This window comes from Narcine bancroftii, chromosome 12, assembly GCF_036971445.1.
Source record: "Narcine bancroftii isolate sNarBan1 chromosome 12, sNarBan1.hap1, whole genome shotgun sequence".
NCBI lineage: Eukaryota > Metazoa > Chordata > Chondrichthyes > Torpediniformes > Narcinidae > Narcine > Narcine bancroftii.
The window spans coordinates 86,159,265-86,228,575 of NC_091480.1; the positions used below are offsets into that span (position 1 = coordinate 86,159,265).

At 42.6% G+C, this 69,311-nt stretch overlaps 1 long non-coding RNA gene across 3 annotated transcripts; it reads left to right on the top strand.

The window, feature by feature from the left end:
* The first annotated feature begins 4,598 nt into the window (after window positions 1-4,598).
* LOC138747354 (uncharacterized) lies at window positions 4,599-54,931 on the top strand. Of its 3 annotated transcripts, none has more exons than XR_011347438.1 (4): window positions 4,599-4,686; window positions 29,134-29,272; window positions 46,567-46,705; window positions 54,755-54,931. It is a non-coding gene; the product is annotated as an uncharacterized lncRNA (long non-coding RNA). The 3 variants fall into 3 exon arrangements; XR_011347437.1 differs by lacking the exon at window positions 4,599-4,686 and adding an exon at window positions 26,506-26,616; XR_011347439.1 differs by lacking the exons at window positions 4,599-4,686; window positions 54,755-54,931 and adding exons at window positions 26,506-26,616; window positions 50,089-50,231.
* Window positions 54,932-69,311: the final 14,380 nt, after the last annotated feature.

Genomic DNA, 69,311 nt, shown 5'->3' on the forward strand with positions numbered 1-69,311 from the left:
TGAGGAACTTTGGGGGACATCCGATGCGCTCTAGTATTTGCCAAAGCCCTTTCCTGCTCACGGTGTCGAAGGCTTTGGTGAGGTCAACAAAGGTGATGTAGAGTCCTTTGTTTTGTTCTCTGCACTTTTCTTGGAGCTGTCTGAGGGCAAAGACCATGTCAGTGGTTCCTCTGTTTGCGCGAAAGCCGCACTGTGATTCTGGGAGAATATTCTCAGCGACACTAGGTATTATTCTATTTAGTAGAATCCTAGCGAAGATTTTGCCTGCAATGGAGAGCAACGTGATTCCCCTGTAGTTTGAGCAGTCTGATTTCTCGCCTTTGTTTTTGTACAGGGTGATGATGGTGGCATCACGAAGATTTGATGTATAACCAATACAAAAAGCTACATGGATTGTATGATAACAATAGCCTTGAACATTTTTTTAATATAGCTCATAGGAAGGTAACATTTAGGGATGTATGCAACTCAAAGCAAGTAATTTGGGATTATATTTGCATTTAACATCAATAAAAGAGAAGATTATGGACAAGATTATGTTACTGCGCTTCCTGTCTCATTAGACACCTGTCCCTTTAACTGATAGATTATCAAAGTGTTAAGGGTTTGGCATGTCACTTGGGTAGACAATTATTAACTCCTTCAGATAGCTGTACACTAAAAATCCCCATTATCCGGAATTCAAGCAACCGGCAAAAAAAAAATTGCGGAAAATAAATAGTAAAATAAAAAATACGAGTTTAACACTGGTGCCCCTTAATGGTTAGTTCACCAATCCATGCAACACACCATCTTGGGCAACTGGCAAAATCACTTATGCGGCATCTACTAACCCCCATAGTATACAGAGGGAAGGTTGACTGTTCCAAAGTTTGTGAAAGACCTGTGTCTGGCAATATTGTCATGAAGATATCACAAGACTTGGGGGGGGGGGGGGGGGGGGGGGTGGTTTGGCAGCAGCACCATTCCGGTGCAAACATAATATAAACTATCTTACAAAATAAAATAGTGCAAGAAAAGTCAAGTAAGGCAGTGTCATCAGGAATCTGATGGCAGCGGGGAAGAAGCAGTCCTTGTGCCACTGAATGATCCTTTTCAGGCTCCTGTACCTTTTCTTAATGGTAGAAGAGGGTGGTGGGGGTCCTTGAGGATGGAGGCTGCTTTGTTAAGACAACACTTCTTGTTGACGTCCTCGATGGAATGAAAACTGGTTCCCTTGATGTACTCTGTGCTTACAACTAGCCAATCGCCTGAGAAGCCCTGCTGATGCTCATCTGTGAAACAGAAGATCAGTAATTTCCTGCAAATCATTTTCTCGGTACACAGTTAATTTATTCAGAATCTGAAACGCTATCAGTAATAGTGCCAATGACTGTGAAGATTACAATTTGGCATTCACCCAGTGAGCCCAGGAAGGTTGACTGTAGATTCACTTCCATCTGTCAATAGTTTCACAGGCGCACTAATAATGTGAAGTGAAACGTCTGATTTCAGATTTATTGCCAGGGCACATACATGACATCACATACAATCCTAAGATTCCTTTTTCCTGCGGGCAAGGTGGAATTACCACGAATCGGTAGTGCAAAAAATAAACTGTACATAGTATAAACTGTAAATAGATAATGAATGTAAACAAACTCACTGTGCAGTGCAGAGAGAACCAAAAGAAAATCAATAAATAAAGTGCAAAAGTAAGAATCCTTCAATCAGTCCCTGATTGAGTTTGTCATTGAGGTGCCTGATGGTAGAGGGGTAGCAGCTGTTCCTGGAGCTGGCGGTGCCAGAGTTGTGGCTCCTCTACCTCTTTCCTGATGTCAGCCGTGAGAACGGAGCATGTGACAGCAACAAGAGTAGAGCCATTAGCTATTTAGATAAACTGGAAGTCTAATGCTGCGAGACATTCTGTTGGTGGCCTGATGTACCAAGAGCATCCCTGGTATCCAAATGCAACCCTGACCAAAGGTCAGCGTATAAGAAAATAAATTGGAGTAGATGTGTCTATAAAGGGTGGATGTGCTGAATCTTTCTTCACTTCGATTATCAGAGTTTAACAGGATGAAGCCTATGATTTTCCCAAGATGCTTGCTGTTGAATGTTACCACTCTATGTGGCTGGACCACCCTTATGTACTCCTTAGCACCATCTCAACTGTTCACCATTTTTAGTGACTTTACTCATGACTTTTCTGTGGAGATTCTGTAGTATAGTGTCTGGTTATGCCTGCCACATTGACCACCGCCAGTGGGCTGATATCGCCTCAAACCGTGCATCTTGGCGCCTCACAGTTCGGCGGGCAGCAACCTCTTCCGCTGAGCACACGTCCCCAGTCTCCTGCACGTTTCCCACCCCCCCCACCCCCGACGGTAGCAGAGTGAAGAGCACACGGCTTGGGTGGTGAGGGTCCTTGAGGATAGAGACTGATTTCTTAAGTCGCTGCCTCTTGTCGTGTCGTCGATGGAGTGGAGACCGGTGCCTGTGATATTGCTGCCCAAGTTAACAACCCTCTGGAGTATTTTTTCTTGTCCTGAGCATTGGTACTTCCATACCAGGCAGTGATGCAACCAGCCAGAATTCTCTCCATGGTGCACCAAACTCCTCACAGAAAAGCCGCTGACTTAGCACATCTTCTCCCAAGAGGATGTACAGCAGTAGATTGTTCCAGCCAAGGCTTCATACCTCTCTGGCAAATGAAGGACAGTGAGCAAAACAACAGTTAGTCCACTTCAACTATGGCATTCTCATGTATGCTATTGCCTGCCATCAAATTCTTAGACATTTATGTCATCAAATTAAATAAACAATGGTTAGCAAGAATTATTAGTATACCTGAAAAGATTAGTTATTCTTTTAGCCTCACTGGCTGTGATGTGAGCTTCTAAAGAGATGGTGTCTTAAGAAAAGAGCTTCTATTCTCAAGCACTCCCACCACCCAGGCCATCCCTCTTCGTGCTGCTACCATCAGGAAAAAGGTACTGAAGACGAGCACTCAGCGGCACAAGGACAGCTTCTTCCCCTCTGCCATCTGATTGCTGAATGGTCAATGAACCACTGGCATGACCTCACTTTCTCCTATTTTCTTCCATTATTGATTTAGTTTTGAAATTCAATTTATAGCAAACATTTGCTCTGTGATTGCTACCATAAAATGAAGAATTTAGTGACATGTCCATGACAATAAATTCTGATTCTTCTAAACCAGTGGTTTTCAAACTTTTTCTTTCCACTCACATGTGACTTTAAGTAATCCCTATGCCATAGATCAGGGGTGGGCAACTTTTTTTTTAAAAAACTCACCTTCCATCTTAAGTAATCCCTGTGCCAGAGGTGCTCTGTGATTAATAAGGGATAGCTTGAAAACCACTGTTTTAAACCATTGAGATTTCTAAACTCAGTAGTGTAGCATTTTGTTTTAGCTACAGTGGATCCTAAAATTAATGGCTATAAAGGCATTTAAAGTAGGGTTCTATATATAAAAAAAGCAATGTCCTATTTCTTGATCCTATCCAATTGCCCTCAGCCCTATTCTGCCCACTCCATTGCCCTTACTTTAGTTCCAACTCCAAATGAAATTACTCATGGCAATCTATAAATTTGCATATCCAGGAATCCTGGCCCTAATTCCAATGCATCTGTTTGAGCACCACAGTGCACTGGACTTAGCTGATTCCTGCTGTGCATACAGCAGTGTTATTGCGCTACATCCTACGTGTCTCCGATCTCACTCTTGCCAACATGAAAAGCAAGTGCTCGGGAATTTCAGTATCATGGGTGTCTAATGGATTGTTACATTCAATCATAAAAGTCTGGTCTTTTTTAAGCTGATGCAAACATCAAAGCAAATCTGTGGTTGTGGAGGGAACATCCTGTTATCTCATGAATAACTCCTTTTGAGTTAATGATGGAATTGCTGCAGTAAAAGTACATTCTGGCACAATTTCCTATTCATGGTACTTGCTGCTGTCTGTATAAATAATGGGCTTCCGTCCCAAGCTCAGCAGGCATAGTGATTTAATCCCATCCTGTAATTACTACATGTTGAGCCAAAGTAGTAACTGGTGTTTATCACAAAAACAGTTAATAAAAATGATGTGGGTCCAATGAAAGATGCTACATGCACAAAGTTACCTCTCACAGACCTTTTTATAGTGGGGGGGGGGGCGGTGAACCGAGGGCAAAGACAGATATTCTATGTCTTTAAAATCGCTTCACTTACATCCATAAAAGGTCCAAAGGTGGATTGACTGGTTGAATTCGCTCCATCTTCCATCCGGCTTGGTGGTGGGGGAGGGGGGGGAGTGTGTAGACTCAGAGGTGGAGTGAAGTCGCTCCATCTCCTCTGTAAAAGGAGCCGCTGCGTGCGGCTCCAAAGGGGAGGGTTGATGACATTGGAGTGTGAATTTTTAAAACACTCATATAGTTATTAGAAAGTATTTTGATGCGCTGGAGATCTGCCTGAGTCCTAAGACTGCTTACACAGATCTCCACTAGTGCTCTTATCTGCTCTTTGGTCACCATTTTCAAGTATAGGCTGCTTTCCCTTCTCAGCATGTATGTTTGAAGTCACAATGGAGGGGGTTCTACTCCATGACTTGCCCCACCTCCTTCAGGACTGGGAGCCGACTACCGACTCAGCTCTGGATAAGGGCACAACATGATCTGTGTTATAGGTCGTCACCATAAAAGGTAAATTTGCCTTTTTTTAACTTGAGCCAGGTTTAATGTGAGGTTTCACCATATAAAGGGCTACAGATTATCATCATCGTCTGATAGAATTGACTGCTAATGTGATACGTACAACTCCAACCATCAATATGTTCTTCAGGGACCCAGCAAATGTTAGCTGAGGGCAAGTAATGACAGCTATGCACTGGGGAAGGAGTCCTTGGAGAGCATGGCCAACTATCAGTCTCTATTGATTAGGCGACTCGGTTAGCATAGCGGATAGTGCAACACTGTTACAGCCACCAGCAGCCTGGGTTCAAATCCTGCACTGTCTATAAGAAGTTTGTACGTTCTCCCCGTCCCTGCATGGGTTTTCCCCCCCGAGTGCTCTGTTTTCCCCTCACCCTTCAAAACATACGGGAGTTGGGTGGCACCTGCTTATGGGCTGGAAGGGCCTGTTACTGAGCTGTATTTCTAAGTTTTAATATTTAAAATGTAAAACATCACTTACAAGACATGTTGGTTTTAATATGGAAAATATTGGACTGTGATCTCGCAACATTGCCTGAGGGCCTCTGATTCACAATGTCTGCACTGAACATGATACAAAATTATCCCGTTTCCAACATGTTGATCTCTAGGCCTCATAAACATGACTATCATCTCTGCTTCCATCGATGATCACCTTTCAACCCATTCCAGTTTCTGTGTGTGAAAAATAACTTGCTTGCCTTTCTCCTTTAAATTCTCCCTCTCCCCTCAACTTAGATGCATGTTCCCTCGGATTTGCTATTCTTAATCCTGGCAAAATGATTCCGATTGTCTACCATATCAATTTTTAAAATTTTCCCTGGATTAAACTTCTGTCAGTATGAAAACTGCTGTGATGCACAAATGTTTTGGGTGTTTTATGATGCTTTCTGTAAATAAGATGTCGTGCACTATTAGCCAGAATCAGACACGCACAAGGTAAAGACTGTCTTCTTCTCTTTGGCTTGGCTTCGCGGACGAAGATTTATGGAGGGGGTAAAAGTCCACGTCAGCTGCAGGCTCGTTTGTGGCTGACAAGTCCGATGCGGGACAGGCAGACACGGTTGCAGCGGCTGCAGGGGAAAATTGGTTGGTTGGGGTTGGGTGTTGGGTTTTTCCTCCTTTGCCTTTTGTCAGTGAGGTGGGATCTGCGGTCTTCTTCAAAGGAGGTTGCTGCCCGCCAAACTGTGAGGCACCAAAATGCACGGTTTGAGGCGATATCAGCCCACTGGCGGTGGTCAATGTGGCAGGCACCAAGAGATTTCTTTAGGCAGTCCTTGTACCTTTTCTTTGGTGCACCTCTGTCACGGTGGCCAGTGGAGAGCTCGCCATATAACACGATCTTGGGAAGGCGATGGTCCTCCATTCTGGAGACGTGACCCATCCAGCGCAGCTGGATCTTCAGCAGCGTGGACTCGATGCTGTCGACCTCTGCCATCTCGAGTACTTCGACGTTAGGGATGAAAGCGCTCCAATGGGTGTTGAGGATGGAGCGGAGACAACGCTGGTGGAAGCGTTCTAGGAGCCTTAGGTGATGCCGGTAGAGGACCCATGATTCGGAGCCGAACAGGAGTGTGGGTATGACAACGGCTCTGTATACGCTTATCTTTGTGAGGTTTTTCAGTTGGTTGTTTTTCCAGACTCTTTTGTGTAGTCTTCCAAAGGCGCTATTTGCCTTGGCGAGTCTGTTGTCTATCTCATTGTCGATCCTTGCATCTGATGAAATGGTGCAGCCGAGATAGGTAAACTGGTTGACTGTTTTGAGTTTTGTGTGCCCGATGGAGATGTGGGGGGGCTGGCTGATGGAGGACCTCAGTTTTCTTCAGGCTGACTTCCAGGCCAAACATTTTGGCAGTTTCCGCAAAGCAGGACGTCAAGCGCTGAAGAGCTGGCTCTGAATGGGCAACTAAAGCGGCATCGTCTGCAAAGAGTAGTTCACGGACAAGTTTCTCTTGTGTCTTGGTGTGAGCTTGCAGGCGCCTCAGATTGAAGAGACTGCCATCCGTGCGGTACCGGATGTAAACAGCGTCTTCATTGTTGGGGTCTTTCATGGCTTGGTTCAGCATCATGCTGAAGAAGATTGAAAAGAGGGTTGGTGCGAGAACACAGCCTTGCTTCACGCCATTGTTAATGGAGAAGGGTTCAGAGAGCTCATTGCTGTATCTGACCCGACCTTGTTGGTTTTCGTGCAGTTGGATAATCATGTTGAGGAACTTTGGGGGACATCCAATGCGCTCTAGTATTTGCTAGAGGTAAAGACTGTACAACAGGCTTTAATCCACAAAGACTTCCACAGAGCCAGGCTGGCTGTAGCTGCAGCAACTCTGAGTGAGGCCTCGGGAGGCTGAAGCAGGCTTGCATCCTGGAGGATGAGTGACACCCGACTGGGTGGGGCTTGATCCATTCAGGCCGACTGATTGACAGCCGGCCAGGTGTTGTCCTATCCCCTTACACTCCTGCAGATACAGAGGTTTCCCCCTGCAGTAGGCCAGCGGTACACTACTGCAGGTACAGAGGTTGCCCCCTGCAGTAGGCCGGTGGTGTACCACCACGTAAGAAAATCGACAGATGCTGGGGGGGGTGGTGGTGGTGGTGGGGGAGAATGATTAAAAGTGCTGGATAAAACTTAGCAGGTTATACCTGTGTTCCATAGGAAGGACAAGTCAGTCAATGTTTTGAGTTGAGTCCTTCATCAATTTTATGTCTCTGTGTTAATTGGAAGGCTTCTTAAACAATTTAGAGAAGCAAGATTCAAATACAAAAAGAGACTTTGCTTACTGATGACTTCCACCATCTCAAGAAATTGTTCACACACTCACATGTGGCGGACCACAGTTACTACAATGAGAAGGGTGTATTCTTATGCGGTTACAAAATAGTTCATGTTCTCCTGACTATTGTTAGGTCTGCTTTGTTCATGAATGAGTGAGTCAAACACCAGACTGAGTCGAAATCAAGGTTCTTTGTTCTTTATTGCCGGATTGTAACACTTGCAACTAACAGTGTTAGTTGGAGAAGGCGCATTCTGCCGTTATCAGCAAATGGTGTTTTTTATATACCTTAGGATACGTACTTAGTAAATTATCATACCATGACATTGTCCAATGAATAAACTGTTGCTGTCCCTCTCTGCTAGCCTCCTGCACATCAATTTGTCATCCCCACTCTTATCTTGAGAGTACAAGGTCACAACTGCATCTTGTTACGGCCCAGCACTGGGAGACTCCCTCTACATTCCCAGCTCATGATGTTTTTACCTAACACTATGTAACAGTCAGGAATGTGGGAAATCAGGCAGACCCCCCTGAATAAAAATGTGGGGGGAGCACGGGACAGAAAAAGGGAAAGGAGGCAGAGAGCAGTCTAAGAAGTTAGAGTTAATGGGTTGATACAGGTGGGAGCATAGAAGAGAAATAATACATTTTCACCTTTTAAATAGTACAATTTAATTTGTATAGAGATGGTCTATCAAATAATCACATTTAACAATTGCAGTAATGTAATCACAAGATATACACGATGTAACATGAATTGAATACTCAGACAGGTAAAGAATATGCAGAATATGGAAATAAAAGATCGGAATCAGAATTTATTGCCATGAATATGTATCACAAAATTCATTGTTGTGGAGCAGCATCACAGGTGCAACAAATTACATTTTTTTTAATAAATAAGCTACTGCAAAAGAAGGGAAAAGTTGAGGTAGTGTCTGTCATTCATTGTCCATTCAGAAATTTGATGGCCAAGGGGAAGGTGTTTTAATACCATTGGGTGCTGGTTTTTGGGCTCCTGTACTTCTCTTTCAATATTTGATTTAGTTTCATCGTATAAATGTTATGTAGGCATATGAGAATAAAATTGAATATTTAAAAAATCTTAAGAGTATTACAGATGGTATTGCTGTTGAAGATCCAACTGCGCTGGGTAGGTCACGTCTCCAGAATGGAGGACCATCGCCTTCCCAAGATCGTGTTATATGGCGAGCTCTCCACTGGCCACCGTGACAGAGGTGCACCAAAGAAGAGGTACAAGGACTGCCTAAAGAAATCTCTTGGTGCTTGCCACATTGACCACCGCCAGTGGGCTGATCTCACCTCCAACCGTGCATCTTGGCGCCTCACAGTTCGGCGGGCAGGAACCTCCTTTGAAGAAGACCGCAGAACCCACCTCACTGACAAAAGACAAAGGAGGAAAAACCCAACATCCAACCCACCAATTTTCCCCTGCAGCCGCTGCAACCGTGCCTGCCTGTCCCGCATCGGACTTGTCGGTCACAAACGAGCCTGCAGCTGATGTGGACATACCCCTCCATAAATCTTCATCCGTGAAGCCAAGCCAAAGAAGAAAGAAAGATTGTTACATTAAAAAGAAGTGGGGGAAAAAACATTAAACTACTATTCTGGTAGTACAGAAGCTATTGGCTTAACACAGACGGACCACTACTGATAATTAAAAAAAATAAGGTAACCAAAGTGGTCATAAACCAGAAAATAGTTAATCTTACAAATTTTGAAAATAATCCCATAAAGAAACAAAGTTGAAATTCACTTCAATAGTGGAACATCTCTTTTTTTTTCCCCCAAGTCGGACATGCCATCATATCGGACATCCGTTGAGTGTGAGTGGGAGGGACAGCATCTTTCCATCTCATTGATATGGCCCTTCTAGTGATAAGGGAGGCGAGGGCAACTACTTAGTATTGTGATGCATTCAAAATCAAATGTCTCTCTTGACAGTAGCAGTGAGAAGAGGGCGTGGCCTGGGTGGTGAGGGTCTGAGAGGATGTAGAAGTCTTTAGTGGAGTGAAGATTAATGCTCATGATGGCTGAGTTCACAACCCTCTGTAGCCTTTTCCTATCACTAACCCTAACCTCATGCACTGGCACCTCCAAACCAGACAGTGATGTAATGGTACACCTGTAGAAATTTGCAAGAGTCCTTGGTGATGCACCAAATCTCCTCACAAAGTACAGCCGTTGGCAAGCCTTCATGATAGGATTGACATGGAGGCCTCAGGATTCCTGGTTGACAACTAGGAATTTGAAGTTCTTTACCCTTTCCATTGCTGACCACACATGAGTCTTGTGAGATACTGCAGATACTAAATTGAAACAACTAACCAAAGTGATAAAACTTTGTGATGCATGTTTAAACATATGTTTCATTAAACATATTTAAAATTCGGTTAGATAAATTTTTACATGATAGAGGAATTAAGGGATATGGGGAGAAGGCAGGTAGGTGGAGTTAGGTCATAAATTAGATCAGCCATGATCGTATTGAATGGCGGAGCAGGCTCGATGGGCCATTTTTGGCCTCCTCCTGTTCCTATGTAAATCCATTTGGATTAGTTATTACTGTTTAAAATTTGAAGGATTTTGCCAAGAAATTCAAGTGATCGGTGCTGTTTTTTCCTCAGTGCTGTGCAACCAGCCCCGATTTCTGCAACCATTTCCCACTCCAGAAATTCAACCAAATTCAAGGGGCAGCACCGATGCCGTAGCGGTTAGCCCAATGCCTTTGCAGCACCAGCGATTGGGGCTGGGGTTCAAATCCTGTGCCGTCCATTAGAAGTTTGTCTATTCTCCCCGTGACTGTGTGGGTTTTCTCTAGGGGCTCCCACCATTCAAAAAAAAAGTACTGGGTTGTAGGTTAATTGGTGTAAATTGGACTCCATGGACTCATGGGCTGAAATGGCCTGTTACCATGATGTATGTCTGTGTGCCTAAATTTAAATTCAAGGACCCTTGCATATCTGATATGATTTCCACATCAGATGCACATCAAATGACACCATTCTGTACACAACACTGCAGTAAATTAGTGCATGGTGTTCCAAGAAGCTCCTGACTAAAATAAATTGTAAAGTAATCTTTCCAAGTTTGACAGCACACTCCAAGTCTGACATTGCATGTGACAGAATATTTTCTGATACGTGATTTGTTTTGGAATTAGGCTTGTTTGACAAAAAGGCAGCATGTTGATCAATACTTTGCCTATATAATACCTATTCCAGTATATTGTCATGTGATCAAGACATAAATCAACACTTTTTTTTAAGGTTTATTAGTCCACGGTGTTAGTCTATTTGTTTCCCAATGAACTCAGCAGTAACCAGGTAGGAAATCTAACACCTAAGTGCAGCGGAGACAGCTGCTTCAAAGAGGATTGTAAAGTTCATTCCCATAGCTTGCCCAATATACACATTGAGCCCCGAGAATATCTGAGGGGGTAAATGTTTCAGATGCAATGTCATTGTAATATGTTGCCAGAAGACGTGTTGGAGGCAGGAAGAGTTGGAACAATTAATGACAGATACTTAAATCAGCAAGGTATAGCAGGACATGGAATTAATGCAGTCGAGTGGGATCAGTGCTGATGGGTAAGATAGTGGTGGGCTGAAGGGCCTAATGGAAAATAAACCATCGATTAACAAGACATTCTCGAGATGGTAGGCTAGTAATAACAATGGAAGCATCCTATTCTTGGTAAGGAAACGACTTTGTTCCCAATTTTACTAATTTCTACTTTCTCATTTAGTTTTTTTAATTAATTTTTTTAAAATTTAGACATGCAGCCTAAAAACAGGCCCTTTCAGCCTGTGAGTCCGTGCCGCCCAATTTACACCCAATTAACCTACACCCCTGGTACTTTTCGAACGGTGGGAGGAAACTGGAGCCCCCGGGGAAAACCCACGCAGACACGGGGAGAACGTGCCAACTCCTTACAGACCGCGCGGGATTCAAACCCTGGTCCCAATCGCTGGCGCTGTAAAGGCGATGCACTAACCGCTATGCCAACCTTTGCTTGGTAATAAGTCCATGGAATAAACCCATTCTCAAACACTGTTTGACAATGGCTAGGAAAGAAAATAAAAATGTACAAGGGAAGGAACTTTCTGAATATTAATATGCACATTTAGACCAGCAACCTAGTTTCAAATCCAGCACTGTTTTACGGAGCTTCTCCTCGTGACCTGAGAGGGGTTCCTCTGGGTGCTCCAGCTTCCTCCCACATGCCAAAGGCGGACGGGCTAGTAGGTTAATTAGTCACGTGGGTGTAATTGGGTGGTATAGGTTCATGGACCAGAAGGCCCAGTTAGTGTGCTGTATCTCTAAATTTAAATTTAAAAGGTATTTTAATCAGAATTTTGCCTGACTGTGGATTGAAATTATGAAAGCAATGTTGATTCATTCAGGACTTTTATTTTGATGGCAATGAAAAGCTAGTATGAAGACTGCATTGGCAACACAAATCTGTTCTGCGTTGCTCTTCAATACTTTGATAGTGGAACTAGACTGTTTTTTTTTGCTTGTTTTACTGCTAGAAGCATCACGACCTAGTCATGCTGTTGGAAACAAATTCATCCAGCTGCTGTTGTTTCAAAAATTAAAATAAATCCCCGATAGACTCACTCACTAACTTTCCAACAAAACAGTGTAGATTTTCTGAGTGAGTGAGTTCAAGATTGAGGAAATTTAAAAAACCACGTTGCTGGAGAAACTCAGCAGGTCAAACATTGTACTTTATATCCCAAGATAAAGAGATATAACCGACGTTTCAGGCTTAAGGTCGGGAAGAATGTCGGCAGGCGTCTGAACACAATGGTAGGGGGAGGGGTGGTGGGAGATAATAGCAGGAGGTAATTTTGCTGGCTGCGATGTATGGTTTTAAATGGCACTGCAAGCATTTTATCCCAATTGGATGGCATATCCAGTGCTGGTGCCACTGGAATTCAGATAGCAGTGCCCCGTCTCATTCGAACAATCTCTCCCTAATTCTGCAGCAGGTCAGACCAGATTCCATTGATTTCGACAGCGTTCTAGGATGGAAGATTGGGAAGCAGAGGAGGGGACATCATTCTTTGAAATAATTACAGACATATACAGATAGTCCTATAGGCCATTTCAGCCCACGAGCCAGGGCTGCCAAATCACACCCCATTGGCCTACAACCCCCCCCCAGTACATTTTTGAACGGTGGGAGCCCCCAGGGAAAACTCACGCAGACACGGGTGCAAACTCCTAACAGACAGCACGGGATTCGAACCCCAGTTCTGATTGCTGGTGCTGTAAAGGCATTGCGCTAACCGCGACGCCAATCGAGCTGCCCATTTTTTAAAAACACTAAACCACAGCAAAATCATTTCTGAATATTGTTCGTATATTTATTTTTAAAAGTTGCTTTTACATTTTTCTCAATTATTTATTATATGTGCCTTGCTCATATCCATGAATGCTTTCACAGAAAGCAAGATACTGCTCCAAAGTTTGCACCCTGACGAAGCCTATAGGGAACGATCTGAGGACATGTGTTCTAAAATCAAATGACTGATGCCTAATTCAGGCGCCTGCCTGTTTCTCGAGCAAGTTTGTGTATTGCCCACTACTGAAACCTGGTTCTGTGCCTTGAGAGTACCAGGGGATGAGTAAGATCAGTCCCCTGCATTGGAAATGCAAGATGCACAGGGTCTGTGGAAACCTATTCTGGGGTCCAGACAGGCCCCACCAAGGTCTAATCCGCATTTTCAACAGATCGCGCTCTCTAAAATAGGCTCCATTAACATGAAAGCTCAAAGTATCACTTGAGACTATACGAGTATTCAGCCAATTGTGGTGGCTTCGAGATTTCCATTTCCAGAAAAGTATCATGCCAAGAGAATAAAGCCCACATTTCTATTGTGACCCAGACACTGAAACCTCCATAGGAGAATTTGAAATGATTGTGTGTCAGCAGACTTTGTATCCTTTATATATGCATTTAATTATCTTGCAGGCACAGGACTCAGCTCAATGTGGATAAAATAATTACTTTTAGCCAAGGAGATAATTTAACCGTGTCCTCCTTGAATATGTGTGGGCAGACTGACACGTACGGAAGGAATTTTGGTTACCTCCGCCTCCCCCGCCCCACCAAACCTGTAGAATATTGTAGAATAGTGGATTAGTGGAAGGAAGATCGAATATATCAGCTCCATAACTAGAATACTAAACAGCCTGGCCTCGATTGTTCGATATACATTTTTTAATTTTATGCTTCCACGAAGCTTTAGCTTCAAAAGCCACAGCCATAATGTTGCTGAGAGACTGCAGCATCTTTGAATGAAATAAAACCGTGATCTTCTTTTGCCTTTCAGATAGGCATGAATTATTCTTCAATTTAGCTCTTCCTCGAGAGATTAAGTTGTTAACAATTGTAATGGATCGAATTACGCAGGTCGATGGATGAAGGGAGTTACAACAGGCAAAATTGTATTTGCATTGTTTGACGTAACTGTCATCGAGCCACTGGGGACTGAAAATGGTGAACACAAAAGTTCTTTATTCAACACAATCAGGTCTTCTGTGGAATCTGCCTCTGCACTTCCAACTCCCAGCAACACATTAATGTTTTATCCATTTTAAACAGAAAGACTATAATAAATGAACAAGATTTAATGTCTATAATTACCAACTTTAACATAGGGAAAACATGGTTAGCATAGCAATTAAATTTAAATTTAGACATACAGCCCATGAGTCCAAGCCATAGAATTTACACCCAATAACCTATGTTTTGAACAGTTGGAGGAAGGTTAAACCCACGCAGCAGTCGGTGTTGGGCCATTTCTTTTCATGTTGTATGTTAATGATTTAGATTGTGAAATAACTGGCTTGGTGGTCGTTGATACAAAGATGGGGGGGGGGGAGGGGGAGGTAGTGATGAGGAAAGGGCGAGGCTTAGATGGATTAGGAGATTAGGCAAAGAAGTGGCAAATGAAATATAATGTTGGAAAGTGTACGGTCCTGCACTTTGGTAGAAGGGATAAAAGGGCCGACTATTATCTGGATGGGGAGAAAATTCTGGGGTGCAAAAGGAATTGGGAGCCCTCGTGCAGGATACCCTAAAGTAATCTAGACATTCAGCATGGTAACAGGCCATTTTGGCCCAAATGTCCATGCCGCCTAAGTAACCTACATCCCAGGCACATACTCGTGGGCCAAAATGGTCTTTAACGATGCAGTATGTCTCAATTTTAAAAAATTAAAAAGTTAGCCACCCTTGTACCGCAGGGATAACCTTCAGGTTGAGCCAGTTGTGAAGAAGACAAATGCAATGTTGGGGTACAGTTTTGGGCTCCTTGTTTAAGAAAGGATGTGGTGGCATTGGAGAGTGTTCAGAGAAGATTCACAAGAATGATTTATGCAAAGAAGGGATTTGCACATGAGGAACGTTTGACAGCTCTTGGACTGTACCCCTTGGAGTTTGGAAGAATGATAGGGGACCTCATTAGAAGCATTTCAAATGTTGAAAGGCCTGGACAGAGTAGATGTGGCAATGTTGTCCCTCATGGCAGAGGAGTCCAGGGCAAGAACACAACTTCAGGATTGAAGGATTTAAAACAGAATGCATGCAGAGGAATTTATTTAGCCAGTGAGTAGTGAATGTATGTAATTTGCTACCACAGGCTGCTGTGGAGCCCAAGTCGCTTGGTATATTTCTGTGATGGTTACCTGAACAGTCAGGGTATCAAAGGTTATGGGGAGAAGGCAGGGGAGTGCGGCTGAGTTGGAGAATAAATCAACTCCTGATGGAACGGCATACAGGACTCGATGGGCTGAATGGCGTATCTCTGCTTCTATACCCTATGGTCATGGTTATGTTTCTCGTTTGAATTAATTAGTTGCTCCCTCTTTCCATAACTCTTGAGATGTCTCAAATAATTCCAAACAATACGTTTCAACTTTGATCCGTAGCAGGAGACGAAAGACTTGTCTGATTGTAAATTGTTGAGAAATTCGGCCAATTCCTGTGCCCTTGTGCATATGTTCCATCAATTCAGGGTGTCCATAACATACCACAGCTGGAGGAAGTGAAAGAAGAGAGTCTGCTGATGCTGTGATTGTAGTAAATACGTAAAATTTCTGGAGAAACTCAGCAGGTCCCGCAGAGGCACAGAAGCTCAGACCTGAAACACTGGTTAAATATCTCTGCCTCCCACAGACACTGGTGGACCTGCTGAGTAATTTTGTGTATTTTCAGCTTCAAGAACCATGCAAGCGTCCCGAATTTGCAGCATGTGTGTCGATAAATTCCAGCAGTTCATTGCAACCATGTACAGTAAAAGCCCTGGTATCTGGCACCTATAGGGATTGGTAGATGCTTGATAAGTGAATTTGCCAATTGTTTGAGATTATGTGATGCATGAATGACAAACTAACCATGTGCTTGAAGCTGCTGGTGGCTTGAATTCCAGATAATGGAGATTTTACTGTACAGGTACTCTCTGATATACGTCCATGTTCCGTTCTGGATTACCAGTCGAAACGCGGAATGGATGAATGTCAGAATTGCATACTTACCTTGTTAGTTGGTGTCCCGGGGTCCGTAGGCAGGGGTGACCATCTTGGTTCCTGTGTGCATGCGTGAGTCTTCGGTTCGCGTATTAGAGCTCGGTTGCCACACGCGTAAGACTTAAGCACCCTCGCGATATTGAATTCACTCCCTTAACTATCACACATGCCACCAATCGACCTCCAATATGCGAACCCACCACGCATGCGCCAACCAAAGACTCGCGTATGTGCACAGAAATCAAGATGGCCACATCCAGCCTACAGACCCCAGGACGCCGACTAACATGTCGGTGAGTTCCTGTAATTTATCTAGCCCTATCATTATTTATTCATCTATCTAGTTTGACTCTAATCATGGAATCTGAGAGTGCAAGAAGAAATCACATCAGCCCATCATGATACAGAGCCTCTTGTGTCTCCTCCGTGATTACTTTTTCTGACAAAGAAACCTTATCCTCCATGAATGACCCTTTGACCCATCTCCAACCCTCCTCCTCCTCTTAGATAAGCCCCCCACCCACTAGTTTTTAGCTCTCGGCCTTTCCATCTCTAATTGTGGATGGGGGAGAGAGAGAGGATGAGATTAGAGTGGGTGGGAGTGAGGGTGGGGAAATGAAAACCTATACCAAACAATTGGGATCAAGCTGTTTAGTATTCTAGTGAGGGAATTGATATTTTAATCTTTCTTTCCTGTAGTTCATTATTCTAAAGGGTTTGAGGAAAATCAAAATTATTTATTTTCTCTGTGTGTCAGTCTGTCCGCCCATATTCTCGGAGTACAATAAAATTATCGCCTTGCTCCCCCCCCCACCCCCCCCCCCCACTCCCCCCCCCCCCCACTCTCCCACGTAAGTCAGTCACCTGAAAAACAGGCCATGTTAAAACTAAAATGAATCTGTCTGACTATATAGTGTTTCAGTGAAAGCTGTGCAAATTGTCTGCATTGGACAGTATGATAATATAATTCATTCTCAGGCAATTGATTCAAAATCAATGAAATTAATGTCTAATTAGATACAAAGGGCCAGTCACAAGTAAGTGTTGGGATAATGTTTGTGGAAACAAGGTGATGCAAATGAAATTAACAAATGAGGGTAAATGGGACCAGTGTAGAATGATTGGACCAAATTAAGGCCAACTGATGCCCTAAGCATAGCCTAATGATGGATCCCCTCAACCCTTCCATTGTCCAACTGGCAAGACATTAAGACTCCATAAGCGCTGAATGTGAAATAATAGATTAAAATTTCTGTTTTCTTCCAGGCTGGACCCCACAACTATATCAAAAATAACCTGTTTTTTACAATTTTATTTAACACTAAATAGCAGTAAGCAATACAAGCAAATTATTTACTTATAACTAGGGCAACAGGAAAAAATGCAAATTGTGGGACCCTAGTTCAGCTGGACCGTGGTCAATCCAGCACTGGAAAAGAAAACGGTGTAGTGCCCCCTTCCCTTGGTGCCCAGAGCACCTGCTTATTTTGCTTAATGGTTAATCCAGGCCTGACAATGGTCGGATTGGACATGATGAGTCAAGAGGCCTGTTTTTGTGTTCTGTGATTCTGTTGTGATTTTTACACAGAAATAAAGGAAAAATTCTAGGAAAAATAATTGTATACTTCCCTCCAGAGTGGTTGTTTACACAGCACTTTTATACTTCCTTCCTCTGGTGTGGAGTTTGTCAGAGGGGCAATGTCGAATTCAGTAGCCCAGTTTCTCGTGGAGTGCCTGCGGCCAACTTATTCTGCAGCCGCTCCATAAAAAATGTGTAGGAGTCTTGGTGTAAAAATTACGGGATGGAATTTAACAAATAAATTATATCAGGACAGAAAATATCTGGAAATTTTCTGCTTCTCAGCGGCTCTGTAAAAGTGCCTCATGACTCTCAGAGGACAAGCATCTCACTGAAAGGCCTTGCCCTCGAGCTCAAGTTCCATCTTATTGTCATCTGATTGTACATACACAACCTGACAAAATAGCGTGTCTCTGGACCATAGTGCACAGACACACAGCACTCCCCACTCACGAGCAATATACAAAGATAATGATCAAAAAGAAATATGTATAAAAATAATTTACAGGTTTCTCTGATTGTTTAATAATCTCACTGCCTGTGGGAGGAAACTGTTTACCAGGCTGGTAGTCCTGGTTTTTATGCTCCTGTACTTCTTTCTTGAAGGTAGTATCTCAAAGATACTGCAGGCTGGACCTTAAGGGTCTTTAATAATTCTCTGGGTCCCCTTTAAACACTGCTCCCCGTGTAAATAGTCGATAGAGGGAAGCTCAAATAAATAGTGTCAAAACTTGGTTGACAGCTTTGACATCCAACCAAATCCTATCAAGAGCATTGCCTATTGTCAAAGCTTTCAGACTCTTAAACTTTTGTTCATGTTTCTGAGATTCTGAAATTTTATAAACTATTACAATTGAAATAAACATTTACAGTTTAAAAAAAGGATTAGCATATGAAATTAGCCAAAAAAGCACAAATAATTAAAAACAATAAACAAGATCAAAATAATTTTCCAAACAAAATGTAATTTATTTTCAAATGTCTTTTCTCCCTCAGAGCTTTACAGTCATCACTGAAATCTGAAAAGGTAGTAGATCCAATGCCAAGGGTAACTTGGAGCACAATAAAAGAGCTGATAGCTTTGTGTAAGGCGAGCAAGTTTGAGCTTTGCCACTGGACTCCATGACTGCGCGCTCCAGGCTTACTGCTGTTTAAATGGAGCAATAGTGGTGGTGCTATTTATTAGAATCTTGTTAGAATATTTGTTTGCTCTAATATTTATTAGAATGTCATTTATTATCTGTTTATTGCTTTGGACTCTGTGTCCCCATTTTCAGGGACGACCAACAAGCTCATTCTCCGTCCCAGTTTTCCAGGAAAGGTTTTATGCCCAACCCCCAGATGGTTTGGACAGGTTGTTCACTAAAGGACCCAGTCTGGAGGATATATTGTGAAAGTTTCGAAATGGGCAAAGTCCAAAGGAATAATAGATTCTAAATTTTATTTAGAACCCCTGACATCTATTTATCTATCATATTTTCTAATAGATTACAATTTTTTCAACTCTGTGCAATCCAGCAAGCAGACTCATTTGAACTGTCAATAAGTTTAAGAGGCCTGAAATTAATAAAAAGTAAATCACTCATTTCCAATTCTCTGACATTATTTTTTTTGGACTTCCTTTCAAGAAAGATAGATTTCACTGAATAGCATCATCTTATTTATCTAGGGAATTGTTATTTACAGAAAAGCTGATTCATGCATTGACAAAAAAGTTTAATAGAAAGATGCATGGTTCTGAATTGGTGAATGTCAATTTTTCACCAGGGTGATTTCTAGTGACGAATGATTTATCAGGAAATAATTAATCTTGTTCTGATTTAATTTAAGTCTGCTTTCTCACTGTTGTAATTAGCTAAAATAATTTTTTAATTAAAATAGGCTGTTTCACCGTAACAATTGAACAAATGTATTTTAGTATATCGAAGTCAACATTAGGCCTATATGGTGCTTTGAAAAGAATGTCAGGATTTTTCATCAGTATTTTTTCACCACTCATTTTCAAAGGTGTTCATGTAACCTTGCCTATGTTTCATCCATCTTCAGACAAAGATTCAGAATCAGAATTTATTGTCATGAACAAGTCACGAAATTTGGTGTTTTGCGGCAGCGTCGTAGTGGAGACATTCATATGATAACCATCTTACAACATTACTATAATTAAAAATAATACTGCATGAAAAGTAAGACAGTGTCTTTGGTCCCATTGATTATTCAGAAATCTGATGGCAGCGGGGAAGAAGCCGTCCTTATGTTTTTGAGTGCTCATTTATAGGCTCCTGTACCTTTCCCCAATGGTAGCAGAGTTAAGAGGGCATGGCCTGGACGGAGTGAAGTCTGGTGAGTGTGATGTCACAGGCCGAGTTAATGACCCTGTGGAGTTTGCAATAAATAATTCTGCCGTGCTGTAAATTCTGCCACAGAACACATACAGAGGAAACTTTGTGTGCAACAACATTCTCCATCACAAAAAAAAACAATTGTGCGAGGTGACCTGCTCTGTATCATGAATATTTAAAAGAACTCATCCCGTACCTCAGTGGATACATGATCAGCCCCAAGGGGAATTCTTGTTGATGTTCAGTTCTGTGAGCACTTGGATATATTGACAGCGCTGGCTGGCCCAGAAGTGAAGAATGATGGGATTTATCACCATAGTCTAATTAAATTGAAGGAGAGTGAAATATTGATGAGATGCTTTCACTTGTAGCTTTGTGAAGTTTAGATCTAAATGATGGTTAGGATGTAGAGCCTAAAGTTTCTGGATGGTGCTATAACAGTGGATTTGATGAAAGAAGCTGGAACAGGAGCGAGTGAGTTATGGCCTGATAGTGATAGTTTAAATTATGAGTGGTTTGGCTAGAATGAATAGAGCATAACCTCCCACTGGAGGATGAGTCAAGGGATGGAGAATGGAAAATGGAAGTGATTATCAAAAGACCCAAAAGTGTCGTGAAAAAGAAACGTTATTACACAACCTTGGTTAAATCTCTAGTGCACAGCCAATGGTGCGTATGGAAGCAGTTCAGTGAACAGGAACAGATGTTGATATATTTTTTTAAAAATTCAATACTATAAGAACAGGACATGGATTATTACTGCATTGGGTTAGAACGGCCTGGATTAGCTGAATAGCCTTTTTCCATGATGCAATCTTTTGTTGATTCTGCAGACTGGTTTCTCGGCCATCAAACATTTGGCTGGATGGGAATGGTGGTACTCAGTCAGAATTTTTATCTTTATTAAAATCCAATAACCTAATGAGCTGAAATGATGTGGAAATCCAAAACAACTCTCCTTCACTCATTCACATGAGGGAGCAAATCATCTGATCTTCGTTTCTGAATGGATTTTCCAAATGCAGCAAATTAAAAATACTTCACCGTGAACCACATCATTAACAATATATACAAATCTTCATTGTTAAAATATGCACAGTGACATTTTTATTCCCCCCTTCCTCCCACCCTTCCCACTCCCTATAATGTAAAGCAAGGAAAAAAAAAGAAAATGTGATTGTGTATATTTCAATGATGAATATTTGTAGAACGGAGGACCATCGCCTTCCCAAGATTGTGTTATATGGTGAGCTCTCCACTGGCCACCGTGACAGAGGTGCACCGAAGAAGAGGTACAAGGACTGCCTAAAGAAAGGTCTTGGTGCCTGCCCCATTGACCACCGCCAGTGGGCTGATATCGCCTCCAACCGTGCATCTTGGCGCCTCACCGTTCGGCGGGCAGCAACCTCCTTTGAAGAAGACCGCAGAGCCCACCTCACTGTCAAAAGACAAAGGAGGACAAACCCAACACCCAACCCCAACCAACCAATTTTCCCTTGCAACCGCGTCTGCCTGTCCCGCATCGGACTTGTCAGCCACAAACGAGCCCGCAGCTGACGTGGACATTACCCCTCCATAAATCTTCGTCCGCGAAGCCAAGCCAAAGAAAAGAAGATTTGTATATATATTATTGACATGGTTCGCTGTGAAGTATTTAATTTTAAAATTATTTTAAAAAAGGAAGAGTTTTCTTTTCATGAGTTTTCTTTGAGAGATTCATTTGCTGCATTCAGAAAAGATCAGATAATTTGCTGTCTTAGATTTTCAGACATATTGGGTTACTATTTGTAGCCAACTTTAATCAGCTTTGCTATATTTCTCATTATCCGAAATACTTAGAACCTGGCCTATACATATATATCAGTTATACGGATTTTTTGGATAAATTAGAAATTTCTTTAAACTGCCCAGTAGCATGAGCAGAATACTTGTATCAGCTTTCGCCAATCCCCGACACCTCCCCACTACCGTCGCTTATCCTGCCCGGGATCCCGAGGTCTCACCTCAACAGTGAAGGGTAAGGGATTGCATGTACAGTCCCAGGGAATGTTCTCCAGCAGAATTTCAGCAACACCCAGCACCCCCCCCCCCCGCTGAAAGGGGGGACTCGGGTGAGCAGAGTGAAGGGGCAGCTCGGGCGAGCGAGGTGCGGGGCCGACTCGGGCGAGCGAGGAATGAGTGTGGCAAGCTGGGAGAGACAGCGGCTCAGGCAGGTGAGCGGGGAGAGGGTGTGGCTCGGGCAAGCGGGAGAGACGGGACAGATCGAGCGGGCAAGTGGAGAGAGAGCCCGGCTTGGGCGGGTGAGTGGGGAGAGACGGGACAGATCGAGCGGGCAAGTGGAGAGAGAGCCCGGCTTGGGCGGGCGAGCGGGGAGAGAGCGCAGTATTCAATTCAAATTCTGAGAATGCCACAATGTAATTAATCACAATAACTCATGGCAAAAAAAAAAGACAATTTAAAAATAAATAATCAGTGCTCTACCTTCCTTCAATGTGTAACCTATGGACAAATGTCTCCTTTGTAAAATTGATTCCCTGTAGCCAAACTTGAGAACAGTGGGTTAAAAAAAAAACCCTACTTTTTCAACTCATCTCAGCCCCCAAAAAAATTGCATATTCGAGAATTTTGGTAGAACAGTTTAGATAATGGGAAATGTATGTATTATCTTTCACAGTCATACTCCAACCCCTGCTACTCACACCAGCTTTTGCTGGATTCAAGCCATTCAATAGCACAATGAAATTCAAATGCATTGTCAGTAAATGGAAGGTTTAGTGGTTACTCGATCCACTGCCATAAATAAAATGCACAGATTCTACTTTGATTAGACATGATCTGTGACCGGATGACATGAAATTAATGAACACAATATTACTCAACAAGCACAATACGTCAGCTTGTATGAATAGCTTGCTGATTAAATAGGTAAACAAACTGAGATCACAGGAGTGCTGGAAGATGTGCCTCACAGAAACTGGCCCTTTGGCCCTTCATGTCCATACAGACCTATCTGCTCATCCACTCTAACCATGTAAAATCCTGAAGTCTGGATCTTCAGGATTCTCGGGCAGGTCTTTTAAAACTCAAATTTAAGGAGAATAAAGAAAGAGGTGAACAGGTCAATTTTGATAGTTTATTAACGAAACATTTTTTCATATAAAATACAAAGTACAAAAAAAAAATTTATCCATTTATTTCCGCGACTTCTGTGCATCTGTGGTGCCTGCCCGTGCATGCACACATGCAAGAACCTGCGAAATTTTAAAAGCGAGAGTTTTCAAGAAGGTCAGATTCTCTGTTAGTTCAGATCTGGATTTCTGGACTTTCACCACATGTCTGCATTGGGGCACTATTCCTCTATCCCAATGGTTCGCAACGTTTTTCTTTCCACTCACCTACCACTTTACGTTGTCCCTATGGCATCAGTGCTCTGTGATCCGTAAGGGATTGCTTAAGGTGGGATGTGAGTGGGAAGGAAAGGTTGAGGATCACTGCTCTAGACCCAATGGTTACTGAAATGTTTTGCTTGAGAAAAATTGTCATTGGCCCATTTCCTTTGGGATTATGAAACCCTGCACATAACGAGTCAATCAGGTACAATTAAAACAGAGGTTTTCAAACTTTTTCTTTCCACCCACATACCACCTTAAGTAATCCCTTACTAATCACGATGCACCTATTGCATAGGGAATAATTAAAGTGGTATGTGAGTGAAAAGGAAAAGGTTGAGAACCGCTGGGTCTATCCCCTGCCTATTTAATGTGATTCCACTAGTTTCTCTAGCAATGCATCCAACATATCCCTTTAAAATTCCTTCTTCTCACTTTAAACCTCTATTCTCTTGTTCATGAAATCCCTACCATGGGAAAACGATATTAACTATCTATCCTTATCTATGTCTCTCATGATCTTAGATCAGTTTCGCCTTCATCAATCCAGGGAGGATTAACTCAATCCCTCCCCCTGACTAAAGTCTTCCAATCAAGGCAAAATCCTGCCCAATTTCCTCTGTTCCCTGACCAGCTCCAACACATTCTTCCTGCTGAATGTTTCTGACAAAGTTTACATAACATTAAGAATAATTATATTATTTCAAAAAGTAAGTAATACCGTATACTTTGGTATATACAAGTTGACCAGCAAGTAGGTTGCCCCCCCACCCTCCTCTCCCCTTTCTTAGTCTCGTTTTAATGGTTTTATCTGGCATATAGGTCAACCCCCATTTTTTTGGGGTAACAAAGCTGTAAATTAAGTAAAAAATAAACTTCGGCCTACCAGGCAGCAATGGCCCACAGATCTGGAGCGGCGACATCGTGCTCCTGGTGGGGGCACGAACATCGGCCTACCAGGCAGCCACGGCCCCTGGAGCTGGAGCGGCGACATCGTGCTCCTGTTGGGGACACGGGGTCCCAGGTAGCAGCGGTTATGGTGCCGCCCACCAGTGGAGAGGTGCTTCCAACATCGACTTGTACGCCAAATCTACATCAATCTATTTGTTTTGGTGAATTTAAGGTCTCAAAAGTATATCAGGAGTATAAGTCAACCCCCCTCCCACTTTTTACAGTTTCACAACTCAACGTATACACTGAAATATACAGTAAAAATGGGACAAAGCAATGAAATACATCTAAATTAATCAATTTAATTTAATTTGGAGATACAGTGCCGCCCTTTCAGTCCACAAGTCCGTAATGCTCAATTACACCCTTGTGAGCAATTAATCTACTGACCTGTACATATTTAGAACGTGGGAGGAAATTAAAGTACCAGGAGGAAACCCATGCAGACACAGGGAGAACATTTAAACTCCTTGAAGACAGTGGAGGATTTGAACCCAGAGTGCTGGTGATGTAATAGCACAGCGCTAACCTAAATGCTTATTAATTACTCAAAAATTAATTACCTATGCTTACCAATCTGTCTCCTGATCGCTCTTGAACTTTCAGATGAATGGGGTTAACTGGGCAGATTCTCCAGTTTAAATGCTGGGTAAGATGTGGGGGTAGGGGTGGGGGGGGGGGGGGGAAGTTGTATTCTCTTCCTGTACACAAAGGTTTTCAATGTTGGAGCAACATTAATGAAATTATGTGTGGGGTGTCCACGTTTTCGTCCAGGATCCCAAACCTTTGCAGGGTTACAGCAGTCAATGCAACCAGTTCTCTCCTTCACCCACAGTGTTTCTGATAAAGGCCTGGGTCATCATTCTCGATTAAGAATGGATTATAAAACTAACTTATAAAAGTTAATACACCACATTGAAGTCTCTGAAAAATATTACACTCTGGAAATGATGTTGTAAGTCAGTATTTCAGCAGAAATTTATAAAAAATATCCCTGTAATTAGTTATAACAACAAAAACATTTTTCGCAAGCCCAGCTTACATGTATCAATAGACCAAGAAGCCTAAGACTCTATGCTCATTTACTTTTTGAATTTTTCAATGCGCTGCAATCAGAGCCGTCATTATTACCCAATTACAATGACGCCTCGAATCACGTGGTTTCATCTGCGTGCTCTACAACCACGCGCTGTTGTTTTCATTGCAGCTGGTGTTTTTATAGTCACTGTTTTTGTCAAATGCTCTGGTGTTTCAGCTACAATATTGTAGTAATTAGTATTTGTGAACCTGTATCAATAACCTTTTTTGAGAATGAAGTCGTAATTAACGGGAAAAACTGAGGAAAAATCAAAAAAAGGCTTCCGCTTAGTTACTAATAATGTTGTAACTAATAATGTAATTCAATGTAGAAAGATTTTACAAAACGATTTTGCTGTTAGTATTCATATAATCTAAGATATATTACATTTAAGCAATTTACAACTCTATATCTTGTATTTTTAAAACTTTTTTTCCCCATATTACTTTCACTAAGGATTCTGTATAGTCTGTTACGGGAGGAAGTTCATAGGGGTGGGGGGGAGGAGAGGGATGACTCCATGGGCAACTGCACTGGGTGACGTCAACCCTAGTGACGCCAATTACTTCAATCCTCTCTTTTGTTCTTTCACGTAATCTCGAGCATTTTGATTCATTTACATCCAACAATTCCATCATTTTCACAAACAAATGAGATTCACTTTCTAACCAGTGAGGTTGAATTATCCTCCCACTGGGGGGGCTCAATGGTTGAGTAAGTGTACTACCTATTTGCATAATTTGAGTGCAAACACAATGTCATTAATTGCCTCACCAGCCACCAACACCGCCAGGTAAATCGTTTGCAGGATTGACGTTGCATACTAATTAAATGAAAGCTTTTCATGTGTGCAAAGTTGAGCAGTTGGGAAGAATTCTTTCAAATTATTACTTAGTAAATGTTCCAAGACAATGAAACCTACAGCTTGATCAACCATGCAGTGAATGCTCAGCAGAGCTTCAACATTCCTGAGTTATTAACAAATTTGACAGTGAGGCCCTTATAAAATGAAATTGATGAGGATTGAGGCAAAGAGAAAAAAAATCAAGCTTCAAGATTCCTTTATTGTTATGTAATAAAATGTGTAATATTACATCAAATTTTTACACTGATACTTCAAGCCGGGTATCATCCACCCTTAATAAACCTCGCCTACCTGTATAAACACAATGAAGGTGGATTAGGAGGGTAATTTCAGTCCTTCTTTTTTTTAATCCACTAAGCATGCTAACATCAGAGGCGAAGCAGGGTGAGTATAAAAGGGTGTGCTGTGTTGCCAGGTCCAAACAGGCCGCTTTTGATCCAGGAAGCCAGCTTGCTGTGTAAAAGGACTCACAGGCCTGGCATTTCTTCTGTTCTGTGAGAACAAGCAGGCCAGAGACTGGTTGTATATATGGCAATAACATGGAGTTTTAGTGTAGAAGAGTAAGAAGGGGAAGCAAAAGAGAGTTCCCACTCCGCAGAGTTATTGAGTGCCCATGGATTCGCCCCCAGCCTCTGCAGCACTGGAGCTCCAAATCTGAACATCTGACCATCAGGAAGCCTTCAGTGCCCTTGACACCTTCCTGCATCCCAATTCTGATACTTGGTACTCCCTTCAGTCAGTCTCCAGCAGTCTGTAGACTTGCGAGATCCCCTTGACCACAGTCAACAACAGCCTGTAAGGATACCTCGCCTTGAGTCACCAATAGCTCGCCCCCTGTGTGTTCTTCAGCCATGGACACCCCCACTGTCCTGCCAGTCCATGGTTACCATCATGCCTTCGATCTCCATGAGTCCAATGGACTGTGATTGTTGTTCATGGATCTAAATTAACATGTTATCACTGTAATTGCGAGATGTTTACTTTACCGTTTCCTTTTTCCATATTTCTTAGTTTTAACATTTTCTTAGTTATAGGTCCTACATTATAAAGGCGCAAGCTTCCAGAAAAATCTGAATCATTACTGGTGTTCTCAATTGAACAATATTAATATATTATTTCTGTAGATGACACAGAGAGTTTGATATTTTGATAATGTTGCACATTTTGAATGTCAAATGTTTCAGTGTAGGCCTGTCAATCCAGTATCTAATTGTCCAGGAATTCTGATCCAATAATTAAGTTTCACTGCAGGGTTTTTATAAACTTTGATACCTAAATTCACTATATTAGCCTGCCTGGCAGGTTTTATGGGTTTTTTTTTTAGCATTACGTGTCAAAACTGTGCTTGTTTGTTTCATTCTATCGAAAGAATTACTTTTCACTTAAAGCTCAGTTTTCTTGAGAAATATCAACTGCAGGATTTTGGAAACAAAGCCTTACAATTTCTTGATAGCAACGAAATGGATTCTCAACCACTGCCAATGAGATTTTGGTTATCACTCCCAGGGCACTCTGCAGTTTCAGAATAATTACATACCAAGTTTGCACCACTTAACACCCACGATACATTCTGTGAAACTGGACGTTATGCAACGTGGATGTTCTGCGAACACCCTATTACTGTACATAGGATACTGAACGCGATAAATTAAACTGTTTAATTTTTTTTTCATTTTTTAAAAACTTTTATGTCAACGCTTTCTATATCACACACAATTTAGCAGAGAGGATCAGGGTCATTCACATCACTGTTCTCAAATTCCTCATAGAGTTTCAGGTCCATTGATGAACTGTCTGAAGGACCTGGCTGAGGCTGTCCTTGGGGAGGTGATGGCTTCTTCAGGAAAATGTCCAGTGTTGTTTGCCTAATTTGCTTCATTTTTTTCTTCATAAGTTTCTTTATATCCAGTAAACACTTTTCCCTTGCCTCTTCTTCAGTTCCATTTATGCCCTGTTCTCATGTCTCCGATTGGGATTTCTGACTGAACTCCATTATAACCTATCGATCACGGACAATGGATGTACATGTGGTCAGACGGATGTTAAGTGGTGCACACTTGTATGTGTATATTATTTCCCAGGAAAATAACACAACGTTGTCTTTTTGTTATCTCTGGTTGAAATGTATTAATGCTGCTCAAGGACAATTTGAAAGGATTTCAAGGTACCTGGCTAAAAGGTAGAATGAGTAAAAACACAGAAATTCTGGAGGATCTCAGCCAGTCTCACAGTGTCCATAGGAGTTAAAGATATATCACCGACAGCCTTTCTTCAACTGACGTTGACTACGTCTGGACGCTGCAAGGCCAGCTGAGCTCCTTCTGCATTTCTGCGTTTTTACTACAATCACAGCATCTGCAGACTTTTGTGCTTCATTCTAATTATGAACCTAAACAGCCAGGTACAAGATGTAAACGGTGACCTCAATGCATTGTCAGAATTTAGATGAAAACAGCTAATTACAACTTTGAATATGAAGATTAAAATTACTTTGATAAAATACCAGATAGTAGTTTTTTGTGACATTAAAGGAAGCCATTCAGTTTATTAAGCCGATGTCAGCTCATCGAGTTGTACCAGCAATCCCATCCTCCCATCCCTTATTTTACTGTAACCTGCTCTCCCTCTCACCTGATTGTCTTGACACACACCTGCAGGTAATTTACAGCAGCCGATTGACTGTCCTGCCATAGAACATTGCCCCGTCTCGCTTCTGCTGAACTATTGATCTGTCTCGTCCCACTGACCCGCTCCCGGACTATACCCTGCCCATCTACGTACCTGCTCTTAAATGTCAAAATTCAGCTTGCATTAGCCAATTCAACTGGCAGCTTGTCCTGCCGCTCTCTTCATGAAGAAGTTCCCGCCAATGTAACATTTCCCCTTTCTCTTTTAATCCAGATCCTCCAGTGTTTATCTCTCCTAATCTCAGTGACAGATGCACTGCATCCATGTCTTCAGAATGTGGAAGAAAATCGGATTGTCTTGAGAATCGCAATCATGAAGAGAAGATGTGAACATCAGACAGACTGCCTGGAAGGTAAGGTCAGCGAAGCTGTGAGGTGGCACCAGAAATTGAACCGGTGTTCAGCCAGGAAACAAAATGTGCTGAGGACAGCCACACAGAGCCTGTTAGGCTGGAGGGAGCTGGTTGGTGGTTCCCTTCAGCACCATCACATCTGCTGATTTAACCTTCATGAGAGACTTGCACTTGGGTGCAGAGTAGAGTTTTGAAGTCAGGAGTTGACACACAAGGTTAAGAACAGCAAAAATATTTGCAAGAACATTGAGAATGTTAGAATAAGCAGACCAAAGGTTGATCTTTATAAATCTTGGCAAGAGGAATGAAGAGAGAAAATATATGCAACATTTAAATCTATCTCCAGCACTTGCGTCTGAGACCCGCTCAGACAATGCACTTCAGACTTAAAACATCCAGTAGGTGGGGGAAAAAAACTGAGATTTCCTCTAAACCTCTTAACCTTTCTCTTATCCCTATGCCCAATGTTATCCAAAGGTCAGCTATTAAATTTCACTTGATGCATCTCACCCAGGGTCAACATTTCTGAGGATCTGTCCTGGGGCCTCGATGTCAATCACAAAGATGGCTCGCCAGCGGCTTATATTTTGTGAGGAGTTTGAGGAGGTTTGGTACGTCACCGAAGACTCTCAAAAGCTTCAGATGCAAAGCGTTCTGTATGCTTGCATTGCTGTCTCGTATGGAGATGCCAACGCTCAGGACAGGAACCAACTCCGGAGGGTTGTTAAATTGGCTGGTGACATCACCGGCACGAGACTTCACTACATTGAGGACAGCTACAAGAGATAAAGTCTCTCCTCACTCTGTTACCATCAAGTAAAAGGTACAGGAGCCTAAAGACGAGCACTCAGCGGCAGAAGGACGGCTTCTTCCCCGCTGCCAGCAGATTCCAGAATGATCCGTGAACCATTTTGCGCACTATTACTATATTCTTCTACATAATAATGTAGTAAGATGATGATATGAATGTTTGCACCGTGATGCAGCCGCAAAACACTGAATTTCATGACTTGTTCGTGTCAATAAATTCTGATTCAGTGAGCAAGCAAAACACCCTTTTGTGAAAACTCAAATTACTATAATTATACAAAGCCTTGGTAAGATTGTATGTAGCTTTAGTCATCTGTTAGGGATTATTCAGAACTTATGGTTTATTGAATAATGTATTCTTTCTTTGGCTTGGCTTCGCGGACGAAGATTTATGGAGGGGGTAAAGGTCCACCTTACATATGAGGTATTAATACAATGAGAACCAGTTTAGAAAACCTGCTTTAATATATGTTACAAGCAAAAATCAATTTTAAAATTAAAAGGAAAGTTTTGTTTTGAACAATCCTGTTTACAAAGTGCAGGTTGCTGTATTTAGATGGATGAGGTTGAGGGGGAAGGGGCATTTTAACATAATTAAATGGGGCTGTGTTAATGGCGGAATTACCTGCAGACATCTTCAGCTATTTTATTTTGCACCATTGTGACTGAGATCAAGAAAACTTCCAGACCAGATTTAATTTTGTCATCTTGGAAATCAAATCTGCTCAGAAGTATATTTGCTCAATCAACGATTGGGATATTTGTGTACACAGAGTCAGACGTTACAATGCTTTTGGGTGTTTGGATTCTCTGCCTTTAGCTTTTAGATTAACCAGGTGAATTGCTTTGGCCCATCAAAGGTGTTTGGCCATCCAAAGGTGTTGAGTATACTTCCATTGTATAGATGGAATTCATATGTTCACACAGTATAAATCATTTTTCAAACTTGTAAATATGCTTCTAATTCATTTTCTTTATAAACATCAGGAAGTGCATAAAAAAGTACCATGTACTTTGGCGTATAAGTTGTCCTTCAGATAAGTCGGGTCCCCGTTTCAGCCTCATTTTCATGGCTTTCTCGTATATCGGGCGTATATGTCGACCTGCCCAATAAAACATGTGGACTGAGCTAATGGGCATTGCCAGAAGGTGGTTGTTATCATGGAGCCTCCAGCAAAATGATGAAAGTACGAAGCGAGTTTTAAGAGAAATGGCCAAGAGACTCAGCAACCTACTGCTGAAATTTGTGGTACGTTGGGTTCTTCTTTGAGTAGTCTTCTACACCAAATCTATGTCAAGTGTTTTTTTTTTGTAAGTTGAATTTAAGGGCTCATTTTTGTATCTGACGCATAAGTTGACCCCTGATTTTGGAGTGTTTTTTGAGGGTTTCAAGACTCGACTTTTACCCAAAATATACGGTATGTCACCTAGTGCAGTACTCAGAAGAGTGGAGATTGTACAAAGTTTGACCAATGTGGAGCTGAAAAGAATTGTAATTGTATCCCTTGCTAGGCAATGCAATGCGATCTGTCTTTGTCGGGTCTCCTTATTCAAGAAAGGATATAATGGCCATGAAGTAACTGCAGCAGAGATTCACTGAACTAGTCCCACAGATAGTGGGTATGCAGAAGAGGAAAGATTGTGTAGATGAGATCTCGCTTCTCTTGAATCAGAACTTATTGTCATGAAGTTCGTTTTGAGGTGAGGACTCATTAAAACTTGCAGGGCTTTACAATCTGGAACTTGGGGAATGTTTACTAGAAGACAGAATCTGGCAAGCTCACAGTGTATAACATGAAACCAATAGCAAGCCTTAACTCTAATGTCAAGGGTGGAAGACACTTTTGCCTCATGCTGTGCCAGTTTAAGTTAATTGCATTTTTTAATTATTCGGCCAGGAAAGCAGCGCATTCTCAGTGGAATTAATCTCAGTTGAAGAAATACAGGTAAATAAATTGTTGTAAAATAGCAACACAATACTCTATGGGATGCTTTGATCCAAGCTGAGTGGTCTTCATATCAAAAGTACTACCAGAGCTAGCAAACCTTTGGTCCTAATGTGTTCCCTTGTTTCTACTTCCCGATTTAAGTGACATACGAGTTATTCAATTGGAATAGAGGGAAGGATGAACCCACTGGCTCTACAAAGAATTGAGGGAGGAACTCAGAAGGTTGGGCACCATCTATGGGTAGAAAAGGTCAGTGAACGTCTTGAGTCAGTACCATTTAGTAAGAGTGAAGGGGGGGGGTGGTGATATTGTGTATATAAAGGGGGAAAGTGGGCCACTCCCTCAAAAGATATAGATGGAAGGTGTGAGAGGTGGTGTAGGCAGGAAGAGTGAGAGACCACTCAGAGGGGGATGCTGGGAAAACATCGGGGGGGGGAGGTAAAATGGAAAGAGTGCAACCAGAAAGAGGTGGGTGGGGTTACCTAAAATTAGAAAAATCAGTGTTAGGTTTAAGGCTCTTCAGGAAGAGTATGATGCATGTTCATTAAGTTTGCATTTGGCCTCACCTTCACAATGCATTTGAGTTTCACTTCAACCCACTGGTTCTCTCTGGAGAGAAAGATATTTGACTTCTGTTTACACATTGCTTTACTTACCCAGGAATGCAATCCATAATTCTGGATACAAATCCATAGCTGTGATCACATGGGAAACATTAGCGGAAAGAACATCAGTTAATTTACAATTTATTTTTTTGTTTGGTAAATTTTCATTTATGTCCTAATGAAAGTCACTGGTGAATGAAAATTACCTGTGCTTGGTGGTGTTGGCAGATGAACTATTAGGACATATGGAAGAGGACGATTAAGAAGGAACCAGAACTGAGTGCAAAGGGTAACATATCAGTTTTAGGCCTGTGATAACAATCTCACATTTGGGTTCCATCCGCAAAGCAAAAAGACTCCAAAACGGGGTTTTGGAACAGAAGCAATGCTGCTCTATTAGAAATGTGGCAAGTCAATTTATGGAACCAGTCATACAATGAATGCACATTGAAATCTTTGGAAGCAAGTTCCAGAATCAAAGTTCTACTTTCTGATGTAATCACGACAAATGCAGCAGAAGACAAATTTTCAGATTCAGATTTCAGATTTATTGTCAGACATACATGACACCACATTCAACTCTGAGATTCTTCATCCATGCAGGCAAAGTAGAATTACCCCTTGATGGCAGTGCAAAAAAAAAACTTGACTCAACGTACGCATGTAAACAAATAAAGAAATGCAAGCCAACTATGCAATCAAGAGAGAAAAAAAAATCAATAAAGTGCAAAAGTATGAGTCCTTACATAAGTCCCTGATTTTGTCGTTGAGGAGTCTGATGGTGGGTGGGGTAGCTACGATTCCTGGACCTGGTGGTGCGAGTCTTGTCCCACCTCTACCTCTTTGCTGATGGGAGCAGCGAGAACAGAGCATGTGCTGAAGCGGTGCGGATCCTTGATTACTGCTGCTTTCCGATGGCAGTGTTCCCTGTGGGTGTTCGTGATGGTGGGAGGGTTTTACCCGTGATGTCCTGGGCTGTGTCCACTCTCTTTTGCAGGGCTTTAGGCTCAGGGGTATTAATGTCCCCATACCAAAGAGAGGTGACCCCATATCCCTTCTATCTGGTGTGACATTAAGCTGAGGGTCTGCCTCTCAATGGTGTTAAAGATATTGTGAAAGAATTCTCTAAAACTTGGTTGATTTTTCCTTGGTGTTCTCAACAAAAACAGATGAATGTCATTACTGTTTTGCCGACTGCTTGCATTTTCTGTGTGTTCTTTGCCTGGAATATTCCCCTGCAGCAGAGCGGTGATTCAGGTACTTCTGCGAATTTTCATTTTATTCCTTATTTTCATCAAAATCTATTTGTTCTGTTCTTGCAAAATAAGCAAGCTGACATCTTTACTGATAATTCTGCTTTTGATGATGTTGGTTCATGGATAAAATCAGATGATCTATTTCTGATTGCCTAAGTTCAGAACTGAGAGGTATATAATGAGATGGATATGTCGAGCATTTTCTGGACTTCTCAAGTGTGTTGATGTCTGTACCCATATTACTTTCTACTCTTACTGAAACAGAAAAAAAAATTATCCAATTTCTAATGCCTTTAATTCTCTGCATCTTCACATTTGGTCTTCTCACTTTTTTTCCCCCCACATGGAATGAAGACATCACTCGAGGGACATAATTGCTCTTGAGCAGGCCTGATTGAATAACGTGTCACTGACTTCATCAAGACCAGCATGGGCGAGCGTGTGCCCGTGTGCACATACCGCAAGTCCCCCCAACCAGAAGCTTTGGACTGAATCAGAAGATGTCCTACTTGCTGAGGGCGAGATCAAGGCCGGAGAACCAGATCTCCACAAGAAGTCCAGTTACGTCCTGCATGGGGAAAATAGTCCTCTGGAAGGCTATTTCAGCGAAAAAGAACCATAAATGGCTGTGATGCTTCACTACCTGATTAGCTAAACACTTTCTATGCCCACATTGAGAAGGATAACTCAACGGTGCCTACGAGAATCCCCGCAAAGGCAGAGGACACTGTGATATCTGTTTCTGAGGCCGATGTTAGGACATCGTTGGAAGAGCAAGAAGTAATTCTTCCGTCTGGGCTCTCTACAACTGGATGGCATTAACATGGACTTCTCGGTTTTTGCTAGCCTACTCCCTGTTCTCCCTCCCTTCCCTGTCTTCATTCCTCCAGCTCCCCCCTCTTCCCTCTCCATTTACAGAGCCATCCCCCTACTTCCCTTGTTTGCTGGTGTGCCCTTCCTCCCTTATCCACCTATTACCTGCTGCCTGCTCCCTCCACCCCTCCCTCACCATTTTGTTCAGGCTCCTGCCCACATTTTGTCCCTACCTTGAGGAAGGGCTTAAGCCTGAAACATTGGTTATGTACCTTTTTCTTTGCTACACTGTTTGACCTGCTGAATTTCTCCAGCATTGTCAATAAATTCTTGACTTTGGTGTTAATGGAGTATTTAAAGGAAGAATCTGAAGCATCTTTACCTTTGAATAAGTATCCGTGGTATGTGCAGTTCAATATTTTGACAAGCTGAATCATTTTTCAAAATGTATTGTTGTTAAACTTCACAATCCAAAGCTTTCTGTTATGCCAGAAGGTGCAAATTTACAATTTTTTTTTAAAATTACATTTCTATCATCCATTTTTTTATTGGAATCCTCAATTTGTTAGTTCTACCTGTTAGTAACTGAGTAGTTGTGTATCAAAAGTATTATTCTATTGGATACCAAGAGAAATTAAACATCAAATATTAAAAAGCCTCAGTCATACAGCACAATGAATATTGTTTGCCACAGCAATTTATGATACAAAACTTTGCAAAGTAGCAAATTATACACTTTAACTGATCAAACCAAAATTAAAGTTAGATCATTTGAATATCAAAAGTCTTATCATCCTTTACATGAACATCTTTTTGATTTCTGTCAAAAAATATTTTATATTCCAGTCAACACAATTTTGAGTGTTGGTCACCATGGTTGCAAGTTGTACCTATTACCTTTCTGTTTGAATAGAAGGAAGGTTCAACGGTTGTTTTACATGTTCAGTCATTAAAATGCACCAACACGAGGTTACCTGCTATGTGTGGCCTTTCACATTCAAAATGATGGCTTGCACTAATTTACACTGTTCAGCTCAGTTTTACTGTCATGTGGCTTTTGTCCAAATGTCGCTGATGTTTTGGAATATTAAGATTCAAGGTTCCCTTATTTTCATGGAACAAATTTGCTTTCAACTGCCGTGAGGCAGTCAGATTCGCCATCTTCAGAAATGGCCTGGAGCGCCTCCCACGGTCAGAAGGATAATCCTCTCAGAGTCCACGAGTATTCATGGATTTGCTTCCTGCACCTGCTACAGTCCAACCCATCAGCAGCCCAGGTTCCAGATCTGAACCTCCAACATGATCAGGACACCTTCTGTGTCCTTGGCACCCTTTCGCATCCAGGTTCCGATATCTGGTTCCCCCTTCATCCATTCTTGAGGCATCCTCTGCCGTCTGGTGCCCAAACTGGGAATCAAGTCATTGGGATGACTAAAATGAGTGATATTTTCATTCAGTGAATCATTTCAAATCCCTCTTGTATTATTTATTGTTAATTAAGTTGGTTTCTTTCAGAATTCTTCATTTTTCCATTCCATCTGACAGACCTTGAATGTTTCTTTATATTTCAGTGGAAACTCTTGTGGCCTGCTTCAGGCTAAGTCGACGAGATTGCATGGGGAAAATTTTTAATGAGTGTTCTGTGCTTCCATTCCTCTTCCTGTCCTGTTTTTTGAGCTCTGCCTCTTATTTGCCTTTTCCATATCATTAGTATCAGTGCAGATCTGAGCTCTTTTGGTCTTCACTTCAGATTTCGTGGGCTACAGACTCTTCTCCCTTCACCTTAATGTTGTTCTCTGCTCTATCTCCTCTTTCAGACAAGTCATTCCCAAGATCATTCCTCATGATTAATAATTTTAAGGTCAATCTAACAACCACTAGTTGGCCCAAATTGATGATAACTATTCTCAATCTTTCAGCTAGGCTGCTAAATTAGGAATGGACAGCTGTGTCCACAGAGTGCCCCAATTAATGTTTCAATAGAGGGGCAGTTATGATGAACTGCAAAGTGCGGATGCTACAAAAATTCATCTTAGCTGTTGCTTACTGAGAAAGCATTATACATTTTTATCTGATGCCCGAGAATGAGGCTGTATTTTGGGACTGGTTAAGGAAGAAAGTGGTCCAATGGAAATCTGTGATTGCCCATACTACTTTGAAATGCATTAGTAGCTTACCAGACTCTCAAGGGTCTCTGGGAAGTGAAGTGAGTGCTGACACGATCACAAGAGAGAAGGTACTTGGGAAGCTAAATGGTTTAAGGGTATTTAAGTCTCCTGGACCTGATAGAATACACCCTTGAGTTCTGAAGGAGGTTGCTGCAGATATTATGGAGGCATTGGAAATGGTCTACCAGGAATCTATCGATTCTGGCATGGTTCTAGAGGACTGGAGAATTGCGAATGTTACTTCGCTGATTTAGAAGGGAAGGGGGCAGCAGAAAGGAAACTATTAGTCAGACTTCAGTGGTTGGGAAGAAATTTGAGTCAATTGTCAAAGGTGAGGTTATGGAGTACAGACATAGATTAACTACCACCCGGGCCCAAGGCTCCCCCTGACCTTGCTCCCCTGTCCCTTGGCCCCCACCCTTTGTTGATTAGAATAAAGAGAAATTGTTCCTTTTATCAGCCTTTGGGTGTGATGCCCTCACATATTCAAAATGTATCCGCTGGGAATACACCAGTTGATGTTTGCTTGGAGGAGGAGAGAAAAAATATTATTAATATCAATCAAAACTTTATCTTACAGAAGCCTGTCTGCTAGCCATGAATAATTTGAAAAGTCTGTTAGTCGCAAAAGAATAAATAAAATCAGTTCTTAAAAAAAGTCTCAATACAAAAAAGTAAACCTCCTGTGAGCTACGTTGCATGAGCTGAGCCCTACTTCAGGAGGCAGACCTCAGGCTTACATGTGCGTGCAAATGCAAGCATTCATTGGGACCAGCAGAGCCTGAATTGATAGATGGGACCGAGACCCCGCTGCTGATTGACAGGGGAACGTGGTGGGTGGGTGGACCCAGGACTAAAGCGAGCCCATAATGACAAGTAGTTACATTGGTGTCCCAGAGGTTGTGATGGGCCCCCTTACCTTCTGAGTCCCTAGGCTTCAGCCTACTCAGCCTAATGGTAAATCCGCCACTGATTGTGTATCGAGAGGAGCATCACAAAATAGGTCCAAGTCAGCATTGTTACCTGAAAGGAAAATCATGCCTGGCAAACTTACTACAGCAGATAACAAACAGAATTGACAGGGAGAAGCCGTGGATATTGTGCACTGGACTTTCAAAAGGCCTTTGACAAGTTGCTTAACAAGATGAGAGCTCGTGGAATTACAGGAAGGATACTAGCATGGATAGAGCATTGGTTGATAGGCAGAAAATAGCGAGTGGGAATAAGGGGATCTACTCAGATTGGTTGCCTGTTACTAGTGGTGTTCCACAGGGGTCAGTGTTGGGAGGTTCTTCTTACATTGTATATAAATGATTTGGATAATGGACTAGATTGCTTTGTGGCTAAGTTTACCAATGACGCCAAAATAGGTTGCAGAGCAGGTGGCTCTTAGGACATGGAAAGGCTGCTGAGAGATTAGGAGAATGGGAAAAGGGATGGCAAATGTATGTTTCCCAACATTGTATTTTGTACAATTTGGTACTAGACATACACAGGCAGACTATTATTTAGAAGGGGAGAAAATTCAAAATTGGAGATGCAAAGGGCCTTGAGAGTCCTTGAACAGGATACCCTAAAGCAGGTTCTCCACCTTTTTCTTTCCACTCACATACCACCTTAAGTATTCCCTATGTCAGGGTTTGCTTATTTGAGAAAGGATGTGTTAGCATTGGAGACGGATCAGAGAAGATTTACTAGAATGATAACTCCGAAAGCTCTCCTCGGTCCACTGGAATTTGGGGCACAATTTGCAAATTGATTCAGTTTTTAAATAAAACAAACAAACATTTCACTCCCCCCTGCACCCATTCCACCCCCCCCCCCCACTCCCCCAGCTACACCACTGGCGCAGAGGTTTCGGGTCTGTTGTAATCTCTCTTCAACAGTGCCTGTCGGAGGTCTGCGCCCTAGGCAGCTGCCTAGTTGGCCTAATGGTAGCTGCAAGAACAGAATCTGTGCTAGGTGGTGTTTCCTTGATGATTGATGCTGCTCTCCGACAGCAGTGCTCCCTGCAGATGTTCTCGATGGAGGGGAGGGTTTTGCCTGTGTCCACTACCTTTTGCAGTGTTTTGTGCTCAGGGGTATTGCCACCCCCATACCAGACCATGATGCAGCTGGTCAGCACACTTTCCACCACACCTCTGTAGAAATTTGCCAGGGTTTCCAATGTCATACCAAACTCTGAAAACTCCTGAGGAAGTAGAAGTGCTGACGTGCTTTCAAGATACCATTAGGGGGTTGGGTCCAAGAAAGGTCCTATCACCCTGAAATCATTCCCATTGTAATTCAGTCAGTATTGACTCCTTTTCTATCCCGTGGTTCCGAAAAATAGCTCCATGTGATAAAATCTTTAAACTGCAACAAAGTCCAAGCAGGTGGCAGGTTTTCGGCAGAAAGCTCAGAATTTATATCATTCGATTGAGTGGCGGAGAAAATTGTTTCAGCCAAAAGCATTTTACAAGTTGGAGATTGTCTGTAAAGCTCAGAAACAAACAGAGAAAATGGGCTTCTCCCCGAAGCCCAACACAGCACAGGCAAGACTGAAGAGGCAGTGAAGCAGTCTTGAAGCTTCACAGGAACAACAGCAGGTGGGAGGACAAGGATCTTGAGCATGAAATGATTGAATGGCAGCGCAGAGACACAGCAGCTCCAACACGGAGTGTAGTCAGCAGCCTATTGCTGGAGTTTATTTGCAAATAGAACTCCAACTGAAAATAAAATAGATTAAAAGGAAGACACACATGAGCCGATTAGGGAAGGTTATGTCTTCTGCGTAGTTAGCTTTGAACGTAGCGGTGTGGTAACAGACTTTTATTGTTAGAGTTTAGAATGTGCTAAAGGCGTATTTTCAGTTTATTTATTGGATGGGAACATCACTAACTGAACCATTGTTTATTGTCCATTGCTAATTTCCCTTGAGGAGATGATCTAGAAGTGGCCTTTGACCCACTCGTGTGGAAGCGTATTATTGAATTTTGCCTGTCATAGTTTACAGAAGGCACCAGGAAACTCAGATCATGTGCTAACTCAGGAAAAAACAACTGGGACATTGGGTTATGTCAACAGATGACAACATAATTAATATTGGATGTGTGAGTGACACCATTACATCTATGCAAAGAATGTATCAGTCAGCAATGTATGTCCAAGGACAGGGAATGTCTAATGAGGGGGAAGGGCATGGAGGGGGGGACATCAGCAGCTAATGGTATTTTCATGCATGTGTCCTTGAAGTGGTAGAGAGTGCAACTTTTGGAATTGTCAATGTATAGCAACAAAAGGTATTGGGGGATCCCAGCGCAAGAGCCTTAATTTCCTTCTGACCATTTGAAGAAGACCGCAGAGCCCACCTCACTGACAAAAGGCAAAGGAGGAAAAACCCAACACCCAACCCCAACCAACCAATTTTCCCTTGCAACCGCTGCAATCGTGTCTGCCTGTCCCGCATCGGACTGGTCAGCCACAAACGAGCCTGCAGCTGACGTGGACTTTTTTACCCCCTCCATAAATCTTCGTCCGCGAAGCCAAGCCAAAGATCCCACGAGAGAATCAGCAAGTTCAAAGATATATTCTCCACAGCACAAAAGAGAATAAGCAAGTTCTATATTCTCCACAGTATTTTCTCGTGATCCTAACCTTTTATAGAATCTGCCAGTGAGCCATGTCAAATTTAATAAGCTGGCAAGGTTGGAGACTGGAAGAATATTTCTTTGGTGTTTATTCTGCATTTTCTGAGCTTACATCAAGTATGCACGTCAATGTCTGTTTCGCGCACGTTATTAGTAGCATACAATGATGTGGCAATACCTCCAGCTGAAGTTATATTGGAGTAAGGCTTCAACTTGCGATCTATTCATGATCACAGCCCTTGCACATCCCCACAGGTGCCTTTCCAACTTCAACGAGAATTAATTTTGCCACCTTACTGCAAGTTAACTTTGCATAGTGAGATAAACAGGGACCACCCAACACCTGCAAGAAATGGCCTGAACTTTGTGCTAAACAATTTTTTTTCTTTGGCTTGGCTTCGCGGACAAAGATTTATGGAGGGGTAATGACCACGTCAGCTGCAGGCTCGTTTGTGGCTGACAAGCCCAAAGCGGGACAGGCAGACACGGTTGCAGCGGTTGCAAGGGAAAATTGGTGGGTTGGGGTTGGGTGTTGGGTTTTTCCTCCTTTGTTTTTTGTCAGTGAGATGGGCTCTGCGGTCTTCTTCAAAGGAGGTTGCTGCCCGCCGAACTGTGAGGCGCCAAGATGCACGGTTTGAGGCGAGATCAGCCCACTGGCAGTGGTCAATGTGGCAGGCACCAAGAGATTTCTTTAAGCAGTCCTTGTACCTCTTCTTTGGTGCATCTCTGTCTCGGTGGCCAGTGGAGAGCTCGCCATATAACACGATCTTGGGAAGGCGATGGTCCTCCATTCTGGAGACGTGACCTACCCAGCGCAGTTGGATCTTAAGCAGTGTGGATTCGATGCTGTCGGCCTCTGCCATCTCGAGTACTTCGATGTTGGTAATGAAGTCGCTCCAATGAATGTTGAGGATGGAGAGGAGACAATGCTGGTGGAAGCGTTCTAGGAGCCATGGGTGATGCCGGTAGAAGACCCATGATTCGGAGCCGAACAGGAGTGTGGGTATGACAACAGCTCTGTATACGCTAATCTTTGTGAGGTTTTCAGTTGGTTGTTTTTCCAGACTCTTTTGTGTAGTCTTCCAAAGGCGCTATTTGCCTTGGCGAGTCTGTTGTCTATCTCGTTGTCGATCCTTGCATCCGATGAAATGGTGCAGCCATGATAGGTAAACTGGTTGACCGTTTTGAGTTTTGTGTGCCCGATGGAGATGTGAGGGGGCTGGTAGTCATGGTGGGGAGCTGGCTGATGGAGGACCTCAGTTTTCTTCAGGCTGACTTCCAGGCCAAACATTTTGGCAGTTTCCGCAAAACAGGACGTCAAGCGCTGAAGAGCTGGCTCTGAATGGGCAACTAAAGCAGCATCATCTGCAAAGAGTAGTTCACGGACAAGTTGCTCTTGTGTCTTGGTGTGAGCTTGCAGGCGCCTCAGATTGAAGAGACTGCCATCCGTGCGGTACCGGATGTAAACAGCGTCTTCATTGTTGAGGTCTTTCATGGCTTGTTTCAGCATCATGCTGAAGAAGGTCAGGTCAGATACAGCAATGAGCTCTCTGAACCCTTCTCCATTAACAATGGCGTGAAGCAAGGCTGCGTTCTCGCACCAACCCTCAGCTAAACAATTAAAGTACAGTAAAATCCCTGGTATCCAAAGTTCAAGCAACCAGCAGCCTGACCAACTGGAAAAAAAAGGAAATAAATAAGAATCATAAAAATATAAATAAAAGTTTAAAATGTTCAAGTTAAATATTCTCCAGAGCAACACACATCCCCTGGGTGAAGATGGGATTAGAATTTCAGCCAGCAGAGCACCCCGGTTGTACCCCTCCCACCGCATCTGTTTGAATAAAGTTTCAATAAGGTTGCGTTGGAATAAAATGGCAGTGTCCAGAATGAAGATCCAGCCAATGCCCCTCATTGTTGAGGCGACTCCCCGGTGTCTTCCTATCCATGCCTAGAAAGAATCTTTATAAGTATTAAATATATTAGTAAGACTTTATCTGTAAACTTGGGGGAGGTAGGATTAATTACGGCACGATTACATGCTGTTACATCGCCAGTGACTGGAGTTCAAATTTAAATTTTGTAAGTTACGGGAATTACCTCATTAAAGTGAACTTTAAATAATTAAGAAGTACAATTGTGAGTTTTATTTTCAAATTACATTTTGCACTGTCTTTTTGTCTTTTAAACTCATTATTTTTAATGCAAGTGTATTAGGCATTGTAAGAGTGTGCTCAGGCAACTGGAACATTTGTATATTTGGCATCCGCAATCCCCATCGGTGGTGGATACCAGGGTGAGGGTTACTGTACAACTTATTCTCAGAATTCCTGATCCAAAACAATGGTTAATTGGATGGTCACTGACAATTGGCATTGTACTTCTCTGCTGCTTGGTGCCTGGCATGAGTTGAAGCTCCAGGTCTGTTAGATCAGCAGGTGCTTGGAGTGCTGGCTTTTTCATCTCTAGTTGTCTCATCATTAAGATGGGAAAAAATGGTTTTATTTGTACACGCAGCACATTAGCCTGGAGAATTTAAATGGAGGATAAAACCTCATGAGTCATGAAATGCAATTGTTTATTTCAGCACCAAGCTATTGAAAATCTGCATTTTCCTCAATAGAGAAACAATAACAGCCGTTCCACTGGGAACTTCTCATGAGTCAGGCCTGCAGGCCTGACCAGAGTTTTACACCAACTGTGCACCAAGTGATGTCATTCCCCTTTCAATAGTCTCCTTCAAAAGTAGCCAGGAAAATAAGACTGTGTGGCCTCAAAGAACAGCTCAAATTGATCATTCCCAAAGCAGCTTCATCTTCCTGACATTGTGCCAAACTGGGAACTCAGTAAGATTCCTCCACCTGACATCAAGTCATTAGTCCTTTCCCCATGTGATCCCAGTGATCTCCTAATTGCCTTTGGGCTCAACATTCTCTTGAGCTGCTCCCCACTTCTCAAAAAGCCTGACACCCTCCCCTTCAATTCCCCAAGGTAAAAAAAACCCACTAACCCTTGCATCACATGCCTCTGATCACTCATCCACCCCAATTCCCTTTCAGAGCTACTTAAGTGTTTCCAGGGGGAACATTGCTTAGAGCCGCCACTGAAGGGGGAATACCTCAGTGTGCAACATCCTTGTTGCTTTCTCAGTGTAGAATAAGTTGCCGATAGCAGTGCAGAACATTTTAATTCAGATTTATTGTCAGATTTATTGACAACACATGCAACCCTGAGATTCTTTGTCTTATGGACGAGGCAAAATGACCACTTATTGGTAACTTTAAAAACTACTCAGTGTACACATGTACACAAATAAAGAAATATAACACAACCTGGCTGTGCAATATAGAAAGATTTTTTTTAAAATCAATAAAGTGCAAAAGTAAGAGTCCTTAAATGAATTCCTGATTGAGTTTGTTGTTAAGGAGTCTGATGGTGGAGGGGTAGCAGCTGTTCCTGAACCTGGGGTGTGAGTCTTTTGTCACCTATGCCTCCTTCCTGATGGGAGCAGCGAGAACAGAGCATATGCTGGGTGGTGTGGATCCTTGATGATTACTGCTGCTCTCCGATGGCAGTGTTCCCTGTAGATGTTCTCGATGGTGGGGAGGGTTTTGCATGTGATGTCCTGGGCTCTGTCCACTTCCTGTTGCTGGGCTTCCTGCTTAGGGGTATTGTCCCCTAAGCATGATGCAGCCAGTCAGCACATTTTCCACCACACATCTGTAGAAATTTGCCAGGGTTTCATGCCAAACCTCCGGGAAGTAGAAGCACTGACGTGTTTTGTTCAGGATGCCATTTGTGTGTTGGGACAAGAAAAGATCCCATGAGATAGTGACTCCGAAGAACTTAAATTTGCTCAGCCTCTCCACCTCTGATTCCCAATGATTGATCGCTAGATTGTACACCTCTGGTTTCCCTTACTGAAGTCAACGATCAGCTCGTTGGTTTTGGTGACATCGAGGGCAGGGTGGTTGGTTCCTTCAGTAAATCGTTTAATCATTATCAGCTAAGAGTCGTAAGAGATCTTCTAATAAAAGGTACCTTCCAGCTTTCCCCTCAAGTCCTGTTCAACTCTTTTGCCAAACATTCACGATATTTACACAATAAAATTCAGTAATAGGATTTTTTTTAATTGATGGTGAAATTTGCTGCAACCATAAGAATCATGTTCCAATAATCATGGCACTATTCCCTTAAGTTCTTTTTTTCTGGATGCACTGCAAAATAATACCCTCATCATTCATACTTCACTGTACAGCATTGGCACTTTTAACAGCTAATAATAAGTAGTCTTAAATTGAAGTGAAAACAACACCTGACATTCTGACACATCCTAGATTCTTAATGAACCCAGATGAGCATTTCTGCTTCCATATTCAATAGCTTAATTTGGAACTGTTTCAATTTAAGGTAGAATGGCTGTTCATTGTAGTGCAGAAGTGATAGAAAATGAAATGTTCCTGAATAAGAGCACTAAATCAGCCCTGCGCCACTAACCTGTGTGTAGATGCCCAATGCAGGCTGTGTTGGTATTTGACTCTTGTCACAATATCAGTGTAGACTTGGAATGAACAAAACGTTCATGTGCTAGTTGGTGATGAGGCACCTCTCAGTTTCTGGAGACATACTTGCCGCCCGGTGACGTGGTCACATTCAGGCTGTGTTGGCAATTGTACCTGGGATCTCAACATAAGAAACAGGAGCAGAAGACGGCCATTTGGAGTTAATGAGGTGAGGTGAGATACAAACCAAAGGACATGGGTTAAGGGTGAGAGGGGAATGGTTTAGGGGTAATGTTTGGGGGAAATTTCGTCGCACCGAATGGAGCAAGCTCCTGAAACTTAACATTTAACAAAAATTTGGGCATGGATAGGTGGAGTATGAGGGGAGATGGAATGGGTGCAGGCCAGTGGGACGAGCCAGAATATAGTTCAACACAGACTAGAAGGACCAAAGGGCCTGTTCTCTGTGCTGCAATGTTCTATGGTTCTATTTGCTCCACCGCTAAATAAGATCATAGCTGATCTGACCGTGGACTCGGCTCCTCCTATCTGTCTTTTCCTTAAAAACCCTTATTTACCCGACTATTGCAAAAATCTGACTGTTTTAAAAATATTGAATTTTGAGTATTGAATTCAAGAGTAGGGAGGTTATGATGAAATTGTACAAGGCATTGGTGAGGCCAAATTTGGAGTACTGTGTACAGTTTTGGTCACCAAATTATAGGAAAGATATAAACAAAATAGAGAGAGTGCAGAGAAGGTTCACGAGAATGTTGACAGGATTTCAAGGTTTGAGTTACAGGGAAAGGTTGTGCAGACTGGGGCTTTTTTTCTCTGGAGCGTAGAAGATTGAGGGGGGACGATAGAGGTGTTTAAGATTTTAAAAGGGACAAACAGAGTAAACGTGGATAGGCTTTTTCAATTAAGAGTGGGGGAGATTCAAACTAGAGGGCATGGTTTAAGATTGAAGGGGGAAAGTTATAAGGGGAACATGAGGGGAAATTTCTTTACGCAAAGGGTGGTGGGGATGTGGAATGAGCTTCCGACAGACGTGGTCGAGGCGGGATCATTGGCTGCATTTAAGGAAAGATTGGATCGTTACATGAATAGGAGAGGACTGGAGGGGTATGGACCGGGTGCTGGTCAGTGGGACTAGGAGGGTGGGGATTTGTTACGGCATGGACTAGTAGGGCCGAACTGGCCTGTTCTGTGCTGTAAGTGGTTATATGGTTATATGGTTAAGCCTGCCTGCACTACCTCCTGAAAACTCATACCAAAGACCCTATGGAAGCTGAGAAGCTGAGAAAGCTGAGCATTGAGATGGTTTATAAACACATTAAACCCATTCACTTTATCTTCAAAAGACCATAATGTTATCAGTGGATTTAGAGCCCGCAATTTTTCTATTCCACAGACTCGCCACTCTCTAGGAAAAGTCGTTTCTCCTCATCTCTGTTAAAATTTACTACCCTGAATCTTGAGGCTATGTTTTCCTAAGGGGAGAATGAAGTGCACAGGAATTTGAAGCCTGAACCTTCTCTCTCTCTCTCTCTCCTTCATAGGTCGGGGCCTTTGCGTACTTCTGTCTGAATTTGAAAGGAGAATGCATTTCCTCCACAGCAAGGAGGATTGCAGAGCAGGCATGAGAGGAGCACACAACTTCCAGTCTGAACGTTGAGCACATCTCTCTCCTCGTAAAAGGTAAAAAAAAATTCTCTCTTACTTTGCCTTCTCGACCCTATTACTCTTAAGTGTGCCAGAAATGGCTCATGTGTCTCTGTCAGCTTTCCAGGAGAAGAAGGTCTGCTGATGTATGCGATTCTCCTTCAAGATTCTGCCTCTGTAATTTGTCATTTATCCCAACTCCTCCTTCTGTCGGACATCCAGTGAGACCAGATGCTGCGATTAACTGTAAATGCTGGAGGAACTTTACAGTTCTTGCAGCGTCTATAGCAAGTAAAGACATATTACTGACATTCTTTTGGCCTGATCCCTTCTTCAAGGTATAAACAAAAAGCTGGTAGGCATCTGGGAGAGAAAGGGGGAAGAATGGGAGGGGGATGAGTTCAGAACAACAAGAAAATGGTGATAAATGGATAAGAGGAAAGGAGAGAATTGATTTTGGCTCTGTGGAAGAAGGCCGAGGGAAAGGGAAGAGCGAGAGAACTAGAGGAAAGGAGATGGAGATGAGGTGATAGGTTTAACGGAAACTGGAGAAGTCTATGTTAATACTATCCGAATGGAGGGTGCTGTGGTATGGATTATGACCTCTCTGTGAGGAATGTGGATTGAAGAGGGACCTGATCGGAAGTAACCTCATTTGCCAATCGAGGTCAAGCCTTGCCCACAGGTCAGCACACACCTGACCATTGGCCCTTTGATTGCCTCATTGAGACCTGGGCTGGACCCTCCTGCTGATGGCACTATAAAGCCCACCACAGGTGAGCCATCTTCCTCTTTCTCTTCTGGGAACCATAGGCAATGCTGGAGGGTCGTTGGTGTGCACAGACAAAGGGTTGTGTGCCGAGTGTCTCTAATTTGGTTAGATAAGAGCCGTGCCTGCCAGGGATGTCAAAGAGTGGTGGGTATCGTTTGTGATAACTTGATTATAAAGCCTTCTTCACGTGAGTGGTTGTGGGTGAATTGTTTAATCTAGCAAGTTTGTGTATGTGAGAGTCTTTTACCCCTGTTGTAACTCCCCTCCATGTGTAAATAAAAACTACCATTCAATCAGTTACATTCAGACCTGTTACCCTTGGGACCTATTGGTTTCACACACACAACAGGTGCCCAGACAAAAGATGAGGTTTTGTTCCTCCCATTTGCGGATGGTCTCAGTCTGGCAGTGTGAGACCATAGACAGACACAAGGGACAGAGGGAGGTGCTCAACAAAGCGATCTCCCAGTCTGCATTCAGTCTCTCCATTGTAGAGCAGACCATGAGAGCTCTGGATGCTGTAGATGACCCCTGCAGATTCACAAATTAAGGGTTGCTTCATTCGGAAGGACTATTTGGGTCCCTGACTGGTGGTGAGGGAGGTGGTGTGGGCGCAAGTGGAGCATCTCCTGCAGACAGAGGGGTAGGTGTCAAGGGTATGCTTGGTGGGGACAAGGGTGTCACAGAGGGAGTGATTCCTGTGGAAGGTGGAGAGAGGATGATGGGGTATATTTGTCTGGTGGTGGGATGAGACCACTACAGAGGGAGGAAGTGGAGAAATGATAGTGTACCTCACCCCTGTAATCACTGAGTGACTAAGTGTAGAATGGATGAGGAGCCCCTTTTAACAGCCTCAGCTTCAAACATTCTGATGTAATCCACTGTGCAAGTTCAGAATGTTGGATAACACCATTCATTACTCATCTTCTGTTGCCGAATAGTACAGGATCAGCATCTATTATTGATTAATGCAAAGATTTTTAAACTCACACCAAATACTTTATGGAAACTGTGAAGTCTTATAAAAAATTAAAAGCTGAGCATTTAGCTCAATTATAAACACACAAAATCAATTCACCCCTTTCTTCAAATGTCCATAATGTTATCAGTGAATTTAGAGCCAGTAATCTTTCTAATCCCCTGTTCCACAGCCGTCCTTATAAGTCATGGACGAAGCTGAGAGCAATGTTGCCAAACTGAAAAAATTCTCGACTCCCAGAGTTTTTGCAATGAATCATAAAACAGCAGCTCAAACATCTTTGTTGGTCCCGGAGCACAGAATAGAATTACTTGGTGATCTCGCCTGGGAGTCATTAAGTTAACTCTCACCTGATGGTGTGAGGTCAGAAGACTAAAAAGGAAAGGCCTCCTTGTAAACATCACCCTGAACACCAGTGAGGTACTGGAATGCATCTCCTGTCCCCTGGTTACGTGTTATAGAGTAGACTACATTTGCATTGAGTACTGAGCACTTTTGCCAGATATATTGTCATATATGTCTGATCTCGAATCTGATTGCCTTGCAGGTTATACTCATAGAATATAGAACAACAATAGGGTGTAGAGGAGATTTACTAGCATGTTGCCTGGATTGGAAATCCTTGGCACCTACCCCTCTCTCTGCAGGAGATGCTCCACTTGCGCCCTCACCTCCTCCCTCACTACCACTCAGGGACCCAAATAGTCTATGAGGCAAGGTTAGCAGAGCTAAGACTTTTATCTTTGGAGCAATGAAGGATGAGAGGTCTACAAGATTCTGAGAGCCATTGATAAGGTAGACAGCCAGTGCCTCTTTCCCAGGGTGGGAGTAGTAAATACCGGAGGACATTTGTACAATGTGAAGGGAAAAAGGTTTAGAGGAGACATCAGGGCTAAGTTTTTTTTTACACAGAGGGCTGTGGGTGCCCAGAATGTCTTGCTGTGGATGGTGGTGGAGGCTAAAACGTTAGGGGCATTTAAGAGACTTTTAGACAAGCATATGGATGAATAAAAAAAGAGGAATTGTACTGGGGGTCGAGGCAGTCTATACCCAGTGCAAGATGACATCATCAAATGCCGGCATCAAGCTGATTTTGCTTTCACTTGCAAGTGTGAAAGGGGCTATAGTCACACTGCAAGAAAGCAGCCCTTTGGCCCACCATGCCACATCTATGCCAAGTAAAAACACAAATGCCAGAGAAGCTCAGCAGGTCAAACAATATGGTTTATGTAGCAAAGAAAAAAATACATAATCATGGGGTTGAGCCTTTCATCAAGGTATGGACAAAACGTAGACAGGTGCCAGAACAAAATGGTGGGGAGGAGGAGAGGCATGGAGAGGAGCACAGACCCACAGGCAGGAAGTAATAGGTGGATAAGGGAGGGAAGGCAAGCCAGAATGAAGAGGGGAGGGGGAGAGCTGGAGGAAAGAAGACAGATAGAAGGGAGGGAAAACAGGGAGTAGGCTAGCAGAAAATGGAGAAGTCGATGTTAATGTCATCCTATTTACCAGCATGTTGTCCTCTGTGCCCCATTTCACTTCAGATGCATCACTTTCTGAGACAGGTGCATTCCAGACTTTAACTACCCACTGAGTGAATAAAATTCTTCCTCTGATCTGATCTAAACATTTTATTCCTGACCATAAACCTTTGCTCTCTTGTCTTAGATGCTTCTGCAACAGGAATAGTTTCTTACCATCTTGCATCTCTATCAGATCTAATTCAGCCTCCTGCACTCCATGGAAAATAAGCCCAGCCGATTCAATCTCTCGACATAATTGAAACATTCCATCCCTGTCTACATCTTGCTGAATCTCCGCTTCACATTCTCTGCTGCAATCAGATCTCCAAGATCTGTACATAAGGAGACAAATAGCAGTCTGTCCTGCTGTCACTGGTGCCCTGTTGTTTTCAAGGCCCTTGGAGTGGTCCTTCCTTTGCCTGTCAGATCATCTTCCTCTAGCAGTGGATCATAATACACGGATGAAAATAAAAAGTAACAGCAGTTGCTGCAAGTCTGAAATAAAACAGAAAATGCTGAAAATGTTCAGCGGGTCAGACAGCCACTGTGGGAAGAGAAACAAGAGTTATTTAATTATAGATACAGCACAGTGACAGGCCCTTCAGCCCACAATGTTGTGCCACTCTGTAAATACTTAGATAAAAAAATCTAAACCTTCCCTACATAACCTTCTATTTTTCTTTCCTCCAGGTGCCCATCTAAGAGTCTCTTAAATGACCCTATTATTCCAGCCCCATCACCAGCCCTAGCGATGCATTCCAGGCACCCACAGCTCTCTGTGTAAAAAAAAAAACAACCTACGCCTGTTATCTCCCCTAAATTTACCTCCTTTCCCTTTCTACAGATGTGCTCTGTTGTTTGATATTCCTGCCGTGGGAAAAAAGATGCTGATTGTCTACCTTATCTATGCCACTCATGATGTTGTAGGCCTCCATTGTCACCTCTCATCCTTCATCACTCCAAAGAGAGAAGCCCTGGCTCTGCTCAACTCGCTTCCTAAGACATATTTTCCAATCCAGGCAGCATCCTGGTAAACCATCCTCTATACAGATTCCACATGGTACCCGTAATGAGGTGACCAAAACTGAACTCAATGTTCAAAGTGTGGTCTCACCAGAGATTTTTAGAGATGCAACATTACCTCATGACTACTGAGTGCAATCCCTTGATTAATGAAGCCCAGTGTGATAGTATGGGATCCTATCACCACTGTCTATATTTGCACATAGTGATAATCCAAAATGCATCACCTCACACCGAATTCAATCTGCCACGTTTCTACCCAGCTCTGCATCCAGTCTATAGTCCTGTTGCAGCCGACGACAGCCTTCAGCACCTCCAACCTCTGTCAACTGCAAATTTACTGTCCCCTCCCTCTACTTCTCCGTCCAGGTCATTTATAAAAATCACGAAGAGCAGGGCCCCCAGAACTAGATCCCTGTGGAACTCCACTAGTCACTGACCACTAGGCAGAATACTTTCCTTCCACTACTACCCTAAGCTTTCTACAGGCCACCCAATTCTGTATCCATATGGTCAAGGATCATGGATCCTATGCTTCATGACTTTCTGAACAAGTCTCCCAGGCTGAAGAATTGCTAATAAACTGTGCTGACTTTGAACTGGAAATGTTAAGTAAGAAACTTTATTTAAATAGGTACTGAAGGGGAAAGGGGAGGGTGGGACAGAAAAATACATTGATTGAGATAGAGAAATATAAAGCTTAAAAATGTCATTAGTCCTTCAGCAATAACTTAAACAGAATGAATGAGGTTTACCAAAATTAAACTTTCACTGCCAGAATCAGTATTTGTCAGCAGTTGAGATTAACAAGAGTAAATGAACATTCAGCAAGTTTGAATGGAGCTCCAGGATCAAGATGTTGGTTTGCACGGTCAAAGAAACCCTGCAGATAGGAAACGTGTCAAGGCATAGGGGCCAAAGGGAAGGAGATTATTGTGGATTTCAGAAGGAAATCAGAACACGACCCAGTCCTCATCGAGAGGTCAGCGGTGGAGTGGGTCAAGAACTTCAAATTCTTGGGTGTCAACACCGCCAAAGATCTTTCCTAGAGCCTTCATGTTGATGCAATCATGAAGAATGCCTGCCAGCATTTAAACTTTGTGAAGTGTTTAAGATTTGGTATGTCACATAAGCATCCTGTCTGGTTGCATCATGGTTTGGTATGGGGGTGCCAATGCTCAGGGCAAGAAAATAATCCAGTGAGTTGTTAACTTGGCCTGCGACATCACAGGAACCACTCCATCGAGGACAACTACAAGAGGCATCTAAAGAAAGCAGGCTCTATCCTCAAAGATGCCCTCTTCACTCTGCTACCATTGGGGAAAAAGGAACAGAAGCCTGAAGACAAGCACTCAGTGGCTCAAGGACAACTTCTTCCCCTCTGCCATCATATTCCTGAATGAATAATGAACCACAGTCACTGCCTAACTTTGACCTTTTTCTTTCTTGCACTATTTTTATTTATTTTGTAAGGTGGTTTATATAAATGTTTGCACAGTGATGTTACCGCAGAACGAGTTTTGTGATATGTTCATGCCAATAGATTCTGATTCTGATAAGGGCCAGCATGGGCAAGTTGGCTGAAGGGTCTGTTTCCATGCTGTAGAACACTTATAGCCCCTTTTACACAGCCTCTTCAAGCTGGGAATATTGTGCCTTTATTGCTCCACGCCATTCTGCCTAAAAGGCACAAACACAGAATGGGGGGAAGGGGGGAATGGTCATTGTAGTCCCGTCTTTAAGCCAGCAGCGGAGGTAGTGACAGCGCCAAATCGCATTATACCGCGGTTGTTTGATTCAGTGTAAAAACACAAAGCCGGCTTAATGATGGGTCTTTACGGCAGAATTGCAGGATCTCTGTGTAATAAGGGCTAATGCCTGTCTTGGTAGTTGCATTGAAAATTGCCTCTTCTTCCGTCTACAAAAACATCATTGACCTCTTTGCTATTTTCATGCGAAATTCTGTGCCATTTCTTTAAAAGGCTCATCACCACACACACACACACACACACACACACACACACACACACACACACACACACACACACACAGACACACACACACACACACACACACACACACAGACACACACACACACACACACAGACAGACACACACACACACACAGACACACACACACACACACACCCACACACACACACCCACACACACACACACTCACACACATCCACACACACACAGACAGACAGACACACACACACACACACACACAGACACACACACACACCCACACACACACACCCACACAGACAGACAGACACACACACACACACCCACACACCCACACACCCACACACAGACACCCACACACACACACTCACACATACACACACAGACAGACAGACACACACACCCACACATCCACACACACACAGACAGACAGACACACACACACACACACAGACAGACACCCACACACACACACTCACACATACACACACACAGACACACACACACACACACACACCCACACACCCACACACACACACACTACAGACAGACAGACACACACACGCACACCCACACACACACACTACAGACAGACACACCCACACACACACACACTACAGACAGACACACACACACACTACAGACAGACACACACACACTACAGACAGACAGACACACACACCCACACCCACACACACACACACACACACACACTACAGACAGACACACACACACACACACACACACTACAGACAGACAGACAGACACACACACACACACACACACACACACACACACACACACACACACACAGCCTTAGGATAAAGCAATCAAGCATGGATTTGGGAAATGTTCTTCTGAAATGCAACACCATATGGAATGCTGTTTCAAAATGTGACCATGTCCATCAGCAAATGATTAATGAGATTTTGTGGGTAGATGTGTTACAATTGGTTACATTCCCCCAGGGTTCATTATTTGATTGATTTCCTCCCTGTGAAAATACAGAATATGTGGTAGAATTAGGCATTACAGATGCTCAAAGATCTATTTCAGTGAATCTGCAGATTAAAGTTATTGTTTTAACAAGCTCTACCATTGTAACTTAATGGTAGGGAAAATTAAAATAAGACAACAATGTCAAAATAATGCTGTTGTTGCTTTTCTCTGCAAGTTACTTGCATCACAAAGAACTGTAAGCTGACCACATTATCTAGTTGTTTCAATGAACTTCAATGGACTTATCCAAGAAAATTCAATGTACAGTAAAACCCTTGATATCTGGAATTCAAGCAACCATCAGCCTTAAACCAGCAAAAAAATCAAGGAAACTAAATTTAAAATAAGAGTTAAAAAGACATGTTTAAAATTGTAAATATTCTCTGAAGTAACACATAAACCTTGGATGAAGATGGGAACAAATATTAGCCAGTGGAGGGCCTTAGTTGTGCATTGCTCATAGCAGCTGTTTGAATAAAGTTGTGTGAAACATTAATGGGGTCGCTCAGGATGAAGAGCTGGTTGATACTGCTCGCCATTGGGTTGACTCTTTTAAAATGTCTTCTTATCCCTGCTGAGTAAGAGTGACCCCGGTCAGAGGCTTTATCTGTAAACTTTGGGGAGGAGGCAGGGGCTTTATTATCTATAATTTTATTGTTTGTGTTTTGGGGGCTCTGTGTAAGGGGAGGAACCTGCAGATGCAGCAATAGTTAAATGTTTTAAAAGAATGTGATTGAAAATTAATTAAAATGCCTTAAGGTTTATATGTACATGAAAGTAAAGTTTGTAAGTAATTCTGTCTTTTATTCTTAATGCAGATGTATTCGTTAGGCATTGTAAGTCTCAAGCAATCAGAAAATACAACTTATCCGGCATCTACCAATCCCCATAGGTAGCAGATACCACGAGTTTTACTGTATTTACAACACAGGCAAACGTTGAGAAGCACTTTCTGGTTAACAAAAAAAAAAGTGGCTCTGCAGGACATTGCACTTCAAGCACGCATTTGAGTTCTTTCGTAATAAATCATTCAGCATCTGAAATAAGAAAATTCCATTTTCAATGAAGGGTTTGAAGCAGAAGCTGTATGTGGACTGCTTGGCCTGTGCATATTTCTAGCAAGTTCTGTTTTTGTTTTTTTATTTCGTTGAGTTAAGATCTAATTATATTATTTGCCTTGCGATATAACATGTAGATAATGCAACATATCTTAAAATACTGCCATTTTAAAAAATGTGTTTACCCTATTCAAGATAGATTTTCCAAAGCGCTTTATTACTAGACAGACAATATTAACATTACTTGTTCTCGTGCTAAAGTACATTGGGAAATGATAAAGCTCTGTTGCAGAGAGCTGTTTCTAAATTTATTCCATTTATAAAAGTGTTCCATTAATGATCAAACGGGAGGTTCTTTTCCTTGCTTATCAGCTTGCTTGCTTTGAATAATAATGTTAAAGGCTGCAATGGCCCTATGTTTCCTTCTGATGTGAGCTGTCGACAGGCTGGTAATAATTTCGTCATAGCAGCTCTCACTAGTAAGAAGCAGTCAGGAAACATTTCTATCTCACTGAAAAGGTTCATTTTAAAGAGTGGACTGAGTGTTTAAGCTGCAATTACTCACACACTACAGTGCACTTCATTTACTCAACAATCTGCAATATTTGTATCACTGCATCTTAGCATGTAATCTCACATTATCTGCAGACAGGTTTGAAATTTTCAATTATACTTTCATATCTTGGTAGTAAATATTATTTTTAATCTGTCCTCTCTGCTCCCACCTCCGCTCCTATAATCTGAGCTGGCCTCCAGTTTTCTTTCTCCTAAAGGCTTCTTGCTTGGCCACGACTCTCAACAGTCACCTGAAGCCCTCGCACAAGATTCATTCACGCCGCTGAGCTCCTTCGCTCTGTTCGCATCCGTCGTGTTTGTTCTTTGAAGAAGAAAAACCTTGCGTGGGTTTTTCAAATCTCCATATTCGCAGGACTTAGTGGGTGAAGTTCGGCTAAGTATTGGTCAAAGCTCATACCTTGTTTCTGGCCACAGGAGAAAAACTTGAATCTCTGAAATGTGACGTTTTTGCTTGGAACAAAATACTCCTCAAATTTTGTCATCAATGTCCAATATGAAAGCTGTCTCATCAATTTGAAAACTGTTATAGATGTCCCATAATGTGTAGATATATAGACACCTTCCATTTTTCATCAGTCTCTCCCACTCCACCAGTCTCTAAGTAAATGTTGAATTGCTGTTTGAAGCGTTTCCAATTATCGGTTAGATTTCCATTTAACCTCATCAGTGTAGGGGGACTGAATTTATCCATGATGGGAACTATTGTCTTTTCTTATGTACTCACACACTTCTGACACCATGTTATGTTTGTTCCTTGAAGGAGAACAACCTTGCATGACTTTAAAACTTAAACAACTTTATTTTTCGAGCTGCTTTAACCAACAACGCACTCAACTTTCGTTCTCATGCAAACTGCATTCATTGCCTATTGGGAAATGTAGGTTTTTCTTATACACACATAATAACACAGTATCCTTCATAGGGATCTCCCAATGGCCAACCTTTCCAACTCTGTGATCCATTCACAAGCTAATATGTCTGCCTATGGCTTCACCTAATTTTCCATCTGGGAACTCTCCAACTGGTTGGCATTGAAATCAAACTCTTCAGTTTCTGCTAGCCTACTCCAAATTCTCCCTCTCTTCCACATCCCCCTCTCTCCTTTCTTCCAACTCTCCACCCCCTTCCCTCTCCATTCACAGAGCCATCCTCCCTCCCTTTGTTTGCGGATGTGCCCTCCCTCCCATATCTACCTGCCTGTGGGCCTGTGCTCCTCCCCTGCCTCTCCCCCCACCATTTTGCCTAAATTTTGCTCATACCTTAATGAAGAGATCAAGCATTCAAAACATACTGGGGGTTTAGGTTAATTGGGTCTAAATTAGGGTGGCATGAACTCATGGGCCGAAATGGCCTGTTACCATGCTGTATGTATGTAACCTTGAAACATAGGTTATGCATCTTTATGTTTGCTAAATGAAGTACATTGTTTGGCCTGCTGAGCTTCTCGAGTATTGTGTTTTTGCTTCAATCACAGAGTGTGCAGACCTTCATGTTTTACTCAAGAGACAATCCTTTACAGTCAGATCTTGTTTCTTGAAGAGTAAAGATCATCTCAGATACTCTCCCCTGACACCAGTAATGGGATTTCAGGATGGTTCTTGTCCCCTCGTACAGACAGAGACTGGAGCCAATTGCAGTTGAAATTTCTAACTTGACCGAATTCAGCATCAAGCAAAAGTTCATACATTGTATGCCACAGCCAGATCATTTAAAGATGAACCTATTTTACAGATTTAACAGTTTTGTTAGAACAGGAGACAGATCTGGTAGTTTTGTTTAAAGCAGCACAGTTAGTTTAATGCAACGATGTTACAGTGCCACCGATCCTGGTTTCAAATGCAGCGCTGTCTATAAGGAGTTTGTATGTCTCCTCATGTCTGCATGGGGTTTTCCCAGGAGGTCCAGTATCAATAGTCAATAAACAATGGGTGCAGGAGTAGGTCATTTGGTCCTTCGAGCCAGCAAAGCCATTCATTATCCACAATCAGTACACCTTGTCCCTGCCTTCTCCCCGTATCCCCTGACTCTGCTATCTTTAAGATCTCTATCTAACTCTTTCTTGAAAGCATCCAGAGAAATGGCCTCCACTGCCATCTGAGGCAGAGCATTCCACAGATCCACAACTCTGGGTGAAAATGTTTTTTCTCAACACCGTTCTAAATGGCCTACCCCTTATTCTTAAACAATGGCCTCTGGTTCTGGACTCCCCCAACATCGGGAACATGTTTCCTGCCTCTAGCATGTTCAATCTCTTAATAATCTTTTATGTTTCAATCAGATCCCCTCTCATCCTTCTAAATTTTTGTGAATACAAGTCCAGTTGCTCCAATCTTTTAATATATGACAGTCCCGCCATCCCAGGAATTATCCTCGTGAACCTACGCTGCACTCCCGCAATAGCAAGAATGTCCTTCCTCAAACTTGGAGACCAAAACTGTACACAATATTCCAGGTGTGGTCACACCAGGACTCTGTCCAACTGCAGAAGGACCTCTTTGCTCCTATACTCAATTCCCCTTGTTATGAAGGCCAACGCGCTTTCTTCATTGCCTGCTGAACCTGCAGGCTTACTTTCAGTGATTAATGAACAAGGACACCTACATCTCATTGTACTTCCTCTTTTCCTGATGACACCATTCAGATCATAATCTGCCTTCCTGTTCTTGCCATCAAAGTGGATAATCTCACATTTATCCACATGAAACTGTATCTGCCCACTCACCCAGCCTGTCCAAGTCATCCTGCATTCACATTACATGCTCCTCGCACTTCACACAGCCACCCAGCTTTGTGACATCTGCAAATTCATTAATGTTTCTTTTAATCCCTTCATCTAAATTATTAATATATATTGTAAATAGTTGTGGTCCCAGCACCAAGCTTTGAGGTACCCCAGTAGTCACCGCCTGCCATTCTGAAAGGGATCCTTTAATTCTTACTCTTTGTTTCCTGTCTGCCAACTAATTTTCTATCCATGCCAGTGGATAACTGACCATGTGCTCTAATTTTTCCCACCAATCTCCTATGTGGCACCTTATCAAACATTTTCTGAAAGTCCATCCACTGGCTCTCCTTCATCCATTTTCATAGTTACAGTCTCAAAAAATTCCAGAAGATTAGTCAAGCTTGATTTCCCCTAAGTAAATCCGTGCTGACTTGGACCGATCCTGATACTGCTATCCAAATGTGCTGCCATTTCAGCTTTTATAATTGACTCCAGCATCTTCCCCACCACTAATGTCAGGCTAACTGGTCTATGATTCCCTGCTTTATCTCTCTCTCCTTTCTTAAAAGGTGGGACAGCATTAGCTGCAGGAATAGACAATGGGTGCAGGAGTAGGCCAGTCGGCCCTTTGAGCCATCACCGTCATTCATTGTGATCATGGCGTTTCATCCACATTCAGTACCTGAATCTATTGGACATTGGAAAATGATTACCAATGCATCCACAATTTCTAGAGCCACCTTCTTAAGTACCCTGGGTTGCAGACCATCAGGCCCTGGGGATTTATCAGCTTTCAGTCCCATCATTCGACCCTTATCCACACCAAACCTAATCATAATCTTCTTTTTATATTTCCCACTATCCCCCGGATTCTGCCCCTCACCTACATATGAAGGACAATATCCAATGGACAATCAATTAGGTAGATGGCTGTGAGGGTCCTTATTTCATTTCAATCACATTACTTCGTTCTTTTCTCGTTTGATTGGATTTGAAAGATGTTATTAGGATTTGATTTTAGTTTCCATGGTAATAATGATTTAACGAGTGAGGCTCACAAGAATGTTGTTTAAGAAATTCTTGAAAATTTGCCTGGGGAAAGGAAAATAGCAATGAGCAATGATGAACTGTGTTCGTATGATGGTTGAAACAAAACTAACACTGTTTCAAAGTACAGTATGGGGATTGGTTGATGCCAGGAGAGTGAACTTGCCAGTTGCTTGAGATTGCGTGTTGTGTGACTGACTCACTAACCACTAGGGTGTGCCAATTTTAAACTTTTGAAGTTTTTATCTATTTATTTTCTGGGTTTTTTTTTGCCAGTTGCTTGAGGCTGCTCCTTGCTTGAATTCCACATAACAGGGATTTTACTGTAGCAGGCTTAATTTGATTTATAAACAATAATTGAATTTGCAGAAATTTGATCTGCAAATCTTCAGCTCCATATAACAACCCTGCAGCCGACATTACACCAAATGGTAGCACTCAGCTCATATGATGTTCCCAAAATTAACTCATAAAGGCAAGTCACCTTATGGCTATAAATTGTGGTATTGTTAAATTCAAACCTGATGTTCCAGAAAGGAAGGTATTGAACTAATATCTTTGCTGTCAAGGCCCAAGTTAGCAAAGCTTGCCATGTATCTGACTGCCAGAGGAAAAATACAAAAGAATAATCAGCTGACTGTTTTCTTGTGGACAACAAATGGAATGCCAATGGCCTAGATTAATATCCCACAAGAATTTGAGTGAATCCCATAGAAATGGCATTCAGACCACGGTATCTTTGCTGCTCTTTTGAAAATATTGTCCGGTTCCAAGTTCCCCCTCCTCTTTCCCAAAGATTTGCATTTATAATTCCCTTTTGCAGTGACTTCATTAGGGTTGGTGTCACCCAGTGTGGTACTCATGGTGTCACCCCCTCCCCCGCTCCATGGATCTCCTCCCGTAACAGACCATACAGAATCCTTAGAAATGTTTTTGTACTAATTTTGTTAGTAAATTGAAATTCCTGTATATCACTGAATGTAACGGCAATAGTAGTGAGATAAACAACCAGCAAAATTAAAATTACACCTTAAATTACAATATCATAAATACAACCTAAATGTATGTTCAAATATGAATCAACACAATATTGTAGCAAATACAAGAAAATTTGACAAAAGCAGTGACTATAAAAACATGAGCAGCAATGAAAACAACATCGTGTGGTTGTAGAGCGCGCAGACGAAACCACGTGATTCAAGGCATCGTTGTAATTGGGTAATAATGGTGGCTCGGACTGGAGTACATTAGAAGGTTCAAAAAGTAAACTAGTATAGGGTTTTAGCCTTGTAGATATATTGAAACATGCAAGCTGGGCTTACAAAAAAATGTTTTTGTTGATATAACTAACTACAGGGATATTTTTATAAAAATAAGAAATTTCTGCTAAAACACTGCACAGAAATTGTAGAGACAATCATTTTGGTGTCACCCTCTCTGATGGGGTCACCCAGTGAGGTCCGTATCCCCCAGTGACACCAATGCCCTTTTGAGTCACTGGATACTGTTTCCTCCACCCATTCATAGAATGCATCCTAAATTGCCATACATTTTTGTATTAAGCAAAATTCTTATATTTGATACTGATTCCTTTAGCTATAATTTTCTTTCCATAAGACATAGGAGCAGAAATAGGCTATTCATCCCATCAAGTCTGCCCCGGTCTCCGAAGCATACCAGTGCTTCACTGCAAGACTCGGTCGAAGCCTTGTGGCAGAGGGAAGGCAGGAAGCTAGAGACTACAGTTGTTCCCTACTAATGTTACCTTAAGACACATTAAACTCCTATGTTGGACTGCAGAGCTCCTGGCTGGTTAAACTCAATCCAGGCCAATACGTTCTTGATGACCAAAACAATGTTACTTCTTGAATTCTATCAAAACGATTATTAAAGTTAAGCTTTCATTCATTTATTTATAACCTTGCGGTATGACAGCCTTTTCTATTGCATTAAAAATGATCACAGTAGGTCAGAATCAACAAGGTACTATGACAAACATGTTTGTATTAAATATAGTAAATGCACAATTTTTATTTCCTAACCCACTCCAATTTTCCAGACGGTGTCTGTCCATGGTGATCTAAATATAGCTTGAATAAACTTCAAGCCTTTTATTTTCCTCTGACTTTGTATTACAAATATTCTTTCAGTGTTCAGGGAGGCAAGTCATTCTTTAGAAGATAACTATAATTGTTTTCCTGCCAAAGGTGTGTTTATATCTAAAATGTTCTGGAGGTATTCATTACAGCATTTGCCATGTCTGTAATCATTAACATTTAATTCGCTGTAAATAGGGAAAATTGTTAATGATGGTTAACACTTATTGTGGAGGTTGAACATTTGGGGACATTTCTCCCTGTAGAGCTAGTACCTGGATGCTGTATGTAAGATGGAGGATAAAGATTCACTGTCAGTCATCCGACACTCTCCCACCTGCATAAGGTGCAACTCCAGCATTTCATTACAAAGTCCCACAATTGTAAAAGCTTTTGTTGTTAATTTTGCTGACTCCCTTTCTGGGTCGTTTCCCCCACCCCCCCTCTCACTCTCCCCCCGACTCCTCTTCCTTTTCCTCTGTTAGTTACTTCCACAGGGACACCTTTCTCTTTCCCTCCCTAGTACACTTCACCCTCATTCATTTCTCCTCCCTTTATCTCTCTCTCTCTCACATACCCCTCTCCCTCTCTCCACCTCTGCATCTCTCCTCCTTTCATTCTCTTGCTTTCCTCTCTCTCCCTCTCTCTCTCTCTCTCTCCCTCTCTCTCTCTCTCTCTCCCTCTCTCTCTCCCTCTCTCTCACTCTCTCTCTCTCTCTCTCTCTCTCCCTCTCCCTCTCCCTCTCTCTCTCTCTCTCTCCCTACAGTAGCTTTCAATAAAGTTGTATTTCCCATGATGAAGACCCAGCTGATGTCGATGCTGTTGGGATGACTCTCTTAGTGTCTCCTTATCCCTGTTTACTAAGTAAGACTTTATCTGTAAACTTGGGAGAAATGGGTTAATTATGACAGTGGCACAGTTAGTGCAGCAGTTAGCGCAACGCTGTTACAGCTCCAGCGACTGGGGTTCAAATTTAAATTTTGTACATTATGGGAATTACCCGATAAAAGTGAACTTTACATAATTAAGGACTACAATACTGATTTTTTTTGTTCAAATTACTTTGTAATTTGCACTCTCCTTTGTCTTTTAAACTGTTAGTACTTAATGTAGGTATGTTAGTTAGATACTATAAGAGTCTGACACAGGTGTTTGCTATTCCTGCCCTGGGAAACCTTCAACACAATATCATGACTTGTGTGAAAACCCTGTCGGCACCCAGCTGCTTGCAAAGCTCAGTCAGGTATCGGTCCCTTGTCAGGAGATTGTCCAGCACAGACTCAATGTAGATATTAGTATCTTCCATGAGGTCAACGTCGGCACGTGTAGCACCATCATTGAGTTGGGAGCAAGACAGTGTGTCAGGAGTCGTGAGGCTTTTTCCAGATGTGTGAGAGATCGTGGAAGAGTACCTCGTCAAGCGCATCCTGAACCATTATATTCGAGGTGGCAGCGAGTCCATAGCCTGCCCACCTAATAGACTCACCAGAGGTTTGGGATCCGTTTCAAGCTCTAAATGTAGTCCAAAGATGAAATTACTAAATCTCTCACAGACCCAGGTCTGTGCTAGCCTCTCCTTTTCCAGTGGAGCATATCACTGCTTTGTGTCTGCCAGCGACCTGAAAGCATAAGTGACTGGTGACCAAATGTCTCCCTCACTTTGTAGTATCACTGCTCCTACCCCATAAGATGAGGCTTCAGCTGATGTTCTCAGTTGCTTGTTCAGGTCCTACAGCCAAAGGACTGGTGCAAAGAGAGCTCACACTTGAAGCTGAAAAGTGTCCTCTGTTGCTCATGACCCCAGCACCACTGGTTCTTTTCAGACAGCTGGTCTCTCGGTGGTTTGTGCTTTTCAGCCAGGTTTGATATGAACTTCCCTAACTGATTCACCATAACAAGGAAGCTCCTGGGCTCACTTGGGTCCATTGGCTCTTTTATATCCTGCACTGCTCTTGTTTTATGTGGGTCTGGCTTCATCCCATCAGCTGAGATGATGTATCCAAGAAACTCAACCTCTCTTTTCCCAAGCTCGCGTTTGGACATGTTGAGAGTGGCCCCTGCTTTTACTACTCACTGCGAGGTGTGTGCTGGTCCTTTACGGCTCTGCCAGATGAGGATATTGACTACGTGGCAGACGACCCCTTCCAGATCTGCAGAAACATCGGTCACCATCCTGTTCTGGGGCAGAGGAGTTACCAGAAGGCAGGAAGTTAAAATCGTAATGCCCAAATGGTGTGATAAAGGTGCTATAGAGAGCTGATTCTTTAGACAGGGGAATCTACCAAAAGCCCATGTTGTCATCCAGCTTAGTGAAGTACTGTGCACCTGCAAGCATGCCTAAGGTTTGGCCTACCGAAGGGAGGATAAACTTTTCACGGCACACTGACCCATTTAAGGGGGGTCAAGTCGACACAAATGCGCACATCCTCTTTGTTCTTTTTCGGGGCTACCACCACGCCACGACACCAATCTGTTGGTTCCTCAACGAGGCTGATTACCCCTAGATTTTCCATTCTCTCTAGCTTTTTCTTCATGACCCATGAGTGGCAGTGGGACCCATCATGGCACTTTAAGAGAAAGTGGCTTAGCATCAGGTTTGACTTTAATGATGAAAGGCTTCTGAACAAGCACAAGACCCTCATGAAGTTTAGGATATGTATTTCTGACTGTCTCTTGGTCTATGGAGTCAACTCTGGCTACCAACTTGAGTCTCTCTGAGGCTGATCTGCTCAATAGCACCACCTGTAGATCTCTCACCACAAAGACTTCCTCTGTGGCGCTCCTCTCTCTGTATGAGAGTATTTCAGTCGCTGACCCCAGGACTATCAGTTTCACTTCACCCGGACCATTGAGTGGTTTCTGAGCTTTGTGTAGCGCATGACTCTTTTAAACACCTGCTCGGGAATGGCTGTAATGTCGGCCCCTGTGTCGATTTTGACCTTTCTGCCTCCTATGTTAATGTCAGCCATCCATGGTTCCTCACTGGAAGCCACCTCTCCTAGGAGCAGTCCATCCATGTCCTCCACAACCTCAATCACTGACCTCACTGTCAAAAGACAAAGGAGGAAAAACCCAACACCCAACCCCAACCAACCAATTTTTCCTTGCAACCGTGTCTGCCTGTCCTGCATCGGACTTGTCAGCCACAAACGAGCCTGAAGCTGACATGGACATTACCCCTCCATAAATTTTCGTCCGCGAAGCCAAGCCAAAGAAGAACATGCACTGCATCTATTGTTACTTTACTAGCACTCATTTCTCCTCTCAAGTCAGTCTTTTTGCTGCTTTATTTCCTCTGACTTTAGCCATTGTGATAGCTTTTGTGAGGGTGAGGTCTTTATCGAGTTGCATCCTCTGTGACAGTGATAAATCTCTAAGACCCACTACTAATCTGTCTCTCAAACATTCGTCATGCAGATCTCCATATTCACAGTTCTCTGACAGTGCAGTTATGAATGAGTCCACTGCTTCCATAGGCTGCTATACTCTCTTGTTAAACTTGACCAGTTCATATATCACTTTTTTTTGGAACTAGATATGTGTCAAAACTTTCCTTACTGCTGGTATTGCTCACTCGTTAAATCCAGCCCTCGTAGTACATCATCAGACTCGTCCCCATGCAGTATACCCTACCCGTGTTTTCACTTGGTTAGCTTTGGTGGAATTGTTCAAGATAATCGTCAGTCTGAAATGCTTGAAGCTCCTAATACACTTCTCCCACTCCGGTGGCTTTGAGAAGTCAAAGGATTTCGTAAATTTAATGGTGAAAGTCGCCGGTGGAGGTGTCGCAGTTCCCAGTTGGCCACATCTACTGCCCTGCCCTCATCAATTTCTTTTGTTACTTCAAAAAATTAAATTAGGCTTGTGAGGCACGACCTTCCCTTCACAAAGCCATTCTGACTATCCTTGAGTAGATTGTACTTCTCCAAATGCTCATAGATCCTATTCTTAAGAATCCTCTCCAATTGTTTGCACACCACTGACATAAGACTCACTGGTCTATAATTCCCAAGGTTCTCCCTATTACCTTTTTTAAACATTTGCCATTCTCCAACCCTATGAAGCTTCCCCTGTGGCCAAAGAGAATTCAAAGATCATAGCTACTAGTCCAGCTATCTCTTCCTTCACTTCCTTCACTTCCCACAGCAACATGGGGTAGATCGTGTCCAGCCCCAGGAATTATCTATCTTGATGTTTTTAAGAAGATCCACACTTCCACTTCCTTAATCTCCACATTGTTCAGAACACAGGGTTATTCTATTCTGACCTCAACCTGATCAAAGTCCTTTTCTCTTGTGAATACTGAAGCAAAGTATTCATTTAGGACCTCCCCAACCACCTCCGACTCCAGGCACACGTTGTCTCCCTTATCCTTTAGTGGCCCCACCTTCATTCTCGTCATCTAACTTTTTCAGAAATTAGGAAATACTGAAGATCTAAAGTGTAGTTGAACACTCTTTGCAAATAGGAAAGCATTCCAAAGAAACTTTTTGATTTGTATTGTTTATTATCACCTGTACAGAGTCCCGTGTCTTTGTGTGCTATCCAGGCAGGTCAACCTCACAGTAGGTAGTGCAAGAATAAAAACTTCTTGTGGTGATAGAACAAACATGCTTCAGGTAAAACAACAGTTCAAGATATGGTTCTAAAGAGAAAAAAGTAGTTATTGATTTAATCCTGAGCTCCATCATTACCTGCAAGGAGTCCTTGTAAATATGTGGAGTTGCCACATCTTTAAGACATGCTAATGAATAGTTAATTGAATATTATAAATTGCCTCTTAATCAGGGTGGGTTTTAGGGGAGTAATACAAGGAGTTGACTGACATGTGAGAGAGAGCAAGGCGGCTGGTTGGCACAGCAGTTCGTACAACGCGGTTACAGCACCAGGGATCAGGACCGGGGTTCAAATCCCATTCTGTCTGTAAGGTGTTTGTACATTCTCCTCGTGTCTGCGTGGGTTTTTTCTGGGGGGTCCGGTTTCCTCCAAAATGTGCAGGGAGTTGTTGGTTAATTGAGTGGTTTCAGCCTAACATAAGAAGGTTTGAATCATATCCTATCTACCACCTGGATCTGTTTTTTTTTGTTTTATCCTGTTGTAGTTTGGTAAAATATATATCCCCTTTTAAGTGGCAATGAACTTTATTTGAATTTAGGCATACATCATGGTAACAGGCCCTTCTGGCCCACAAGCCCGTGCTGCTCAATTACACCCAAATTGATCTACAACCCTTAGTATGTTTTGAAGGATGGGAACAAACCAGAGTACATGGAGGAAACTCATGGAGAAAAGGGGGGAACATATAAACTCCTTACAGACAGTGCTGGGTTCGAATCCCGCTCGGTGTTGCTATAATACTATGTATGTCTTTTCTTTGGCTTGACTTCGCGGACGAAGATTTATGGAGGGGTATGTCCACGTCTGCTGCAGGCTCGTTGGTGACTGACAAGTCCGATGCGGGACAGGCAGGCGCGGTTGCAGCGGTTGCAAGGGAAAATTGGTTGGTTGGGGTCGGGTGTTGTTTTTTTCCTCCTTTGTCTTTTGTCAGTGAGGTGGGCTCTGCGGTCTTCTTCAAAGGAGGTTGCTGCCCGCCGAACTGTGAGGCGCCAAGATGCACGGTTTGAGGCGAGATCAGCCCACTGGCGGTGGTCAATGTGGCAGGCACCAAGAGATTTCTTTAAGCAGTCCTTGTACTTCTTCTTTGGTGCACCTCTATCTCGGTGGCCAGTGGAGAGCTCGCCATAGAACACGATCTTGGGAAGGCGATGGTCCTCCATTCTGGAGACGTGACCCACCCAGCGCAGTTGGGTCTTCAGCAGCATGGATTCGATGCTTGCGGACTCTGCCAGCTCGAGTACTTTGATGTTGGTGATGAAGTCATTCCAATGAATGTTGAGGATGGAGCGGAGACAGCGCTGATGGAAGCGTTCTAGGAGCCGTAGGTGATGCCGGTAGGAGACCCATGATTCGGAGTCGAACAGGAGCGTGGGTATGACAATGGCTCTGTACACGCTGATCTTTGTGTGTTTCTTCAGGTGGTTGTTTTTCCAGACTCTTCCAAAGGCGCTATTTGCCTTGGCGAGTCTGTTGTCCATCTCGTTGTCGATCCTTGCATCCGATGAAATGGTGCAGCCGAGGTAGGTAAACTGGTTGACCCATTTTGAGTTCTGTGTGCCCGATGGAGATGTGGTGGGGCTGGCAGTCATGGTGGGGAGCTGGCTGATGGAGGACCTCAGTTTTCTTCAGGCTGACTTCCAGGCCAAACATTTTGGCAGTTTCCGCAAAACAGGACGTCATGCGCTAACCGCTATGCTAATTGTGCCATCCCGAATCGGCTCATATCTCAGACTTATAATAACTCTGCAATGTTCCAAAAATGATACATCAACTTGTATCATTACACACAAATACTTACCATAGTGTCATGCTGTGAGGAAAATCAGTGCAGTGGTCCACAGCTTTGTACTTTTTACATTCAGGTGAGATCCTTGTTTAGATTGAATGAATATATTGAACGCGTAATTATTTATTGCCAGCATCCCTTTAAAATCTGACAATTATTCATTAACTAAAATAAATGCAGAAAATAAGATCAGTTGAGGGGAACAGTATGCTTACCAAATATATAAAAAATGTGTCTTGTTCTCAAGCTCGGAAACCATCAACACAGGATAGAAAACCTTGGCTCATTTCCATTTGATATCTTTCTCCAAAGATACATGATGTACAGCTCTGTCTTTAAAGAATTTGAGAAGCAGATTGCAGATTGTGGAATAGAGGACAATTATTAATATTCATGTCAACTCTATTTTGTGATTGAAGTAACAAAGTAATGAAATGCTGTTTGTCTGTGCACTGTAGCACATTACAGTCCAACAGCGGAGTATTATCATAAAGCTTCAATTTATTTGTTTTTTTCAATTTTATATATGCCCTGTCAATATTCAAGCCTATAAAATCACCCAACTGTGGAATAAAAACATATGAAACCATTAACTGTCATGTAGAGTCTGTTTCCCTGTCCAAATGAATACATTGAGAATATAGTTCGCGATTTATTTTTTTTTAATTGTGCAATCTGTGAAGCCTGTATCCTTCAATGAGAAATTATCCCTTTCATAAAATTTCCATGCAGTTTTATGGATTGATAGAGAAATATTGTCTCTGAAGCTTTTCTGTGGGCAGTAGAATGAAATGACTGATGCCTGCACTGCCCCAATTGTCTAGTGTATGGGAACTGCATGCATTGCAAAGGGTTCAATATAAAGTTGAGCTGTGTCCTTATTTTATATTTTATATTCACATTTCAAAATCTTTATTAATAAAAGTAGCCAGGTCTACCATGCCACAGAAGAGTGAGATATTGATTTCCAAGAATCAGGTGCTGAGGTTTAAAATAATCGGCTGGATCAAGCCATGATGTGGGCCATGTTTGTACAAGGAACCACCGTTCAACCATTCTCCGATGTTCTATGTTCATATCTGTGCACTACAGAATGGGGATTGGAGAAGAGCTCGATCTCACCACTCACCAGTGGTCTTTAACAGTCCAACTTCACACATTGGATCAGTTCCTTGAAAAGGTACTTTTTTTTTCCAGTTAAAACAAGGCTTTATTACTAAATCTAAAGCTGAATTCACACTACAATATGCAAGCCCTTCCCAATTATACTTATCAACGCCTGGACTGGTCCCAACTGCCGAAGCGAGGCAACGACTGCACACTTGTAGTAGGTTGCCTGGGCGCCGGTGCAGCTTCTCTACCTCCCTTGACCGGGACGTTAGCTGGACTCTTGAAGTTCCTCTTCTTGCTGAGAGATGTTGCCACCTCTTGGAGAGTCTCCGAAAAGGTAAGTTTTATGTCAATTTTTTT